This window comes from Pteropus medius, unplaced genomic scaffold (genome assembly GCF_902729225.1).
Source record: "Pteropus medius unplaced genomic scaffold, Ma_sr-lr_union100, whole genome shotgun sequence".
Classification (NCBI taxonomy): Eukaryota; Metazoa; Chordata; class Mammalia; order Chiroptera; family Pteropodidae; genus Pteropus; species Pteropus medius.
In genome coordinates, this window is record NW_024346692.1 from 945551 (window position 1) to 1006793 (window position 61243).

At 42.3% G+C, this 61243-nt stretch overlaps 1 protein-coding gene across 1 annotated transcript; it reads left to right on the forward strand.

Annotated features, from left to right (window-relative positions):
• The first annotated feature begins 38876 nt into the window (after window positions 1–38876).
• On the forward strand, window positions 38877–59925 carry GPRC5A (G protein-coupled receptor class C group 5 member A). Its single transcript, XM_039876401.1, has 4 exons — window positions 38877–39285; window positions 52281–53197; window positions 55225–55283; window positions 55589–59925. The coding sequence occupies exons 2-4, from the start codon at window positions 52288–52290 to the stop codon at window positions 55679–55681; spliced, it is 1062 nt and encodes a 353-aa protein (XP_039732335.1). The 5' UTR covers window positions 38877–39285; window positions 52281–52287; the 3' UTR covers window positions 55682–59925.
• The last annotated feature ends 1318 nt before the right edge of the window (window positions 59926–61243 follow it).

Here is a 61243-nt window from a genome sequence, read left to right on the forward strand (position 1 = left end):
TAAACTTTATCCATAGCCCTCACTGCTCTGTCAAATAAGCTTGGTGCTGGTCAACCGGGGAGCTATTCGTTTGCTCATTTTGTCCTAAAGACACATCTTTCAGCTCCAAGTGGTTCCTAAAGTGTGGCAGCAGTCAGGCATGGTGGTCAGAGATACTGGCTAATTCCACTCTGATTCCTGTCCTGGCTCTTTTCTCTCAGCATTCCTTTTGGGGAGGAGTCTACTCCTGCACAACACCTGACTTCTTAGAAACTCTAACCCAAACTGTTAGATCCAGTGCCAACTTGCAACCAACTTCCTTGTTGTGTTTTCTGAATGGGTCAAGAGAGTGAGGATCATGAGAAGGTTTCTTATTTAATATATTTCTTTTTGGAGGAGGGGCTAGACGGGGGCGGGGATTTTAAATAATTTCTTCAATTTTAAAAAATAAATTAATCAAGAAAACAAATATGTTTCTCTTTGTACATCTGTAATGGTTTGTGATTCTTTATGATAAGGCTGTGGAGAGCCCGCTGTGTACTAGGCATTTAATAGGTACTTGTCATAATAGTGTTTCATTTCCTGGAGTTATTTCCAGAGGAAACATCGAAAAACTTGTTTGTGGTATTTTAAAACCAGTCTGGTCATTCCATATTCAGTGTCTTCCATGATTTTGTAATTCTTCCATGGGTGTTCAGGAACTTTGCAGGGTGAGCTCCTGCTAACAAAATGAAGTAGAGATCTGGTCACATCATAGTTAATCTTATGGCTTCTGTTTCCAGTTCATTGATTTTGGTGGAATTCAAGTGGCTGAGGGTAAGGGAAGTGGGAAGGATCCTCAGCTCCACCAGAGTTTTATATTTGCACCAAGTATCTGGAAAATGAATAAGTTTGACATTTGGACTCTGCCATAATATTTATGTGAAACTTCACACAAAATCAGAATTTGAGGGTTTGTGAGGACATCGGTGATCAACCAGATTGTTCATTTTTCCTTTGAGGATACTTAAATAAATTATATGTGTGTTTTATCAGTTTGTATGTGTTTTACAATGTAGGTTTATGTATGTTTTATAATATGCTCTCATGGTTATTGCTTTTTAAAGAGATACACTAAAGGAGATTCCTATTCTTCAAAAAAATTCTAGTGGAATTTTGTTTATAATACATGCCTAAGGAAGAAAATGCTTGCTTTTCAGAACTATCTTAAGACTAAAGTCTTCCTTTTGGGACTAGTGATGAAAGATGTTGAGGGACAAAAATGTATTTTTGATAACCCTGGTTAGCCTAATTTTTCTAATAAATGACAGTGTTCTAGGTGCTGTCTTAGGAGGAATATGGGTAAGTCATATTTCTTACCTCTTCAGCATCTTTGTCCAGGTGAACTCCAGTTTATGTGTGATTGCCAAGGGCAGCCTGGAAGGAGGCAAAAAGCCCCACTAGGACAAGGTTCAGGCTGAGGAGTTTATGTGAGAACCAGAGAGGAGCACCCCACCTCTATTGATCACCTGGGGAGGAAGGCGCAGGGAGAGAGATGTATCACGTAAGATTTATAGCCCGTCCATAAACTTCAGAGTTTTATGTTACCTCCCAGCAGTATGGTGTCTCCTGCCCCTTCTCCGTTCCCCAAACTCCCTAAGTCACTCTGCGGCTAGGGCTCATTTCTCTTCCCTATGGCCTAGACTCTAGGGCCTAGTGGACACATGCTTCCAGTTCATTGGGGTGTAGAAGAAGATACAGAATTTTTATTTATGTTTACTTTAGCTCACCTTTTAATAATTTATATTTTTGTATATATCTTATAATGTATATATTATTATAATACTTTGAAATAAATATACAAATATGGAAGTATGTTATATTAAAATAGGGGTGCACTATCAGGAAAGTTTGAGCCTAAAGCCCTAGGAAATTATTCTGACAGTAGTCCTTTAAAGTAATTACTTTTTTAAAAAAATTATGTTTCATTTTGAAGTTCAAATAAAATTCTGATACAGACATTTTTTTAAAGACTTATCTTTTTAGAGCAGATTTAGGTTCACTGCAAAATTGAGAGGCAGTTATAGAGGTTTCCCATACACCCCCCGCCCCACACATGCACAGCCTCCCGCATTATCAACATTCCCACCAGAGTGGTACATTCGTTAAAATCGGTGAACCTACATGACCCATCATAATCACCCAAAGTCCTTAGTTTACCTTAGGGCTCACTCTTGATGTTGTACATTCTATAGGTTTCAACAAATGTATAATGACATGTATCTGCCATTATAGTATCATACAGAGTATTTTCACTGTCCTAAAAATCCTTTGTGCTCTGCCTATTCATCTCTCCATGTTCCACCAAACACTGGTATTTTTGTTGTCTCCATAGTTTTGTCTTTTCCAGAATGTCATGTAGTTGGAATCATGCAATATTAAGCCTTTTCAGATTGGCTTCTTTCACTTAGCAGTAACATGCATTTAAAATTCCTTCATGTCTTTCCATGGCTTGATAGCTCATTTCTTTTTAGCGCTGAATACTATTTCATTGTCTGGATGTATCAGTTTAGCTACTTGCCTACTGAAGGACTTCTTGGTTGCTTCCAAGTTTTTGCAACTTTAAATAAAGCTTCTATAAACATTCATATGGCAAGGTTTTTTTTTTCCTTGGAAATAACATAAAACTTACCATCTTAACCATTCTTAAGTGTACAGTTCAGTGGGATTAAATACATTTCATGTTGCTGTGCAGCCACTACCACCATCCACCCCCAGAACGCTTTCATCTTTTAGAACTGAAGCTCTACCCCTTAAACAATAACTCTTCATTCTCCTTGCCCATTAGCCCCTGGCGATCACCATTATACTTTCTGTTATGATTTAGACTAAGTACTTCATGTTCGTGGAATCAAACAGTATTATTTGTCTTTTTGTGACTGGCTTGTTTCACTTAGCATAATGTCCTCAAGGTTCATCTATGTTCTAGCACAGTGCAGAATTTCTTTTTTAAGGCTGGATAATTTTCCATTGTATATTATCATTGTTCTTTATCAGATCATTTAAAGCAGATTTCTTATAGACAACATATTACTAGGTTTTGGTTTTTGGTCACTCTGACAGTCATATGTATTCACTATATTTTGTTTATCCATTCACACTTGGGTTGCTTTCACATTTTATCTATTGTGAATAAGGCTGCTATCAACATGGGTGTACAAATATCTCTTTGAGACCTTGCTTTTAATTCTTTTGGGTGTATACCCAGAAGTGGAATTGCTGGATCATATGATAATTCTATTTTTAATTTTTTGAGAAGCACCATAATTCTATAATGGCTATACCATATTACATCCCCACCAACAATGTACTGGGGTTCCAATTTCTCTACATGCTTGCCAACACTTGTTTTCTGTTTTTTGTTTTTTGTTTTAATAGCAGCTATCCTAATGGATGTAAGGTGGAAACTCATTGTATGCTTGGTTCTTTTTCTAGTTCCTTAAGTTATAAAGTTAGGTTGTTCATTTGAGATCTTTTTTGTTTTTTCCCTTCTTTATCAGATCATTTAAAGCAGATTTCTTATAGACAACATATTACTAGGTTTTGGTTTTTGACCACTCTGACAGTCACTGTCATTTCATTGGTGTGTTTAGATCATTTACATTTAAAGTGATTATGGATATAATTAGGTAAATATTATGTCTGTTTTCTGATCATTACATTTATTCTTTGCTTCTCTTTTTATCTTCCCTTCTTTGGGCCTTTTTTTAAAATGTATTTATAGCTATAAATTTCTCCCATAACACCATTTTCTCTGCATCCCATAAGTTTTGGAAAGTTGTGTTTTCCATTTTCATTCATCTCTAAGTATTTTCTAATTTTCTTTATGAAGTCTTTGATTGATTGGTTGTTTAAAAAGTGTGGTGTTTCTACAATTTTAAGAATTTTCCAATTTTCGTTTTGTTATTGATTTTTAACTTCTCCCAGTTGTGGTCAGAGATCATACTTTGTATGTATACTTTGTATGGTATCTGTTTTATAAATCTATTGAGACTTAATTTGTGACCTGACATATGGTCTATCCTGGAAAATGTCTCATGTGCACTTAAGAAGAATGTGTATATTGTTGGGTAGAGTGCTCTGTGTATGTGTTAGGTCTAGTGGTTTATTGTGTTGTTTATGTCTTCTATTTTCTTACTTTTGTCTGATTGTTCTATCCATTACTTTGAGTGGAATATTGAAGTCTCCAACTACAATTGTAGAACTGTCTATTTCTCCCTTCAATTATGCCAGTTTTGGCCTCATATATTTTGATGGTCTGTTATTAGATACATAAATGTTTATAATTGTTATATTTTCTTGCTGTATTGAACTTTTTATTAATACATAATGTCTTTGTCTCTTGTAACTTTTTTTGATTAAAGTCTATTTTGTCTGATATTAGTATAGCAACCTCTGCTCTCTTTTGGTTACTATTTGCACGGAATATCTTTTTTTATTCCTTCACTGACAGCCTGTTTGTGTCTTTGGATCTCAGGTGAATCTCTTGTAGCTAGCATATAGTTGGATCATGTGTTTTTATCCATTATGCCAATCTCTGTCTTTAGAGATTATCTTTGGAGGGTTTAATTCATTTACATTTAAAGTAATTACTGATAATTAGGGACTTCTGTCATTGCGCTATTTGTTTTCTACATGCCTTATGGCTTTTTTGTCTCATTTCTTTAGTTAATTTTTATAGTTTAACATAAATTCCTTTCTTTAGTTAATTTTTGTAGTTTAACATAAACTCCTTTCTTATTTCCTTTTGTCTCTTATTTCTTTAATTTTTGTACTTTAACATAAATTCCTTTCTTATTTCCTTTTGTGTATATTCTATAGCTATTTTTATTGCGATTACCGTGGAGATTAAAGTTATAAAACTCTAATTTGAATTTATACCAGCTTAACTTCAATAAAATACAAGCATTCTGCACCTTTACAGCTCTGTCCCCACCACTTTGGTTGTTGATATCACAAAAGTACATGTTTATACAGTGTGTGTCCCAAAACATAAATTAATAATTTTTTAAAAATGTATCAGTCTCTTAAATTATGTAGAAAACAAGATTTAGAGTTACAAACCAAAGTTATATCAGTACTAGCTTTTACACTAATATTTTTTTCCTTAAATGTATGTCTCTTAAATCATGTAGAAAACAAAAAGTACAGTTACAAACTGTTGTTACAATCATACTAGCTTCTATAATTGCCCATGTATTTACCTTTATTGAGATCTTTTTTTCTCCATGTGGCTTTGAGTTACTGTCTAGTGTCCTTTCATTTCACCTTTCAGGGCTCCCTTAAGTATTTCTTGCAGGGCAGGTATAGTGGTCATGAAGTCCCTTAGCTTTTATTTATCTGGGAATGTCTTAATTTCTCTCTCACTTTTGAAGGATGGTTTTGCTGCATATAGAATTCATGGCTGACAGGTTTTTTTAACACTAAAATTGGTAGTTGACATACAATATTATATTAGTTTTAGGTGTACAACAGTAATTCAATATTTGTATACATTATGAAATGATCATGTTAAATCTGTCACCATACAAAATTATTATAATCTTATTGACTATATTCCCCATGCATATACTACATTCCTGTGAATTATTTTATAACTGAAAGTTTTTAACTCCTAAGATTGTTCACACTGAGCCTCCAGCAATTCAGCAATTACAATTCAGGTTTTCCTACCCCCAGCTCTGGTCTCCACAGTGGTTTCTGGCTTGTGAGTCTCTTCTCCAGGAACCTGGGACTTACTTCTGTATTCACCTCTGTCTCTCCAGTCTTGGGAGCAGCAGTTTGAAATGTATCCTCATATGTCTAAAAGATCCTAGAAGAGTTGTTGATTTTTCATTGTATTCAGCCTTTTACTTGTTGTTAGTGTGGAGTGGTGACCTCCAAACTCCTTGCATGTAGAACTGGAAACAGGAAACATAAACCCAGCTTTATATTTTCAGACTCATAGGTTGTTAGAACTGATTAACAACCTTGGCTTCCAAGTTCTGGTTTACAACCGGAGATTTTCTCCCACTTCCCTAAGAGCTTACGGAAGGTGTGTGAGCTATTTTCACTATTTCTAGAGCCTAATCAAAATCTTTTATTTACCCAAAATAAGACTACATAGGCCAAGTTAAAGTTTAAGTGCTTTGTGTTGGTTAGACTTATAAAGAATTTAGACACATTAAGAGTGGTCCTCTCATGCTGATCAGGAGATAGAGCTTATAGTTATGGGTATGGAGTTGACATTTGCTGCTGTTTTGACTGCCTAGCCTCCCACTCCCCCTTCTATTTTGACAGAGTTCCTCAAGAGAATGAAGTGGGGGACACCATCCCCACATCATGATCCTGGACAGTGCTGAGTTTAGATCTGGGCTAGTGAGGCCCTTCTCCAGGCCCTGCTCTTCAAGAGTCCCCACACTTTGGAATGTGTTTCTTAAAATTTTCTAAGTCCTCCTTCCTCTTTGTGTCTTTATATTTCTAGTGTGTCTCTTGTAAGGAGCACATACTTGTTTTTTTTTTCCTCAGTGTGTAATTTTTCTAATTGGTGGTGCTAGGCCATTTAATACTTAATGTAATATTTTATATGTTTAGATTTAAGTCTAACATCTTGGTTAGATGATATTTTGTTCCTACTTGTCCCATCTGTTGTTTGTTTCTCTGTTTTTCTTTTTCTGCCCTCTTTTGGGCAAATTGAATATTTTTAAATATGTCATTGACTTTTTAGCTAAACATCATGTATTTTTTTTGGTGTTTTTCCTAGCATTTATAAATATTTTTAGTTTTTCACAGTCTGCTTTTAAATAACACTATTCAACATCTCAAACAATGTATGACTCTTGGAACACTACAATTCCACTTACCAACCTCCCGTCCTTTGAGCTCTTGTTCTTATATATTTTATTTCTGTATGCTGTCTACTATGCAATATATTACTATATTGCTTTAACAGCTAATAATCTTTTTAAAGTATCTAGATGTCTCTTATTTTTAGCTTCACGTTTATGCTCTCTGGGGCTTTTATTCCTTCCTACAGATCTGTTCTTTCATCTGGTATCACTTCCCTCAATCATTTCTTGTCGAACGGGTTTTCTGGACATGAATTTTCCCAGCTCTTGTCTGAAAATGTCTTTAGTTTACCTTCATGTTTGAAATATACATAGGTTGACAGTTGTTTTTTTCTTTAGCTCTTGAAGGAAGCTTTCTCTTGTCTTCTGACCTCCACTGTTTCTGATGAGAATTTGGCCATAAATCATAATTGTTCTTTTTTTCTTTGAATATTTTTAAGATTTTATTTTTATCTTTGATTTTCAGCACTTTGACAATGATGCGCCTAAGTATGATTTTTTGTGTGTGTGTGTGTGTGTGTTCTGCTTGGAGTTGACTGAGCTGTTGTGGTGTGTGAATTGATTTCTTTCATCAGTTTTGGAAAATTCACGTCCATTATCTCTTCAGATCTTTTTTCTTTTGCATTCTATCTTTCTTCTCCTTCTGAGACTTCAAATACAAATATGTTAGACCATCTTAGGTGTTGTGTTTTGTTTTTTTCACCATATTTTTCTATTTGTGTTTTAGTTTAGATAATTTCTTTGCTCCGTCTCTAAGTTTACTGATCATTTCCTCTGCTGTATTCAGTCTTCTGTTAAGACCAGCAAATGACTTCTTCACTTCTGATACCATTTTTTTTTAGCATTTTCTCCCCTTCCCCGCTTTTTTTTAGTATCTCTTTGCTAAAATCCCTCATATGTTTATACATGGTGTTTGCCGTTTCCACTTTGTCATATTTATCAAAGTTATTTTAAAGTCCTGTTTGATAATTGCAAAATCTAGGTCTACTCCGAGGCCGCTTTTATTCACTGTTTCCTCTCTTGGTAATAGATCACATTTTCTTGGTTCTTTATGGGCATAGTAATTTTAGATTGTATATTGGACAGTGTATATAATAGAGATTGAAGTAATATTTACTTCCAAAAAAAGGATGTACACTGTGGGAGGCTGAATTAGTGTAATCTAAATTTAAAGTAAGCTGGGGCTTTTTGCAGTCTTAGTTCAATTTATATCACCCTTGGCTTTAAATGTTTTCAGGGCGGGATAGACTTTCCATACAGCACAGCTTGGGATCTGATACTATCAAGACCACAGAGGTCTCTTAATGCTTCATATCAGCCACCAGCTTTACAAACCATGGACATCTCTCTGCTTTTTAGCCCAGCTGCTAGATTTTGTGTTTCTGGGAAGTTCTCTTGGCTCTCCAGCCACATCACTGGCTTTCTGCACCTCAGGAAACTTCCCTCTGCCTTGCCACCTTGCCCCAGTGTTTGGAGGGCCACTGCAGGACTCTCACTAAAGGCCCAGAGTACCCTAGAGGAATTCCTCTCAGCTCTGTACTCATGCCTGCAGCCTTGCACGTGGGGCAGACTTACATACCAAAGGAGACCTGTTTTAGCTCTCCTGCATTTGGTGACGGCCATGGGAAAACACGGATCAGTGAGTGCACACTTGCTCTGTAGCTGGGGGTTCCTTGCCCACACACAGCCACTGAAAGTTCAACTTTCTTCCACCTCCCATCTCTTATAGGTGCTTTATTCTTTACCACTCTGTCAGAAATGAAAGCTTCTATGGTTCTTATTTCCTAGTAAGGCCTTATAGCACTGAAATTTAGTTCATTTAGGTTTCTTTGTATCCTCATATCTCTGATAGAGTTTTAAAACTATGATTTTGTAGATTAACCTCCTTATTCTTATTGTTAGGATACGAGCAGTCATGTGCATATAGGATTGTTAGGATTGTGACTCTATAACCTAATTGAAGGAGAAGTCTTTCTTGTGTCCTTTTGACTTGATCTAATTCATGTTTTTTAAAATAGTTTTTGGTTGAAACCATTTCAAACTTATGGAAAAGTGGCAAGTATAGCAAGAACTTTTTTCTCCTAAACGACTTGAGAGAAAGTAGTCAATACAATGCTTCATCCTCCATGAGAACTTCATATTTCTGACAAGCACGTACATTTTCCTACGTAACCTAAATGCAGCTGTCAAAAATCAGGAAATTAATGTGGACACAGTGCTACAGTCTAATCCTCAGGCCCCATTCAAAACTAAAGGCCAGTTATTTTGTAGAATATTTCTCAATTTAGAATCTGATGTGTTCTCGCAATTAGATTTGAGTTATGCACTTTTGACTAAATACAGACAATTGATGCTGTTGTATTCTCATGCCGCCTATTAGGTGGCTCCTGATTTTGATTTCCTCATTACTCATGATGTCCATTTTGATCATTTGATTAAGGTGATGTCTGTGAGGCTTCTTCACTATAATGTTAATTTTTCCCCTTTGTAATGAATAACAATTATGCAGATGTAGTTTGTAAGCATATAAATATCCCACTTCATCAGGCTTTCAGTTTATTCCTTTTTTATATCAGTATAGATTCATGGCTTCCTGTTTTATTTATTATTCATGTTGATGCTCAGATTATCCCAGATTTGACTAGAGGGGGGTCCTTTGTTAAGCTGGCTTCTGTGTCCTTTTGATATGTTCCATTATTCTTTGAGCACTTTATTTTTAGCACTACAAGATAGAACAGGCAGTTTGTATACTTTTCCTCCTCAGTTTAGAATTAACCATTTCTTCAAGAGTCCCTGGTTCCTTTTCGTGTATAATGGCATTCAGAAACCAACCTCTGGGGTCTATGTGTGATCATTGCTATGGGGCCGTCACTGCTCTAGGCCCTTTCCCTGGACAGAGTTAGGGAATATAAGTATGTGTTTGTGTACATGTAAACATACGAGCAGTCATGTGCATATAGACACACATTTACATTTATCAATATTTCTAGATCTCTATCTCTGTTTTAGAAAATGAGTTCCTGCCAGTATTTCCAATTCCAATCTAACAGCACAGAATTTATTCTAGTTTTCTCTCCTCCCGTTTTTCTAATTCCTTTCTCCAACAATGATGGCTCTTATTATCCTTCTATGAATTCCTTATTTGATTAACCCCTCTGTCTATAACCAGTCTCCCATAGCTGCCACTAACCCCTCTCCTATGTGGACGACCTCATTACTCCACTTGGACTCTCGCCCACCCTGCCTGGTTGCCCCCTGCCTGGATACATTCACTTAACTTGGTCTCTGACTTCTCATACCAGGCTGTCCTCTTCACCTTGCTCAGGCTCCCATATCCCACTCTAGGCTACCTCTCTATAGGGACATCTTGATCACCCTGCTTAGATTCCTGACATTCTGTGCCAGTCTGCCCCATAGCATAGACATCTCACCTGCTTGGGCCCAATGTCCGTGTTAGTTGGGCCCTCACGTATATGCTCTCCTCACCCTGCCCTGGTCCCGACACCTCACGCTGTGCCGCTCCTCTGTGGCGGTGCCCTCTTCATCTCCTTGGGCTCCAGCTCTTCATGAAGGACTCTCTCTCTCTCCCCTCACCCTCCTCCCGTCCCCTGTGGATGCTTTTCTCACTTTTCAGGCTCCAGCTTGCTATTCTGGGCTACCATCATGGAGAGACATTCTTCTAATCCTGCTTGGGCTTTATACTCCTTACCTGACATGGGCTTCAAAAGCAACTCCCATGCCAGGTCACCCGCACACATATATGTGTAATATTAGCTATAAAAGGGAATAATTACATCATTAGGTGAGCTCCAGTTGAGATGGGTTGAGAAGTGACTCATGCAATAATTAATTCAGAATGTTACGATTTGTTGCAAAGCTGGCTTAGGCTTCTGCGTGCTGCCCCTCCTCTAGTAACACCAAGATTTCAGGGAAGTCACACAGTTTCATATTTCTGGTAAGATTATCACCCCCAACCCAAGCCATAATTCTTTCTGCCTCACCATCTTGAACCTCCCCAGAGACCTATCCTGGCAAGGAAACTAAATTAGAACTTATTAACAATTTCTCCTAAGAGACCATAGTATTAATTCCCATCATTCTTTATGGCCTTGTTCATTTCATTCATAACCTGAAGTCCAGATAGAGAACAAGGTACAGAACAAAGTGTATGGTATGCTATCATTGTGCTATTGTTTTAATATATATATCATTATATATATGTGTGTGTGTATTAATATATATTTTCAACAACTATTTCTCAAATAAGAAATAGGTAACAAGTAGCACTGGTACCTCCAGGGAGGGAAGCCAGATATTTGGGAGTACTGAGGAAGAAATAGTCTTCATCAGGTATACCATTAAGTAACTTTTTAGTTGTACATAATATGAGTACATTTACCTATCAAAAACAAATGAGAACATGTAAATATAACTATCGAATGAATACCCTCAGTTAGCTAGGCACTGCGGAGTATATAAGCAGATGGTCAATCACAGTGTCTAAAGGGGATTACAGCCTCGTACTGAAAGATAAGTGTGCAAATTACTCTAAAATCATTGATACGATGTTAATTGCTGTCTGTATCAGAGATGAAAAACTATACATGAGACACGACAGTGTCTCATGAATGGTTTATTGTTTAATTATATGACCTATTCCCAAATGGTTTGGGACATTTAATGTTTGTTTATTAGCAGATTCAGGATCCTAGGTTGACTCTGGCTCTGTTCCACATACCCGCTTTGCTCCCCCGACCTCCCATCCTACCTCACCTTACCCGCTGGTCTGGGAATCATTCAGATGTGTGTGTGTGTGTGTGTGTGTGTGTGTGTGTGTGTGTGTGTGTGTCTTAAAAAAATGTTTAACAGCTTATTGAGGTCTCATTTATGTAGCAAATATGCACCCATTGTAATTGTACAGTTTGATGAGTTTTAACAGATTTATGTAACCATCACCATAATCCAGTTTTAGAACATTTCCATGTAGTTTGTAAGCATATAAATATCCCACTTCATCAGGCTTTCAGTTTTATTCCTTTTTTATATCAGTATAGATTCATGGCTTCCTGTTTTATTTATTATTCATGTTGAATAATAAATAGTTTCCTTGTGTCCATTTGCTCTCTGTCCCTGTTGTTTTGCCCTGACTTATATATTTTCTTTAAGAGGAAAAAATTATTACTTCATACTGTCATTTCCAATTCTGGTCATCCTAGAGACATCATCTTCTTTTGCCACACCTTGTAAATGGAAGACATGTTTGTTGTTGTCAAACCTGAACCTGGAATTACCACCATGTTGAATGGTGCGTGGCGATCCCTCCTTCTTTTGTTTGGAAGAGTTACCTAAACCAATGCTGACAATGTTCATTCATCTCTTCTACCTCTCTGTCAATTCAACTTGGAGTGGTTTGGCTCACTTTCCTTCTTTCCTTTTCATACCCTGATTTTAGAAAAATACTAAGGCATACAATGAGGAACTCTTCTGCAAGATAAATATAGTGATGTCACACCTAGGTATTTTAAGTTAATACCTAGGTGTGACATCACTATATTTATCTTGCAGAAGAGTTCCTCATTTATCAGATGCCAAAATGCACAAAGTACTTTAAACCAAATCACCAGCTACAGGAGCACAGTGGGAATACAGAGGCCAGGAAAACCCTGGAAATGCATGGCCCTGTCTGACCCCATCTCAGCAGTTGAGAAAAGGTGAATATGGAGAATAGCTGTGGCTCACTTCTAAACCCTGGAAATGTACATTTCTGATGAGAGTCCCTTTTCACCTCTTGTTTTTCAAATGAGGAAACGACAAATGGAGAATTCAGGCGATTTGCCTTAAACCTCTAGCTAAGTGGAGCAGAAACCAACCATGCTTGACCTGGGCAGAGCACCACTGCCTGTGGTGCAGGCCCAATGCCGGGGAGACTGTGGAAGAATGGAGAAGGCTGAGGCATATCCTGTTCAGACCCAAGGGTGGTAGCAGAAACCACAGGTCCTCTATATGACTTCAGTGACATGACTCTGCTACTTGTGGGCTGTTGCTCTTGGTGTTTTAAGTTCTCTACACTGCTATACCTTTCCTTATTGTCAGATGTAGGTAATAATAATAATTCTACCTTCATAGAGTTATTGTGAGGCTCAGAAGAGTGAATTCATGTACTAATAGTAGACACTCAGTAAATGTTAACTCATATGATGATGATGCCGATTTCTGTTCCTGGGTTCTGAGAACTTTCTAAGTGTACCCTGTGTGGGTCCCAGGTCTGACTGGTCCCAGGTCTGGCTGTGATACAGGCTCACGGCTAGGAATAGGACCCTGAATTTAGAATGTTATGTTAGTGTAGTAGGGCGCCTGTGCCCAAAATATGTAAACAAACTTCAGCTTATTTTATCACGCATGTGTGGCTGAATGCCACTATTGTACTTTTGATATGTGTGGAGTCCATGCGGTCCCCTGAGGAGCAGAAGGGGAGCAGAAGAAGAGCAGGAGCAAAAGCAGAAGCGAGCTTCTCGCAATAAAGTTGGTGCCTGCATGTAGGCTCCTTGTGCATTCTTCCAACTAGGCATCTCACCACCAAAACTTTCCCTTCTCAATCAGCTCGGTGCTGACGTCCTAGCATCTGCTCTTTGGATCACTCAGCCCTGAAGATCAGCGTTCACAAGCAGAACCAAATTCCCTGCTCTTACCTCTTTTCATCATCATTCTTCCACCCTCTCATGTTGCTTCTGCCATTCAGAAGAAATGGGAATAGATGCAGATCAAACTTTGAAGAATGAATCAGCCCACAAATATTTAGATCAGCGTGTTAGATAACGTGAGAGCTAACAGTTTTTGCCTTTAAGAAGCTTTTAGTCTTAATTGGAGGGTTAAAATTAAGAAGTGCACGATGAAAAGATGATTCAAGAAAATCAAAATGGAATGCTGATTATATAGTATAAGTAATTAAAGAATAAACCAATAGATAATATAATGCTTAAGATGTAATAATAAAATAAGGACTGCTAATATTTCCGAGCCCATGCTATGTATCAGATGCTTTTCTAAGTGTTTTATGTACATGCTTTAATTTGCATAGAAGTTTTCTAAAGGTAGCTACTGTTACTATCTTCCTTTTCAAAAGAAGTGAAAGCTCAAATAAGTGGCTTCTTGAAGATTGCATAGCTGGTAAACTGAAGAAGGGGGAACATAATACAGAGTAAATGAGTTCAGAGGATACAGAGAGTGTCAATCCAAGTAAATATTTGTCACTAATTCTAGTCTTTTTCCAGATTTCCCCGCTAGATGAAGCAATTGTTGTCAGCCCTCAAAAAGACAAACAAGCCCACTCACCCACCCTTCAGTGTCTTCCCATTACTCTTTGGACAAAGGAAAGACAAAGCCACTTAGCATGGCCTACAAGGCTCTGCATAGCCCTACTAGCCTCTCAGCAACTCTTCCACTTATCCTCCTTCCCCTAGTCCCGAAGCTGTCTGCCACAGGGCCTTTGCACATGCTGTTTTCCTCTACCTGGTTTCCTCTTCTGTCCTCTTCTATGCAAACTGGCAACCTTGGCAATATGCCATCTGACCCGAGTACTTTGGTGGCCACTCTTTCTATGCGCTTAATCTGCTGTATCTACGTAAGGGTCAGTTGCTAGGGCATAAGCTTCCTGATTGCAAGGGGCTGTCAGCCCATTTTGAGCCAGGTTGTGGAAGACTGCCTCAGGCTCTTGCAGATGAACTCAAATGTCCTTTCACACATTTGGGCCCTACAAAGGCCTACTCATGATCATCCCCGCCCCGCCCCCTCAGCTTCCCATTATGTAAACCACTGGGCTAATCCCTTTAGAATAGCCCAACTGTCAGAGCAAAGGGTTAACTGCCAGGGCTTATGAATGATCACTGGCCGAACTGCTCTGAGTTTACCCTGCTGACTGCTGTGTGAGAGGCTCTACCTGGAGCAGTGTCATGTACACTGCTAGGAGCTGTGGCTCTATGGGGGTATATCAACTTTCTGATCCTTTGCAAAGCTGGGACCAAAATCCCGGGGGCATTTTCTCCTTCTGTTGTCTCTGCCACAGTGCCTAACCCATACCTTCCAGAGTCACAGACACATCTAACTTAAATGGTAGCCATGCTTGAAAGATGCCCAGAGCTTTAATCTGCTTCACTAGTATGTCTGTCTTCTCAAAGGCAGATAGCTGCTCTGATTCTCAGTCCCACATGTGCCCTTTAATTACCAGGTGGCATGAAGGACAGATGCCCTGTAAAGGTGGAGAATAAAAGTCCTCCCAAACTCCCAAATCCCTATAAATACTTGCACCTCCTTTATATTCTTAAGGGTTGGATAGGCTTGCATCTACCAAACATAGCTTCTGGGACAACACGCATCTCACCTAACCAAGCGACTCTTAAACCTTATGGTGGTGCCTGGGCCTTGAATTTTCTGTGGGTTCATTTCCCATTTCCTCTTGCACAGATGTTTCAGCAAAGCCCACAGTGTCCAGCAGCAAAGGCAAGTCTTCACATGTTAACATTACATCATCAGTGCCATGGGTCTGTGTTACTGATGGGAGGAGAACCATCCCATGACATATCGTGGGGCTGTGCCGGTGGCATTGGGGAAATGCTACAAAGATTCGTTATCCTCCCAACCACGTGAAGGCAAATTGATTTTAGAAATCTTTGCTTGTCAGTCTTTCCATGAATCTCCTTGGAGATGAAGCACCTTGGCCTGAACAGTTTTGTAAAAGTATCAGTGTAAAACAACTGTCTGTAAATAACAATCGACTTAAAAACGGCCATAGTTAAAGATCTGGTAAGAGTTCACAAACACACACACAAAATGATGCAATTAGTTATCCATTCCAATCTCAGGCAGTTTGACCACACGAAATTCTTTACTCAAGATCCTTTTTCCATGAACCTTCCTTAAACCTTCTGAAACTTTGAAGTACCTTTCAGCTTTTGTCCTATTTTTTCCTTTCTTATTCTGGAACAATTTTTTTTTTTTTTTTTTTTTTTTGGTTGGAGAAAATTACTTTTTTTTTAACCAAAAAAAAAAAAAAAAAACGTTCTTTATATCTTTCTTATGTCGATATAAGAAACATCCAAACTTGTAGAAAGTTTTTGTAAGACTTTATTTGAGCCAAACTGATGACATGTGTTGGGGAGCAAGATCTCAAATGCTCCAGAGAGTCACAGTTTTTCAGCCTCTTTTATGTATTTGAAATTAAGGAGGGAAGGAACTAAGGAAGATTATATGGAGGTGGGAAAACCAAGGCGGATATTGGATTATAGGGTAATTAACAAGATTATGTGCTTTCTTAAAGGTGATTGAAACTTGTTGTGTTAACTAGGTGTGTTAACCTAGATGCACCGAACCAATGGACAGGGCTTGCTTAAGGTGAAAATAGACCTTTTACTAAAGGAGTTTTATGCCTGGGACGTGCCTACCCAGCATGACCTGCCCAGTTAGGAATTTATGAGTGGATCACGCTGTGAAGTTACTTTCCATAGAACCCCTTTTTTGTGCACACTTCCCCTGAAAAAAATTGCATTTTTTCATACCTTCTTTTACTGAAAACACACATAGTACTTCCCATATATAGTTCTTTTTTTCATCATTATTTTGTAGTAAAAGACCTCTCTCACTTTTTTTTTTGTAGTAAAAGACCTCGCTCACTTTTTTTTTTTATGGGCAATGTTTTGTTTAGCTTTTAGCTGTTTATCTTTTAAAGACATGATAAAATTTACAACTTGAAGAGACAGAAAAATGTAAATTTTCTCCTAGGTGGTTTTGGAGTAATTGCTATTTAAAAATTTCCTTTGTATTGGGATCTGACTGCATGGGGCATCGGTCTGTTTCACTGTCAATCACCATAACTCCTTCCCCTTCACTCTCAGCACTTTCTCAGGGATTCCACCTCTTAGCATCCCAATTAGGCTTTGTCACAAGCACGCGGACCTTAATTTATGGCAGCTCGTGTCCTCCTGGCTTTGCAGAATGGCACGCTAGGATCTTTTCTTATCCTGCTCTTCCATTTGTCTGCCAGTCCTGAAGCTAGCAGAGTACAGCTCTAACCTCAGCTCTTCTTCCAACTCTCTAACTCGAGTTTCAACCTCTAGTTGGGCATTGGTGACCAGCTGAACTGCCCACGGTAGAGGCCAGCCCCTGCACAGCCACTTGCTTCCCTTCTCTGCTGCATTGTGCTGTGTGCATTTCCTCAAACAAGCACATTAAAGCTAGCTGGTGTTTTCAGGGGGACCCTATACTTAGGTGACAGTCCATAAGCATCTAACATACTGGACACCCATTCCCACATAGACTTCGATGGCCAACTCAGGGTTTCACCTTGAATGTTTCTTTCCCAAGACCCAATTCTTTGGTCTCCTGGCTGGCTTGCCGATTGTTGAGTTGCAACCTTCTTGGGAGTTTCCAGGTGTAATCTGAAAGTGGCCCCCATACTTGGAGAGCAAGAAGAGATAGAAGGTAGACCACTTCAGATTGGGAGGTGGCAGGTTTAATAAGCAAGGGAACTTACTTTTGAGCTGTCCTGGGTTGGTGCAAAATGAGTAATTTCTCCTACCCACCCACCAGACCTTAAAAGTTTACATGGAGGCCCTAATTGGGCTCAGTCATGTACCCAGGGAGCCTTAACTGAGGTCAGTCACATACCCAGTCCAGATGGTCTCAACACCCCATTTCTATCTCAAGGCTATATCCTTGGGGCAGCTCCTGAGAGCAGGGAAGGCAAGCAGAATGTACATTCCACGCACAGGGGAAAGAATCGGGTGCCTCCAATTGCCTGGGTCCGGCTCATGGGTCAAACTGGCAGTTACATCTTGACCATCCCCAGTAGCTTCTCTTCCTAGTTCTGGTGTATTGTGTTTTCTCTTTCTTGTTCTTGCTGCATCGATGGTCAGTGGTGCGGGTCTGTGAGCACAGGGGTGCTCTGCCCCAGCTGTGTGCCCATGGAGACCATGCAGGCCCAGTGACCACCTTCCTGTGACCCTCCCTACATGGTTCTTCATGATCCATGCTTGCAGTGGCCTCTGCAGCCTGAACTCCCTGTGTACACTTGCCCACTAGCCTTGGCTCACCTGCACCCTGGAGAGTTGTGTCCTGCCTGCCTAAAGATTGTGAACCAGCTCTGGCCTGGGCAACCCACTGGCTTCTCAACCATCAGTGTCTGTAACAACATCTTTTCCAATGAGACCTGAACCCTAGCCTTTGGGATGGGGCCTCACCTCCAAGTTTGTATTTCCTTGGGTAATCTCTCTCAGCTCTAAAGTATCCTTTAAAGTTCTCTTTATCACTCTGCCCAACTTCAAATTATACTACAAAGCAACAATAATCAAAATGGAATGGTATTGGCAGAAAAACACACAGACCAGTGGAACAGAATCAGGAGTCCAGAAATAAACCCATGTTTAGATGGGCAAATAATTTCTGACAAAAAAATCCAAAAACATAGAGTAGAGAAAGAAAAGCCTCTTCAATAAATGGTGCTGGGAAAACTGGAAAGCCACCTGCAAAAGAATGAAACAAGACTATTGTCTATCACCACACACCAAAATTAACTCAAAATGGATTAAGGACCTGAATATAAGACCTGAAACAATAAAATGCATGGAAGAAAACATAGGAACTAAACTCAAGGACCTTGGACTTAAAGAGGATTTTATCAATTTGACCTCAAAGGCAAGGGAAGTAAAAGCAAAAATAAATGAAGGAGACTACATCAAACTAAAAAGCTTCTGCTTAGCAAAAGAAATCGTCAACAAGGTAAAGAGACAACCATCTGAATGGGAAAATATATTTGCAAGCGACGCCTCCGATAAGGACCTAATATTCAAAATATACAGAGTCATGCAAGTCAATAACAACAGAAAAAACAATCCAATCAAAAAATAGGCAGACAACCTGAACATACATTTCTCCCAAGAAGGCATACAAATGGCCAACAAACATGAAAACATGCTCAACATCGCCAGCTATTAGGGAAATGCAAATCAAAACCACAATGAGATACCTCCTCAAACCTGTTAGATTGGCTATAATCAACAGGACAAGTAATAAATGTTGGAGAGGATGTGGAGAAAAAGGAACCCTCACACACTGCTGGTGGGACTGCAAATTGGTCCAGCCACTGTGGAAAACAGTATGGAGGTTCCTCAAAAAACTAAGAATTGATCTATCATATGATCCAGCTACTGAGTATTTACCCCAAAGACTTGAAAACTCATATCTGAAAAGATATTTGCACACCGATGTTCATAGCAGCATTATTCACGATGGCCAGGACATGGAAGCAACCAAAGTGTCCTATGATAGATGTTTGGCTAAAGAAGCTGTGGTACATATATACAATGGAATATTCAGCCATAAGAAGAGATGAAATACTGCCACTTGCGACAATGTGGATGGACCTCGAGATCATCATGCTAAGTGAAATAAGCCAGACAGAAAAAGTTGAAAATCACATGATATCATTTATATGTGGGCTATAAACAAATGAGCAAGACAAACAGAGACTCATGGACAAGGACAATAGACTAGTGGTTACCAGATGGTAGCGGGGAGCGGGGAGGAGTGAGGTAAAAGGGGTCAAATATGTGGTGACAGATAGAAATCTAACTATGGGAGGTGAACATACAACGTATATATATATATATATATATATATATATATATATATATATATATATATATGCCTTATTGTTAAAATATACACCTGAAACTTACTGGATTTCGTTAACCAATGTCACCATAAAAATAATTTAATTAATTAAAAAATAAAATAAAGTTCTCTTTATATCTTATAGTTATGCTCCTAGCATAGGCTCATAATTCTTTACATTAAACTTTCCCTGTTTAAACTACTGTGTGAACCTCCTGATTGGACTCAGACTGATGTAGGTACATTCTCTCCTTGACAGAAAGCTAGAATACAGAGATTTCTCTTTTACTAGCAAGGTTTTTTGTCTCCTGACATCTAGTTTGATCTCTGGATTGGAATTCCTGTCGTCCATGAACTGCAAATATGCAGTTAAGGTCTTAAAGGGATCTACATGCCTGGCCCTCATTCTGCTCCAGTTACTGGATAGTTATCTCAGCTATATTGCCTTCACATGCTTATCTTACCTTTCAAAGGTTATTCATATATTTATGTAATGATTGGAAGATAAACTCTGGCAGTGAGAGTCTTCTTTGGCCAGTTAAGTCAAGCCATGCTTTTCCTTTCTGAAAAATATCATCCCCAAGTTCATGGTATAAGTAATATTAAACAAGGCGTTGAATGCTGAAGAATGGTTTCAATCAGAAGTAACTATATTTCTATATCATAGGGTTGTTGTGGGAAGGAAATGAGATATTCAAGGTAAAATGCTCAGCTTAGTCTTGGCATTTTGTATGTGCTCAGTTATTGTGAGTCCTCCTTTTCATTTATTCATTCGTACATTCATTCGACTCATACTTAGTAAGCAGGTGCCATGTGCCAGGTTCTGTTATCAGCATGCGAGTATGAGGATGAACAAGATTTATTTTCTGCGCTCGAAGAGTGGCCAATCCAATCTCCTGTTTAGTATACACCTAAGTATACTTCCTCATTCTGTCTCAAAGATACGGACTTTCAAGTAAGTGGAATATAATTAACAATTTAGTCATAAAATGTACAACATGGAGATAAGTTCACATGAGAATTTTCTGCTGTACTGGTTTGACATGAGTTTTGATGAGCCCAGGTTATCACTGGGCCATATTCTTTTTCTGTAATTGACTATAAATATATTTAGTCACATGTAATATGTATGTTACATATAGAATGTTACTATATAGTAGTAATGTGAAAAAACATTACAAACAGTACTTAATTTCATATTTATGACTATCTTCTAAACTAAGCATTGTTTTCCCTATTTTATAGATGGATGAAGGTGATGCTCAGAGTGTTTGAGAAATTTTCCTGTAAGTCGCTCAAAAAGCAAGTGCAGAGCCAGGATTCAAACAATTCCATCTGACTAAAAAGCCCATGCTTTTATCAACCATACCATACTGCTTTCTTTAGTTGATTTTCAGCTTTGTCGTGCCAAGGACTGGACTGTACTTCCTTTACCCTTCCCCCAACACCCAAATTCATCACTAGCGTACCTACCTGTTGGCTTGACCATCTTTTTCGTTAGACTAAAACTTCCTCGAGGGTAGATGCAATCTATTGTTTACCCTTGTTGTTCTGGTTGTTTATTACTGCTTAACAAAACCACCCTAAAGATTAGTGGCTTAAAATAACAAATCACAGTTCAGTGGGGTTGACAGGGCTTAGCTACATGGTTCCCCTCTTGGGGTCTCTCATACAGCTGCCATCAGGAGGTGGCTGAGGCTGGTGTTATCTGAAGGCTCAACCAGGCTGGACATCCTAGATTGTTTCTTTATCACGTATGGCTGGAACAACTGGGATTGCCTGGCATCTCTCTCTCTCCCATCATTTTGCATGTGGCTACCTTGGCTTCCTCACATTATGAGCTACTTCTTGCATAGTGTCTGATTTGCCCCAAAGTAAGCATTCCAAGAGATTTGGGTGGAAGCTGCTAGGCTTTTTATGACCTAGGCCCGGAAGTTACTCAGTATGACATCTACCATAGTCTGTGATGAGTCACAGGGGCAGCTGAGATTCAATATGTGAGGGAACTACAGCAGGGTGTGAGTATCGGGAGACATCATTCATTGGGGGCCATCTTTGGAGACTAATTGCTATTGAGGGGAGAGGGCAGTCTGGGGAAGGGAAGCTCAGGGGTGGCACTATGTACATGGGGACTCTCAAAGAGTAAGAGTTAGCCAAGGAAAGAAAGGGTGGGAAAAAGGAAGGATGAGAGAAGAAATGGTCTTCTGGGCAGAGGGAATCCCCTGTATAAAGCCTTGGAGATCAGAAGAGGGAGTGAGGGGATGATGAGCATGATGCATTCAGATTCTACCATTTAATTGCCAGGTAACCTCGGACCATTATTTCACTTTTCTGCATCTTGGTTTCCTCATCTGTAAAAGGGAGATAATCATAGTTATTATCTAGTAGCATCGTAAAGATTAATTAATGCATGAAGCATTATTTGGAACGATATCTGTTATTTAGAACAAAACATAGACAACACTCAAGTAAGTGTTGGTTATTGTTAGTGTGACACAAAGAAACATGGATAGTTAGAAATATGGCTGGAACATAGTACACTGGATGGAGAAGGAAAAGATGTGTCTGGAATATTAAGCAGGAGCCAGAGCACAACTTTGTAAATTTGATCCTAGAGTAAATGAAGAGATGGTGTGGATTTTAAGGAAGAGAGAATAGACCAGATTTGGGATTTGAGGAAGTTCACTATACTAAAGTTCTCTAGAATGGGGAATATTTGGGGAAAGAGGAAAACTAGAGATAGAGATCAGTTAGAAGTTGTGGTTCAGGAGAGGGCCAAAGTGGCCTGGCCTAGGGTTTTGGCAGTGGGGATGGAGAGAGGTGGACCAGTTAAAGGTCACAGTACTGGTTAGTGACAGCGCAGGGGCTGGAGCTGCTGACTAATTACACAGGAATTTCTTGCCAGGAAATTAATCTTTTTCACTTGTTTATTTAGGCACCAGTTTAATACGTGCTATTCAATGTAGACATATAAATAGTTACAAGTCACTGAGCAAGGATGGTTCAGCTGGGAAGTACGGGCTCTATTTCTATTTCTATTGCTTGTGCCTGCAATTGCTAATAATAAATAGATGTGCTATGATAAATCTCTGTGCCCAAGGGAAACTGAGCAAGGCGAGCGATTTTCTTTGAAGGAAGAATTTTTTTTTTTCCAGCTCTATTGGAAGGACCAGACACCATCTTCTCAAAACTGCCTCATTTACTGGGAGTGTTTATTTGCTTTTTCTCATTTATTTGGCATGTAAAGCACTAGTAAGATGTGATTGGCTACTCTGTTGGGGCACGCTTGGCCTTTCAAGCTGTGTTTCTCAAACATTTTCTCCATAACACAGATTGGTTATGGAGCCCACAGTTCTTAGAAGGTCTGGGAACAGCTGGGAACAGGTGACTTCAGGCTGCTCCTTGGAGGAATGGGCTCTTGAGAAGAGGTATCTGAGGCATTAAAGGTGGCTGCTAGGACCATGGGCAAAGAATGAGCCTGGTAGTGTTCTCATCTACTGAAATAGGGAGCCCTGAAGGCCTGTGATTATATTTTAAATGCCTCCTGACAGGACCCACTCTAATCTCTTTTCCACAAACACCCCATGCTCGTCCCTGATTCCATGTGGAATCATAGAGTCCTATGTAGATAGAGTCCTACATGTTCTTCAGAGCTCAGGTCCCACCTCTGTGGCAGCCTGTCCTCAACCATTCCAGCCCTGTGGGTCACCCCGACACTCACCCACCCCTCTCTGAAGAATCACAGAGGTAGAGCAGGCACCGTATAACTCAGCACTTATTCACATGCTGTATATGTTGTGCTTCCCATGGGTGCTACTCTTAGCATCTCCTAACTTTACTGGAATGCCGATGGCTTTTCCTCCTTGGTTGCTACAACACCTCTTAGAGTTTAAGGCAACTTCTGTTATTGACAGATCCAGAAGTATGGAAGATGTGTTAGCCCTAATTTACAGACTGGGAAGCTGAGAAGAAAAGGGTTAAGTCACTTGCCCAAGGTTGTGAAGGTTGGCATTTATCCAGGAGCTAATCAGGAACAGTCCCCAGTTAAACATTTCATATACATTTGTGGTTTAATCTTTCCAATAATTATAAGAGGAAGGTCTTATTCAGATTTTACTGCTGAAGAAATTGAAGCTTACAGTTTTTAAATAACCCCATAGCACTTAAGTGACAAACCCCCCAGAAGTAAAACCTAGGCAGGGTTTTTCATAGTTGCTTCTCATTTTCAGCACTTCCTACATTGAAACACCTGTTTACCTACCTGTCATCTCTACAAATTAGACTATTTCCTTTTCTAAGAGCAGGGGCTTTGCTTTTGTTTTTATTTTCATCTTGGTCACCCCAGGGCCTACCATTGAACCTGATGCCTAGTTGATGTTCACTAAATGATAATTAACTAAGTGTTTAATGAATAAAAAGCCAAGGATAAAACTTACTTTCAGTTCCAGTCAGTACTGCCTCCCTGCAAAGGCTAGGTTGGTCTGCCCCCTCTCAGCGAGATCTCACAGGAGTCTCCACTCCCTTCTAACTCACCATCAGTCACCGTGTATGAAGAGAAATCGTGCTTCTCAGCTTCCTTAGAAAGTCCTGTGGAAGGAGGTGGGAGCTGAGGTGAGCAAGTAGCTCCACTGAGCAAGTAGCTCCACTGGAGAGGGCAGGGAGCCTTCGGACCCGCCGGGCTAAGTCTCCCTCTGGCTCTCCTCTGTGCAATTACAGGTCTAGTTTCAGTCCACAGAAATCCTTGAGAGAGTGACATCAGTTTCAACCTACGGTGGTGTGAAAAGTCCAGTCTCTGGCCAGAAGCGTGAGGTTGGTGCTGGCTCTTCCCTTGGCTACGTGTGTGACCTTGAGCCAGTAAATTAGCCTTATAAAGCCTTGGTTTCCTCCCTGTAAAGAGGGGCTACAAATAATGCCCACTGCATGCGGTTGTTGTAAGGATTAAATAAGAAAACGTGTGTGGCCCTTCTCACAGCGCATAGTGGATGGCAGCCCTGGTTATGGGCTCTTTAAAGGCCTGAGATGGGAACAGGAAAGAGTAATAATGATAACGGATAGCACAGGGCGCTTTGCCAATCACCCTTCAAACCCCGTGTCTCAGGCCCCTGCGCTCCCTCCTCAGACGGCCTCCCCAAGGCAACACAAACAAACAGTGGGAATTTATTTTCCTGGTCTTAACATTTTCTTTCTCCAGCTTCTCGATGCAGCATCTCTCATCCTACCTACAGGTCAGGCTCCCAGGGGGAGATCAGTGGAACAGCTGGACAAGGCAGAGGAAGAAGTCAAGTACGGTGTGATCTCAGGTGAAGTCCGGCAGAGGGCAGTCTTTGCAGGGTCTGCTGGAAGTGGGGAGTGGGAGTAAGCAGACTTGATCCTACTTGAGACAAGTTGGAGCTTTCGTACTCCTGCTCCTGCAGTTGCACTGGTCAGTGGTCAGCCAGGCTTTGATTCAGGGCGATGGAGAGGCATCAGTTAGTTCCCAGATACTGCTGGCTCTGCACAGTTGCAGGCAGAGTGGGCTCGCAGCAGGGAAGATAGTTAGCAACTGTTAGGAGAGGAGCATTGGATTACAATTTATACACAAGTATGAATAATAACCTCACGACCAGATTAATATACTAGCATTTCATGGCATATTAATTAGCATTTCGAAATATTAATAATGTTCTTGGTCTACCCTCAGGTGGATGACAGGGTTCTGGTAGGAGATTTGGGGTTAGATGGGCCTTCTTGGTATAGCTCATATCAAAGGCTGGTTTTCACTTAGCCAGAAATGGGAGTAGACTTTAACTGGTCTTATAACTGCCTGAGCTCAGCAACCCCTGTTCATAAAGTGCCCTCCAACCCAGCCAGGGTGTTTGCAATGCAAATTATCTTTCTCACTCTGGTGAAAGGGTCAGGGGCACACCCTGAGGTGTTTTGACTGTGCATTGTTGCCTTTAGGGAGTTGAGGGCTGGGAAGTTAGTGCTTAGCACTTCATAGGTGTTGGATTAGCATTGGTAGAGTGAATGAGTGAAAGAGTGAAAGGCAACCCTCTAGAGGGACAGCATCTATTAAGTGCCTTCTTTGTTATGTCTGGTCTAAACTTACTCTTCAGCTCCTTAGTCTTTCCTACTGTGAAATCTTCCTGCCTTCTTTATCCCTCCAGGAGAAATTGCCTTCTTTCTTCTGAATTCTGTTTATTTACTTCTTTGCATTTAACTCATTGTATTGTAATCCTGTGATTCTATGTCTGTCTGTCCTATTAGACTGTGAGGGCTTTAAGGACAGGACTTCCTTTACTTATGTCCTTAAGTCCAGAGCTTGGTTCCAGGTAGGTTAGTAAATGCTGATTGAATGCATGAATGAATGAACCAGATGGGTAAGCCAGATAGCTGTTGTCTTAAATTACAATACGAACATACTTGAAATTGTGTGTATACTTAAAATTGTTTATCCTGATGACTCTTCACTCAAGGTGATGCAGGACAGGGTAAATCTCCGCAAGTGGCGACTCAGGTCCTGCACTAAGAGAGAATTGGTGAGGGTCCTTGACAGCACACAGGAAAGAATTCAAGTGCATGCCAGAGTTAGAGTCAAAAGGAAAGTTTTTTAGAGAAGGGATAACACTCCAGAGAGAGAGAGTGTGTGAGAGAGAGGGGGAGAGAGAGAGAGAGGGAGAGAGAGTGTTCCAGGAATTCAGTTTACCTCTGTTTTTCTTTCAGGGGATGCGTATGCAGCGTTAAAAGCATGGGAAAGGAGTTGGTAATCTCAGCAGGAATCTTCCTGTAGGTTCCCCGTTGTCTGTATGCCGATCAGCCAGGTTCCCATGTCAGGCAGCACGTAGCAGGCTCTGAATACAACTTGATTTAATATTTAATTCTCATGCCCCTTTTGTGCATTAAAGGCAAATCTAGCCAAGGAAACAAATTAAATAATTGACTTATAAGGGATAAACATCAAATGCACAAGGCTAAGTAAGAGATCTGTCAGTTTCTGGGCCTCCCAATTTACTTAGTCAAGTGCCTTAGGTGGAGTAGTTTAGACAACCACTCCTATTGTTTGGGTCCAGGCTGATGCTACAGGACCAGAGGAGAGAGTGAAGGTGGGTAGAGAGTGCTTCCGTTTCACACAGTCACAGCATTCCTCCATGACAGGTGATAACAAAGACAGGGGACTTCGTTTTTGTATGTATTTATATATTATTTCTTAAAAATTTTATTATTAGTTTCAAGTATACAGTACACTGCTTAGTCATTTATATAGTTTATAAAACGATCCCCTATTGCTCTTTCTCTCCTCTGGCTCTCCACATAGCCATTACATTACTGCTGACTGCATTCCCTATGCCATGCTCCCCATCCCCGTGACCATCTATTAACTACTAAGTTGTATCTCTTTAACCCTTCACTCCTTTCTCTCAGCCTCCCAATCCTCCTCCCCTCTGACTGTCACCAGATTGTGTTCTATATTTGTGAATCTGTTTTCGATTAGTTTGTTCTTTTTGTTCCTTAGATTCTGCATATAAGTGAAATCATATGTTTATCTCTCTGTCTGACTTATTTCACTCAGCATAATAACCTCTAGATCCGTTCGTGTCATTGTGAATGTAGGATTTCATTTTTGTATGGCTGAGTAATATTCCATTGTATGTATGAACCATAACTTTTTACCCAGTTGTCTATTGATGGGCATTTAAGTTGCTTCCATATCTTGGCTATTGTGAATAGTGTTGCCATGAACATAGAGATGCATAGAACTTTACAAATTATTGTTTTGGTTTTCTTTGGATAAATACTCAGAAGTGCAATTGCGGGGTCAAAAGGTAGGTCTATTTTTAATTTTTTGAAGAACCTTCAGACTGTTTTCCATAGTGGTTGCATGAATTTGCAATCTCACCAACAGTGGATGAGGGTTCCCTTTTCTCCACATCCTCATCAACACTTATTCTTTGATTTATTGATGACAGCCAATCTGACAGGTGTGAGGTGATATCTCATTATGGTTTTAATTTGCATTTCTCTGATGATTTATGACCTTGAGCATCTTTTCATATGTCTATTGGCCATCTGTATTTCCTCTCTGGAGAAATATCTATTTAGGTCTTCTGCCTATTTTGAATCGGAATGTTTGTTTTTGTTGCTGTTGTTGAGTTGTAATTTTAGTTCTGTTTTTACGTTCATTCTTTTGATGAAGTATATTAACATCTGGGGAGTTATCTTATAACTTAAATCTGTAAAGCAATCATTTTTAACCTCTAGTGAGTTGAAGAACCTTGAAAATCTCAGAAAAATATGAAACTTCGCCCCTGAAAAATGTAAAGAGACATTCATGAACTTTCTGTTGTTTCCAGAGTTCAGGAGCCTCCTTTGTGCAGAAATCTTTGTGTTGCAAGATCAGTACAATGCCGTGACACAGTAGGTGCTTAATATGTACCATTGTGTTGAATTCAACTGAATAATGATACTTGCCAATGGAAACAGTCTTGCAAAAGAGGGACAGGTGACCAAACACCTGATAACATGATTCAGAATCTTACAGGAAGACACCTCCAGTCTACCAAATTAAACCAAACCTCGCATTTCCTTCCTTATTTGGTTTACTAATACTTTTATATTTACAACAGATTCACGCTTTGGCAGTAGGTTTGGTGTCCGCTTAAAGTGCCCCAGGGTTAAACCATTTAACCTTATCTGTCCTATATTTCTTATCATGAATGTTTATCAGCTTCTTCCTGGGAAAGGAAATTGATTAAGATAATGGATATAAAGCATATAATGCAGTTCCTGGAATAAGAAGGTGCTCAACAGATGTTAGCTTAAAACAGAAAAAGACAAAAGAGCAGATTAGAAGGGGGAAGGCGTTCAGCAGAGGAGAGGTGGGGAAGGGTATGGAATTAGTGAGTGTGGGGAGTGGGGTAGGAGACCCGGGACTGAGCATCCCTTCCCAACTTGGTTTAGACTAGAGGGGCTTTGCCTGCTAGAAGCCCTTACGATTACACGTGAGCTGGAACCCCAGAATGAGATAAAATCCCTGATCGATACTAAAGATACAGCCATTTGATAGTTCTGTTATGCACCTTAGAATGTAGAGAAATACAATAATAGCATCAAGTATGAATCATGGAAAATAAGCTGTGAATGGAGATATTTGCTAAGAGATGCAAGTCTGGCCCCAGACAAGTCAATTTTTCAGCTCTTTTCACTTGAGAAAGAGGAATTAAAGGAGGCGCTGCAACCCTGCCACACCTAAATGTCTAAAAAGCGGACCGTTGAAGGCTGCAGGGTAACACCAGCTGCGAATGAGCTCAGCAGGGTGAGGTCGGCAGGGAGTCCACATGCAGCTCTCCAGGGGAAGCAGAGAGCACAGCCCCTGACCCCTGCGAAGTCAGCACACGCTGAGCCAAGGGGCCAAGGGCAGAGGGATGCGGGAGAAGAACGGAGGAGGAATAGCCTGACTCTGGAGTTAGGGACTGGGCTGCGTGGGTGCTGCACCACGTTCTGAAAGTTGAACAATGTGCAGGTTACTTACCTCTCTGAGCTTTAGTTCCTCATCTGTAAAATGAAGATAACATTTGCTTTGAAGAGTTTCTGTAAAGATTAAAAATGAGGCAAAGAAAGCACAAGTGCCGTGGAAACTGTAAACACTCTGGATGTCGGTTGTCATCATGAGAAAGAACTAAACTGGTTGGTTGTATTAGTCTGCTGGGCTGCCTTAACAAAATACCATAGACTAAGTGGCTTAAACAGCAGAAATTTATGTTCTCACGGTTCTGGAGGCTGGAAGTCTGACGTCGAGGTGATGTCGCTCTGAGGCCTCTCCTCTTGGTCTGCAGGTGTCCACCATCTCGCTGTATACTCTGATGACCACTTTTTTTGTGCAGAGAGTACAAGCTCTCTGGTATCTCATTTTATAAGGGCACTAATCTCATCACAAGGGCTCCACCTTCATGACCTCATCTAACCCTAATTACTCCCAAAGATCCCCATCTCCAAGTATCACATTTGAGAGTTAAAGTTTCAACATGTATTTTGGGGGGACACAAACACCTAGTCCATAACACTGGTTAAAAAGAAACTATTGCTTCTTATGAATATTCCATGATGTGTTTTAGTGAGAGAAAAACACTTCTCAGTAGTAAGCAAATAGGCTTTAAATAAAGTGTCAGAATAGGGAAATGCTTATTCCCTAGGCTGATTCTGCACTTCTCCGCCAGGCCTTTGCTGGTTGATCACTGCTGTACGCTTTATGTCACTTGTAGAGGCATCTTTTTAAAAACTGAGAGCCAGGGAAAAACTGATCTACACTGGCAAGTACAATATGATGGGATATAGATTAATGGTGGTTCTCACCTTTATCCCTCCATGGACACCTTTGAGAATGTGATAAAGCTATGGACATTTTTCTCAAGGAAAATGTACACACAGTTCTGACAATGGAGAGGGGTTCTCACTGGAAATACCTCTTTGGATCCCTGGGGTATATGTAATGGTCCATGTACTTCAGGTTATGAGCCCCTGCACGACGGAGAACAGGAAGTGTTGGTGGTCCTTGAGAATATCCAGAAGAGTTTCTTTCGCTTTTTGTGGGTGGGAGTAAAAATGCAAGATTTGAAAAAATGCATGATGTAAAAGGGTTTGCTTTCTAAGTTGTTATCCTTAAATAAGTCATGAAGTGAGAATTAGTGTGATATAATAGCTGGATGCCCGCAATGGAAGGGTTCTAATCCTGAATTGCTAGTTAACCAGATTTGGGACCTGAGACATGTCCCTTGGTCTTTCTGAACTTTAGCCTTTCATTGGTCAAGCTTATTCCCACCTAGAGCTACTGTTTACTGATGCTCTATCATGGGCTGGACACACTATTCTAAGTGTACCACTCGCCACCAAATATTATTACTAGTTCAACATTGCAAAGCACATATGTGTATCTATCTCTCTCTCACACACAGAGTATTATTATTTTGTGGGAAGAGAGCCATACTTCTTTATAATGGGAAAATAAAATTTCCATAGGTCTCAATCAGAAGTGCTTTCTCAGAGGATCTAGGACAAGCCTTGGTTATGGGACACTGAGTAGTCATATCTGGATAGATCTGGGGCCTTTGTCTTTAGCAAGATGAAGGCAGCTTGGTCTTCTCTCACTTTCCCTTAAAATAGTTTCCTTTTCTTAATCCTTACCTTTGTCAATGCCTATTACACTGTTCCCTCCCAAGGTCACGCCCATCAGTTTCTTCAAAAGGTATTTCAAGCAGTAGTGGTTTAGGGTACTATAAGAGAAATAAGGAAATGACTGGTAGGCAAGTGGCAGGCCCAATGGCACTTTTGTTCTGCTTTCCACCTGCTGCGGGCTGGGGCGGTTTAGGAGATGCCACGGGGTGTCCCTGCTGGTGGGGGCCTCGGAGGGTTTCCCAAGTGTCAGCCCACAGGAGTTTCACTCTGGTTTGTGTTTGTGTTTTCCTTGAATTAGCCAGTTAATCAGTCTTTTGTGGCCGCTGGTGCCATCGGTCCATCACTGGGATGAAGCCAGGATCAGACTCAGATGTGGCCTGAGGACCGAAAAGCAGACTAGGGACCACTCTCATTTAACTCGCTGTGGGACAGTAGCTCTTTTGGCCCCACAACATACTGAATAAACTTAGCAATCAAAGGACAGGCAGCACAAGGTGATAATCTGATTTTCCAGCCCAAGATAGGAGATGAAGGACATTTTGATGCAAAGGTGATTTATTGATTTGGATGACGCTCTTTTATTGATTCAGTTTCATCTGAAATGCTACACACACCTGGCATAGGTGTTTTGTATGTTTTTTGAAAGAATATATGGATAGTTCTTAATTCTTTTATGTAAAAAGAGAAGCTGGCACAAAGTAGACCTTCCATCAATATTTGGTTCTTACCCCTTTCTTCAGTCGCTTCATTCTTCTCCTTATAACTCAAGAAATCATGATTACGGCTATATTAAAGAATATATATATTTTAAAAACCTCAGGCCAGTCTGTATTGGAAAGCCAACTATTTCGCCTACACTCAGAGGAGAATTGATTCATTTTCTAACCTTATCTTTGTAGGAATATTTTTCTGGGTTCCACTGTCTCATCAAGTAAATTTTGGGAAAAAATTTTTTTTTTTTTTGGACAAGTCAGTTTTCTTCTATGAATCTCAGCCAAGCCTACTACTTTAGGGACATAGGGAGCTCTGGACATTTGGATGGTTAGTTTATTTGAAATCACTTTGTTTCACTTTAGAAGTAAAGGTCTTCCATATCTTTCAAAGTTAAAACTGTAAAGTGCCCCAGTCACTGTGAATAGATATGTTTTCATTACTCTCATTTTATTTGCCGGGAGATACATGTTGTGGATTGAAGGCAGAGGAAGGAATTCATGGTTCTATGCTGGTAATATAAATGAATCATCACTGTGATCAATTGTGCAAAAAAACAAAACCAACCAGCTATGACTTAAACTTGTGGAAGATGATACCATAGAGAATAAAAACAAGATGGAAAAAGTTATCTTTATGCTTCTGTGATAGTTTTCCCTGTCGGCTAAATGATGACTGACATATTCTAAACCACCCTAGGGACTGACAAACTTCATGTTAATTTCCGACTCTTAATATCTGATTGTGTCACCAAACTCCTGTTTCATCATGAAATTATTCTAATCCATCCAACTCAGCCACGCTGGTGTAAGCGACTTGATCATGAAATAATTTCTAATTTCATGATTCTTTTGAGACCAGTGAGAAAAAGCATTTCTGTAATTCTGTTGGGAAAAGTTAGTGGTTAGAACATTTTATGGAATCGCCCAGGTTTCAAGACTTCGTCCCACAACTGATTCTATAAGCCTTTAAATGTCTCAGGAATGTGAGTATTTAGGTCTTTATACTTTTGAAACTGCCTCTTGCACTTTGTGTGTAGTGTGGAAACCGTTCGGTAGTCCGCATTGTTTCATTTTCTTTTTAATTAAATTTTGAAAACATAGTCACTTACTTGAAAGAAGAATTTTGTTCTAAGAGCCCTCCCTAGTCATTTCTTGATAACGCACATAGCGAAAGGATTTTCTTTTCAATTATATCCAAAGCCTCACACTCTGGAATTATTTTTGACTCCATTTCTTTCTTTCATATCCCACATTTAATTCATTAAGTCTGTTGGCTTTATCTTTTGAGAGTGTTCAGAATCTGGTCACTTCCTATAACCCCCTCTGCTATACCCGCTTCACACTTCTCTAGTGGGTTGCCACCCAGTAGCCTCCCACTGGCCACGCTACTTCCAGGCGTCTCCAGCCCTGTCCCCAGCCTCCGTGTGCATTCTCGACACAGGGAGTGTGACTCTTGTAAAATGTAAGTCAGATCATGTCATTCCTCACCGCCAGTGGCTTCCCATCTTACTCAGAGTGAAAGCCAAACACCTCACAGTGATTCACAAGGCCCGACTTGACCTGAACCCTCTTCCTTCCCCACTTCCTCTGACCTCAGCGCCTTCTGCTCCCTCCTCTGCACCTTCCTTTCCGGTCACTTGGGCCCTTGCTGTTCGGTGAGCATGCCAAGCCTGGGCCCTGCACTGCTGTTCTTCTACATGGGATGCCTTTCCTAGATATCTGCAAAGCTCACTCCCTCACTGCCTCCAGGTCTCTGCCTAAGTGTCACCTTCTCACAGAGGGCTTCCCTGGCCAATTTATGTAAAGTAGCATCTGTTCCCTCCAAACCCCTCCCCCAACTCTGTTAACATAATACGTTTACTCGATTATTGTTCTCTTCCCTTTACTAAAATGTAAGCTCCATGAGGACAGAGACCTTGTCCTGTTCACTGTGGAATCCCTACCTCCTGGAAGAGTGCCTGGCATGTAGAGATATTCCATACATGTCTGTTGCATGATTCGATATCCTCGGCTTAAACCGGGGAGTGAAGAACAAACAGGAGTGTGGTTAATCACAAAGTTTTAAATATTCAATTGTCTAAGCCGCATTTCCAAAATAAATTCTTATTCCTTGAAAGGACATCAAACAATTTTGTCAGTCTAGTACCTTCTCTCCAAGTGCCCTCCTTGGCCTGACTCTGTTATCCTTCCATTTCCTTAAAATTCTATTCTTAGTGATTAGTTTTTTAGTGTTAAGCATCAACCTCTTTAATAGGCCCCCTTTTTTCCTTTTAAAATCATCTTTATAGATGTATAATTTACTTATAATAAAATACGCCCATTTTTAAAGATAGTTTGTTGAATTTTGACAAATGCATAAGCTGCAAAACAACCATATGAAGATACAGAATATTTCTATCACCTCAACAAGTTCCCTTGTGCCCCAGAAAATCCTCACCCCACCCCTAGTATATAGCTGGAAGCCTACGGTCTGTACTCATTTATTCTCTTTTTCAGCATAATGTTTTTGAGATTCATCCGTACTGTGGTATGTATCAGTGGTTCATTCCTTTTTTTTTGGAGTGGAATTAGTAGGCCTTTCTTTTACTGGAAAATACTCCCAGAAGGGGCAATAGGCAATCTTTCAGTCCTTTAACAGTTTAGTACAAATGAATTTTTTTGAGCAACATATGAAAAGTATATGAGCATTTGGGCAACCGGAAGTAAAGAGAGGCCTGACAGTGATAAGAGGATGACAGACAATTTGGGTCACTTCACCATTTTGATTGTGTTTCATGTACAAACTCAAGAAGCTGCCTTCAGTACCAGAAAACCAAGTATGAGTAAATGAATATTACTGAATATACTAGAGGTATTTCTACTTGAGGCTCATGACAACACTGTGAATTAAATGTTATCGACTCTGGAACTGTTGGTAGGATTCAGACCTGGTCTTCCTAACTCCAAGATTCAGTTTATTCGGGTTCCTTCCAGTATGAACTATCCTGGCCACCAAGTCCCTGCCCTGCCCTGGGCTGGGGAGAGAGAGGGAGGGGGAGGAGAGGGAGAGAGAGGGGAGGAAGAGGAGGGAGGAAGAGTGGGAGAGGGAGGGAGGGAGGAAGAGAGGGGGACGGGAGGGGGAGGAGAGAAGAGGGGAAGGGGGAGGGGGAAGAGGAGGGAAGGGTGGATGGGGAGAGAGATCAGGACAGATCCATTAACTCTAGCTGCCTTGGGTTTCATGTCACAGAACCAGTCTGGGCACTTAATGGGACTCTAACCCAGCCTTGGGGTTACTGGCAGCTCCTCTCTGGTTTCAGCATGGAGGCTTCAGCTCTTAACTTTCCTCGGAATGAAGACTCTGAGAATGAGCGTAATCTTAAAGTCAATCCCAGAAAAGGTGGGGAAGTCTGAGCTGTAACCGCGGCATTTTTCATATAATAACAAGTGGCCTGTGACAGGCGGAGTTGGTGGTTGGCCAGAGTGCTGACCGCAAGCTCTGGTTCCCTACAGACTGCATTCCCCGGCTTCAAGTGTCATCTCGCTTACACCACACGTGTTTACCTTTTGCACACTCTACTTCTCTCCCTTTGACCTGGTAGAGGTGGGAAGACAGAAAGGCCACTCTCAAGATTAAGTCCTTGAGACTCCTGCTGTGCAGGTAGGCTCTTTTTAGCATTTCCCATAACCCTCTGCTATATGCAAAATTGCTTACATTTCAGAGGTGTATTAGTTTCTTAGGGCTGCCCAATGAAGTATCATAAACCAGGTGGCCTAAAACAACGGAAGTTTATTCTTTTACAATTCTTGAAGCTAAAAGTCTGAAAGCGAGGAGGTGTCAGCAGAGCTGGTTTCTTCTGGAGCTCTGAGCGAGAAACTGTCTCATGCCCCTTCCCTAGCTTCTGGTGGTTGCCGTCTGTCCTTCGTGTTCCTTGGTTTGTGTCTTCCTATGGCCTTCTTCTTCGTGTCTGTCTCCTCCATGTCCGTGTATCTCCCCATGTTCTCTTCTTATAAGGATACCACACTGCTGTTCATCTCTGGACACCTCATGTTAGCCTCCTGCTTCATGCTTCGATGTCCTGCTTCCGTGGTGAGTCTGGGGCTCCACACTCCATCTGGCCACTGTCTACCTGTCCAGCTTCATCTGCTACTGCCCACACTTTGAGCTCACACTGTGCGAAAGGGCAGGGCTGTTCCACAGCTCTGTGCCTTTGTAAATTATGTCTCCTCTGCCTGAGATGCCCTCCCCTTCTTCACCCCTCTTCCCTCTCCATCTGAAAAACACTCATCCTTTAAGCCTCTTGCCCCCTGGTAAGGGCTGCCCTGAATGCTGTGGGGTCATGTTGACTGTGGCCTTTGGGCCCAGGTGTGGTCCTTGCGTGTTACTCTGGCATAACATCTAACAGTGCGTTGCTTCTGTTTCATTAATGCCCATCTCTCCACCAGACTGAGCTCCTTTAAGACAGTTTTCTTTTGCGTCCCCAGCACAGTTATACAGAAGATCATCCGCAGCTTCTAAATGGCTGAATAAACACAGAAATTCCCTTCAGGGGATAGAGGCCAAGTTGTATCTTTCTCATACTTGCAGTATACTTCCTACAGTGCTTGGTGTGTAGTTGGCTCTCAAATGCTTCCTGTATGGTTTAGCGATTGAATGGAAAAGCCACTATTAGTAAGAACCTGGTGGGAGCTGTGGTTCACTGAGGTTAATTGAGGTCGGGGAGGGAGACAGGTAGCACCTCCCATCTTGTTAGTATAGAAGTGAAGGGAGAGAAAGGGGGAGCCCCTGGCATGAGGTTCTACAGCCCTGAATTCTGAGGTAAAGTTGGTAAAGGGGTCAGGACTAAGACATTGGTAGAACTGTCCATATTCCTAGTTCATTCTTGCACTCAAGAGCAGAGTTCAAAGCAGTGTTGGTTGGTGGGGTTGGCAAGGGAGATGTTAGCAGGGATCTGATTCTGGAACTCACAGACTGAGGCTGACCCGGGGCCATCCTCCTGGAAAATGACCCCCGCTTGCTGGCCTTGTGGCCGAATGAAGGTCCTCTCTAGCGTTAGACTGGCCTTATTTTTAGGGGGAACAAGGTACCCTTATTGTGAGGCTCTCGCACTCTCTTCTCGCTTCATTTCCAGTCACGTGAGCTTCCCTTCTGTGTCCCTCAACAATGCTACCTGTCCCTTGAAGCCAGGTAACACTCAAAAGAGGACAACTAGAGTTGGAGTTATACCTGGGTTTCCAGACTCACTATTTCTTCCATTGATTTTCAACATTGTTCTCCACACCATTTTGGCAGGACAAGGGACCCAGCAAATTAATGATTTCATCTATTGTCCCCCTCCTTGTCCCCCTCAGGGGCATCTCAGAATTTCTCTGCTATTCTACTCTCCCAGTCTCCCCCATCTCACCTCCCAGACAGCCAGACCCTAGGGGATTCTGGCGGTAGGACTGGGGCTAGGAGAGACAAGCCCACAAGTAAGGAGGTGCTCAATTTCAGGGCTAAGTGTCTCCTTAAGTGTTGTGCTCTGGGTGCCTCGCCCCAGTCCTGGCTTGGTGCTGGGCTGGTGTATTGATAAAGGGATGGGAGGAGAAAAAGAGGTTAAAAGGAGGGTTGAAGAGAGAGAGCTAAGAGGACAATGTGGGAATCTAAAGTCAGTGGCCAAGTGAAGAATAATGGGTGCAGGTGACTGAGGGCAGTGCTTTAAAACAAGCATCCCCACAAAGCTCTCACATACACAGCCCTGGACCCACCAGACAGATGTCACCCAGAGAATAAGGAACAACAGGAAAAATAAAATATTCACTCCTTCACATGAGGTTTCCCTGAGTCTTATTCTAGGGAGGGGTGGGGAGGGGAATCCCCAAAGTCATATCTCCTCTGCTTTTACTTCCCCCTCTGACTTGACACCTTTTCTTGATGTCAAGAACTTCACCCTAGATGTGGTGATTCAGACTCCTACAGCGTGGAGCTGGAAGAGCCCTTAAAGATGGCTAATCCTATGCTATCTGTGTGGAAGCCACTAGCCGCAGAGGGCTTTTCCAGACTGGCTAGTCCAAACTGGCAGATACCGTAAGTATAAAATACACACTAGACTTTTGAGGATATAGTTTGAAGTGAAAGAATGTAAAATAGCTCACTAATATTTTCAAAAAGACTGATTACATGCTGAAATGATAATGTTTCGGATCTACTGTGTTAAATAAAATATATTATTAATTCCCCTGTTCCTTTTACTTCTTTTAACACGGCTGCTAGAAAATTTAACATTACATATGTGGCTCACAATTTTGGCTTGAATGACATATTTATTGGACAAGGCTGGTCTAGTTCAACTTCCTTCTTTAACAGAGGAGAAAACTGAGGTCCAGAGAGAAGACCTGACTTAGCAGGTGGTACGCACTAAAAGGCACTATCATTTTCAGTTCCCACCAGTCTCTCAGTTCCCCTTACACCCAACTCCCCTCCCCCATCCTTAGGAGTCCTGGGGAAAGAAGCAGGTAGACTTAACAGATGGCTGCAGGCCTCAAGGGAAGTGTTCCAAGACTCAAGACATTGGCTGTGGTTTCCTGGGAGTGAAATAAAAAACCTAACAAAGGTGGAGGGAGGCATTGTCTCCAGAAAGTCACATTTTAAAAGCCCGTTAGACTTTGGAAACTTGGGGTGTGAGGAGTGAGGAGAAAGCTGGGGAACCCTGGGCCTTCCCCCGTTGATTCATATGCATAGTAACACAGGTTGATTTGCCAGGTGTGCTAATTGGTGCCTCAAAAGCACACAGCTCCCCTGCCCCAAGGCACTTGGGTAGAACCTTGCCCAGCCCTGACACCGAGGGGCCAGCCACTTAAGGATTGTTTGACAAGTAAACAAAGACAAGCTTCAGTAGGATTGGCTTGATAATGGGAGCGGAGTGGGCAGCCCAGGGAGTGGGAACCAGATACCAAAGGCAAATTCCTTCATTTCACAATTTTATCTGGCATCCCCATTCTCAACCTGCATTGTGAGGCTTTGAGGTAGTTTGGAAAGTAGATAATGATCTCTCCGCCCGGGGGCAGCACTAATGGGGCTCACCTGAGGACGTTTCTAACAAGTGGAGCACGTAGCTAACTCGGGATACCCGCCCCCCGGAGGTTTTCCTGGTCCTCTACGTCGCTCGGGCTGGTGGCCCTGAGAGGCGGACACCTCCTCCTTTCACGCACCCGGTTTCCCAGCCTGCCCTGGTGGGGTGAGAGCCGTGGAGAGATAGGGAAAGGCCACTTGGGGTTCAGCTCCCCGTCCTATTTAGTCGAATAAACACGGTAAATAAGTGTACTTCCCCGACCCCCTTACACACATACACACACACACACACACGCGCGCGCGCGCTGTGGGACCCAAGAATTAACATAGGTCCTACGACCTGGCCAGCCCTTTCCTCTGGGCGACAGGAGTGGCTGGCGGAGAGCGCGGGTGTCGCTCCTTCCCGGAGGTGACAGCTTTCGGGACCGAGAAGCAGCGGTGCCTCTGGCCTCTTTCACCCGGTGCGTGGGGGACCAGCCGGCGTGCTAGTCTCGGAGCCCTCTTGATGAGCTGGGCGGGGCCGCGGTGCCCTCCTCCCCATTTCAAGGGTGACTGTGCCGCTGACGTCAGGCGGCTTTTAGTTCATTCCCTGGCGCGGGGACTTTATTTTCATAACAGCACGCAGTGCCGTGGAACTGGAATAGGCGTGTCCTCTCTCCCTGACCCTCTCCCGCCCCTGTCCCTCTGCTCACCCCCTCGCACGTTCCCTCCCTCCGACCGCCGCCTTTATAACTGCTCGGCGCCGCGAGGTCGAGATAGCCGTCGCGGGCTCCCCAGCACCCAGGGGCTCCGTGCTGCCTCTAACGCGCGGGAAGCGGCGGGAGTCGAAGCGTCAAAGCCAAGGCACAAGTGAGGCGCAACGAGCCCGGAGCGCGCCCCGCCTCCGCAGGTGAATCTTGGGGACAGTGCAGTTGGGCGGGGTGGGATGCAGCAGAGCAAGCCTGGGATGGACTACAGCTGGCTATGAGCAAAAAAGAATCCCAAGAAAGAACTTCTGCTAGTTTAACTCAATTAAGATTTTTTTTTTCCCCCTGGGCTTCTCAGGCTAAGCTAGAAGCACAGAGCAAAATGAGTAGTTTCTGCTCAGACACATTGTACACACTCTTAACAGGTGGAATCTTGGCCATGCAAGTGAGCAGTTCTGGGCTTGCTCTAGGGGAAAGGAAAACGGAGAAAGATCTTAGAGGAAGGGAAGGGACTGGGGTGGAGAGGGGTGGGAACTGAGGGAGTGAGGTGGGGAGGGGGACAGGAATGGGGAAACGTGACAACTGCTACTTTACACAGCTGCTTAAAAGTTCCCCATTATTTTGTCCTTCCACAAGAAGTGTGCCCTTCTGAATTTTAGGAAGTAGATTCTAGAAGCCAGATTCTCTTCATGTGAGTGTGGGGCCGTCAGCTCCACAGTATTCTCTCCCCGGCAGTCCCTCGAGTTGCTCAGCATCCCCCGGCAGATGAAAGTTGAATGTCCAGTAACATCCCACCTTCTCCATCAACTAAATAGGACTTGGAATTGGCCCCAAAGCTGTCCAGGATAGCCCCTAAAATATACAGTGGGGGAAGGAAAGGCTCGCAAAGAGGGGAAATCTACTCAGTTTTAAGGACTTTGAAGGACTTTCCATACCTGAATTCTCTCCAGACTGATTTTCTCCTCAGAGGGTTTGTAACTGCCACACCTGTTGAAGGGTTTGGCTGAATCATCCGCTGCTGCGGGCTCTTTCCTCAAGGGGAATACTTGAACCACTTTAGATACAATGGCCTGGGGCCCATGGAGGGCTGAGGATGGAGTCAGAGCTCCACCTTCTAGTGCTGTGTGCTGGCTGCTTCTTGGAGAGAGAAGGAATGCAGGGAGAAAGGGTCAGGAGAGGTGTTACCTGGGAGACAGAAAGGCTCCAGGGTATGGAGAGTTGTGTGCTCCTAGGGCAGTTGGGAATGAGCAGGACATTCCTGGGAGGTGCTCTCAGCCTGGGTCAGGAAGTCTGATTTCTCTTTCTGACTCTGCCAGGACCATGTAGCTATGAGGAGGCAAGGGCCTGGGCCTTGAGTTCCTCCTAAGGAATCTTGGGAAGGCCCCCAGCTCCCTCCCAGGCCAAGATTCTAGCACCTCTGTAGCTGCACGTTTCCCTTGGGAGTCCTCTGTGGCGTCTGTGTCTTTGTATTTCACTCTTTAGTGGTAATCGGAGGTAACAGGGTATGAAGAATTTTGACTGTGATTTTATTCTCATTCCGAGATTTTGTCTTCAGGTTCACTGCTATTTAAAAATCCACAGATTGAGCTGAGAGAATGGGCAGGAAATGATGTTGGTATACTTAGACCTTTAAAAACAATGAATTGAATAGTATTTTCGCTTGAGGTGGGGTCGCAAATTTTCTGAGTGGTTTGATGTGTTTGGTTCTACTTTATATTGCCTTGTGGTCAGACTATATAGTTTGTACATTTCTTATTTTAAAATTTCAGATTTTTTTTGTGGCCTAAAATATGTTGTTTTGGTAAATGTTCCATGAGCACTTCAATAAAGGCAAATCTTATAGAGCAGGGTTAAGTAAACTAGGTCCATGGCCAAACACATCCCATATCCTCTTTTTGTAAATAGTTTTATTAAAACACAGCTGTGCTCATTTATCTACATATTATCTGTGGGTGCTTTCAACTACAAACATGGCCTCCAAAGCCTAAACTACTTATTATCTGGCCCTTTACAGAAAATGTTTGCCAATCATAGATATAGAGGATCTAAGTTATATGATTAATAGTGGAAATCTAATAAGTTATAAAGATAGAGAATATTTTGATTAAAATATCCATAGAACATTTGTAAAAATTTATATTATTATTCATTTTGTCTATTTCATCTGCTGAGGACTGATAAAGAAGTTTCAAAGTCTCCTCTAATTGTCCTGCTTCTCTCGATTTCTCCTTGTATTTCTGGTATTTATTGTTTTAAGTGTTTTGGTGCTCTATTATTCAGTACATAAAAGTTTATGATGGTTATATCTTCAGTGTGGAGTAGTCCTAATTATTATAATATAATACCTTTCTGCCTTGACTAAACTTTGTGTGATATTAACACTTCAACTCTTACTTAATTTTCTCTCTTTGAACAAGCTATTTAACTTTGTACCTGATACATAATACCTGCTAAATAAACATCTATTATCATTGCTTTTTTGCACTTATTTTCATTTTTCCCTTCTTTTTACTTTCAGCTCCTTTGAATCCTGTTGTTTAGGTGAAGTTCTTAGAGGTATAGTATAGTTTAATTTAGTCTTTTTTCAAAATAAAGTTACCATTTACATTTATTGTAATAATAGTTGTTTGCTGTTGTCATCTAATTTTTGGCCACGTGGTCTACTTTCTTCATCTTTTCCCACATTAGATAGTCTGTATTATATTTTTAGATCTACTAGGAGCCATTCTCAGGGCTTAGATATGATAAGGAGATATAAGTTTGGCTTAGGGATTATTGGATCAAATATGATATGTTACCTTTATATATCGAAATAAAATCCTTAAAATAAGGTGACTTTGAGAGCTTCGAGATGGTATATCAGTAGAGGACTTCACTTTATCTACCCACATATTTTCTGGAAATTTCATTTCTTAAAATTCTGGGTCTAACAGATTTGGAAGTTTCACTCATAATTTTAAGCTAAAAAAATGACTTCCAATATTTTGTTTTATATTCCAGTAATTTATTTTACATTAATTTGAAGTTCTAATGCTTTGTTTAGAATAGAGAAAGATGATAATATCCTCAGGGAAGTACCCCAAAATGAAGAAATTGGGATAAATACTGTTGTTATACTTGTTTAGATCTATGATGGTGTGATGGTTTACTTTCTCTGTTACAACATAGAAACTCAATTCAGTGATGTCATTCAGATATTATTCATAAGCCATTGCCATGATGCATCACTTTTACGTCATCAGAATTTGGATGGCTACGCAGAACATGGGATCCTGGAGATTTCCCTACAGACATTCTCCAGTTATAACTTATCCTCCATCAAGGGCAGAGAAATCTCTGTGGGACCCCACCCTTGTCTTAGAATGCAGCCTCGAAAAAAATAGGAGTATCAGCACATATTCATCTTCAAAATTCTTCCTCCCCATTACTCATACTTGCTGATAAATAACTTCCTTTAAGTAAATATTTGGTGGCCAGTCTTAGTCCAAAACTGTTGCTCAGAAAACACTGTGCAGCGCATAGTGACGGGGGACAAATAGAAGATTTGCTCCATTTTCTTAAGAAGCTTATTATCCGATAGGCAAGTCAGCGTTGACATTAAGAAGCTTATTATCCGATAGGCAAGTCAGCGTTGACAAATGACAGATTACATTAAGATTATGCTATATATGTATAATATATAGCATATATGGAAAAACGTGAGTGTCAAGAAGAACTTAATTGTAAAAGCTATGAAGAGACCCCCAAATTTAAAATGAGACAGGACTAATAATTTAAAGAAACCTCAAAAAAAAAAAGAAACCTCAAGAGAGGTAAGTTTTGGGACAAGTTTCAAAGAAATATGGTAAATGAATTGTGAATAGGAGGGGTGGAGAATAATGCATGTGCTGAAGCAGAGGAAAGAGCGTGACTTTGTCAGAAAAGGCCTTGGATGATCCCCAATTCCCCTCCAGATAGGAAATGCTCTCAGATTTTTTCACCTTGCATAGAAGTGGAGAGGGGAGTTAGGAAGGCTGGAGGAGATGGTGGAAAGACCTGTTGGAGAAAAGCCTTGAAGCTCAATTGGAGGCTGAATCCTTTGGAATAGGCAAAAAGGAGCTAATATCCTTTTTAACTGCTAAATCCAAAGACCCCTTCCCGGGCCTTCTCTTCTTTGCTCCCCTCACAGCATTTAACTCCACTGACCCCTTTTTTTGGGGACGTGTTGTGGGGGACTGCTCTTTGGCTTCTGGAAAATCACCTAGGCTTATTTCTTTTACTAACCCCCAATAGTTTCTTTTGAATCCTTTGCTGATTCCTGCTTTGCTGAAATGGTGTTCCCATGGTTCTGTCCTCGGCCCTCTTTGCTCATCAGAGGTGCTGCCTGTGTGATCTGGTCCCCTTTCAGATGCCTCCTATAGGCCCAGTCTGTGGGTACAGGCCAAACCTCTCCTGAGCCCCAGACTAAGTACAGAGGAGGTCAGTTCAACCTGGTATCTAGCAGCCTGGCTTTTCAGAGCCATGTGACCTTGGGGACATTATCTAATTTCTATGTGCCTCAGTTTCCTCAACTCCGAAAAGGGGGCATAATAATAGGGTTGTTGTGAGCATTAAATGAGACACTGTGTGGTCCAAAGTAAACTCTCAGGAGAACTTAGCGCTTGTTCTTCCTGGATCCCTCTAATTACATGTCGCATATTCACCTTAGATTCAATAAACCTAAACTTGGCACCGCCCCTCATAAGCCTGTATTTCTAAGCTCCATTCAGTTGCCTAAGCTAGAAATCTGGGAATTAAGCTGGACTCCTTCATTCCTCAAGTTCTATCTCTTTTATATTCCTAAAAATCTCACACCATTCCCTGCCCAAGTCTTTCATGACTCTTCTCCCTGGTCTCTTGTCTAAAGCCTTTTAAAAAAAAATTTCACTAGGTTGAATGGGTCACTGTTTTCTATGTGCTCTCAGCATTCCCTGCGCACTCTGTAACTTCTTAGTTGTACGTCCGTGTGACTCTATTGGTCGTCCTAGGGGTGGCAGCCACACTTGTGATCTGAGTGACTTGTACACTTAAAACAGTACCTAACACAAAGTAGACACTTAAACGTTTGTTGATTGACGGGAAAATTGACCAACTGCAGGACTGCTTGCTTTGGAGTCTTCTTGGAGAAGGTTTAAATGGAGAGAGGCTGGATGGAGTCAGGGAGAAAATCTTCAGAGATCATAACAGAGATTTAGAGATGAAATGACAGATTACATTAAGATTAAGACTACTTATAAAGGGAAATTTCTCCTAACTATGTGACATGGGAAATGTAACTTCATCTAAGAGTCAGATTGTAGGAGTATTAAATGAGATAATAGGTATAAAAACATGTAAATGAGGGACTATATGTAAAAACATATGAACGCTCAGCATTATGCCTGGCTGACAAGGGGCTTTGGTATGTGGCAGTAGTTGTCATTCTTTTTATTCATAATTATATTGTGACTATTGTTATTACTATTGATTGAATGTGGCAATTCAAGAGTTGAGAGGAAATTAAAATGCTAGAAAATAAAACATTTGCCCGGCCTGGATGGTGTGAAGGCTCAGCTTCAACAAACACTAAAGATTTTGGTATCATTCTCCAAGCAGTCCTAATAAGAAGGGATTGTCCTCCCCAGTTTTTAGATGACAGATGAGATAAATCCCATAAGGAGAAAGATAAGATCAGCTTTTAGCACGGTTCAGGGCTCCAGGTAGTTCTTGCTCAGATACTCCAGGGGAGGACCTGAGACCTGTCCAATGCCGGCATTTGTCCTTGCATACCAGTCAATGCTACATGTTGATGGAGGCCATAGATAGGGTCAGTACTGCTCCAGTACCCATCCTGTGGCTTTGTCCTGCAGGTGGGCGTTCCCCCGGTGTCCCTCTCCTTGGCCTGTGCTCAGACCCTTCAGCCTCAAGTTCAGCCCTGATTTGGGGTTTGGTTAGGAGTTTGCGGCACATATTCTTTTAATGATAGGTAAGAGATGGGGCAGGAAGGAGGATGAGGGGGAGGGAGAAAGATTTGGAAATTGTCTGCAAGGAGCTCCCAGAGGGCTGAACAGTTAAGTTGGACATGGGCTCAGACCACCAAGATCAGCTCCCCACATTCGTTTTACAGAAGAGGGAATGCAGGTTCCAGGAGATAAGTCCTTACACATCAAGGCAGCTAAAACCCCTTCTTCCTCAAGGGGTGGAGGAGGGAGAGTAGGCTTCGAATGTGCCCAGTGAGTGACTCTCCCTCTCTGCCTATCTTTCCTCTTTCCCTCCTTCCGCCCCTCCTCCCTCCCTGCCTCCCTGTCTGCCTCTCCTCATCTCTCACCACCTCCTCCTCCTCCTCCTCTGGAGGTGGTTCTTTTTTTCCTTTTTCCTTCCCCTGTCTTTCTCTTTTTTCTTTTTTTCCCTTCCTTAACTATGTGACAATGCCCTGACTCATTCTAGAAGGATTTAAGGCAGCACCAAATGATTTCAGGGTCTCAGTTGTGAGTGTCATTGGATTACTGGACAGTGGGTGGTTAGCTCAGTTAGCAGCCATACTAAGTGAAGCGGGGAGGGTCTCATACCTAAGACTCAAAGTCTTTTTCTCATGTCCCAGGCCAGAGGCTACACACATTAAGACCTTACCATTTTCCTCCCAAGTGCAGGGTTTAGTCATCAGGGCACTGGGTGGGAGCATATGACTGGATTCCAGTAAATTCCTCCTCTCTGTTTACTGGGAAAGCCTCAGGACTCACGGTCTCCTAGGAAACACCTGGAGTTACTTAGGAGCAGGGTTCCAGCTTCTAACTTCAGACCCAACAGGATGATTTTTAGATAGCCTGTGTGAGAAGACAGATGGGAGAAGGGGGGTTGTGAGGAAACCAGGTGCAGCCCACCCCACCCCGTCGCCTCCTGCCTCCCCCGCCAGACTCCACTTCTGTACATATGCTTGCTCACTCACTCACCGTGGCTAGACATTTAACACAAGTCAGGGGCTAGGCGAGAGGCCGTGGAGACACATTTAATAACTCAGTCCCCACCTCCACAGAGCTTTTATGTCGAGAGGGAGACACAGACTTCCCAACAGGAAGGAAGCGAGGAGGCTCCCTGGGAATTCAAAAGACATATCTCTCACTAGACTTGGAAGCATCTAAGAAGAAGGGGCTCTAAATCAAATGAAGGGGGTGAGGAAGTCAGGAGAGTGAATGTTCCCGACGCAGATGGGACAACATGCCTTAGAGAGCAGGGCTTGTTTGGAGGGGCAACAAGAAGTCTGCATATGGGGGATGGGGAGGAGGGTGTGTGGTGAGGCATGAGGCTGGAGAGGCAGGAGAGACAGGCAGGGGCTGAGGATGCAAAGCCTTATACTTTGTGTGCAGGTTGATGGCTCTTTCCCTTGGCTGCAAATAGAGTGTCTCGGAGAGGACAAGCCTAGAGACAGAGGGGTGGGGCTTCTGAAGTGGTCCAGGTAGAGATGGTGGTGAGCTGACATATTCCAGAGACACTGAAGAGGTGGAAGTGCTAGGACATGGATGATGGGTTTGCTAATGTGAGCTAGAGAGACTTTCTAGCTCTGTCTACCATGGTGGGGCACACACAGCCAGTCTGCAAATAGTCATTCCTGTAATGCGTAGGAGGGTATGCATAACTCTGAACAGTTGGAGAAGTCACAGGGGTAGGCTGAGCTCCTCAGCGATATAACCCATGCGCAAAGCCTAAAGCAGCACCCGAGTGCTGATGTCTCTGTCTCCCCATTTCTAGCTGGCAGGTCCATCCTGGCTTTGAAGTTCTTACCAGAGAAAGGGGCTGTACGGTGTTGTGTTAAGACCTACGACATTGGAGTTAGAACTTGGGTTTGAGTCCTGGCCCTTCTGCTTACCAGCCGTGTGGCTTTGGCGATTCAGCTAACTTGTGCTTCAGTTGCCGCACTGGTAGGACAGGGATAATAACCATATGAGCTATAGTGTAAGGTGGTTGTGAGGGTTCAATGAATAAAGTGCATAAAATGGGGCCCGATTCGTGGTGCAAATGGGTTATGAGACCCTCCGTCCTTTTCAGAGCAGTCTTGGAGTAAATTGTTTGTCTCCGCCCCGCATCTGGTCTTTGTCCTAGCCAGCTGGACCTTAGGTCTCTCTGCGCTTAAATTTGGTCACAAACAATGTTCACATAGTGACTAGTCTCATCACATTTCCTCTTTCTTGCTTCAGCCCTTATGTTCTTCTCCAAGGCTATTTCTCTAGCTCCTGGCAGTTTATAATTTCAAATGCTGACTTCTTCCCTTTCCTCCTCAAATTCTGCTTTCTAGAAATCCTTTTCAGCAACTCCGAACCCTGTCCTTTTCCCCAGCCACTTCCCCTCAGCCAGTTTCCCTGTGTCTTTTCCTCATCAGAGCCATTCCCTGCGAAACAGAATCTTCTCAGTACACACTCGCTTGTTCATGAGTCTGGCGAGTTTTGTTTTCCGCTGACTAAATTCAGAAGATTTAGGACATTTTAGACTTCTTGTGCAATCCCTGTCATGCTGGGGAAGGGGTGGAGGAGGGCTGATAGAAATGAATTAAGGATAATTAGTCTGAAAAAGTTAGTCATTCTGATAAAAAAATATTTATTAAGAAGTTTTTAAAAAGACTTTTCTGAGGGAGCTGGGAAATATAAACCCCAATGGGCTATTTGATACTAAAGGGTTATTATTAATTTTTTAATTGTGGCTAAGTTAAAAGGGGGTTTTTGTCATATATATGTATGCATGTATTTATGGATAAAATGATCTTATGTCTGGGATTTGCTTGAAAATAAGCTAGTGAGTGGGATAGGGATATAGATGAAGCAAGATTGGCTGTATATTAATAATTTTTGAAACCACGTGATGAGTCCCTGGGCTTTCATTATACTATTTATTTATTTACTTATTTACTTTTTCTATCTTCGTTGAAATATAATAGACAATTAGTTGCTTCTATCTACATTGTAAAATTTAATGAGTTTTTTAAAAAATTATAGCTAGCATATAATATACCAGTTTCAGCTGTATAGCATAGCGATCAGAAATCCACATAACTTGCTAAGTGATCACCGCATTAAATCTAGTACCCTTCTTCCCCCTTACATATTTATTACATTATTAACTATCTTCCCCATCCTACACACTACATCTTCATGTCTATTCTGCAACTATCCATTTGTGCCTCTTAATCCCTTTGCCTTTTCCCCCCACCCCTCCCATCTAGTATCCCTCTAAATATTCTCTGTATCTGAGTTTATTTCTGCCTTTGTTGTTATTGTTGTTGATTTTGTTCTTTAGATTCCACATGTATGTGAAATCATGCGATATTTGTCTTTCTCTATCTGACCTATTTCATTCAGCGCAATAACCTCGAGGTCCATCAAGGCAATATCTTTTTCTGTTCCCTTCCTTTTAGTCTGTGTGTGTCTTTTAACCTGAAGTGAGTCTCTTTTAGGAAGCATATGTAGGGGTCTTGTTTTCTTATCCGTCTATCTTTTGGTTGGAGCACTTAATTTTTTTCCATTTGAGGTACTTGTTGATAGGAATGTAGTTGTTATCATTTTTTATTCCTGTTTTTGATACATGTTTTTTCTTCTAAAAGAAGCTCCTTCAACATTTCCTGTACTACTGGCTTGGTGCTGATAAATTCCTTTAGCTTATTTTTGTCGGGAAACTATCTGTCCTTCAACTCTAAATGACAGCTTTGCTGGATAAAGTATTCTTGGTTGTAGATCCTGAGTTTTTCTCATGTTGAATATTTTGTGCCAAGCCCTTCTGTCCTGCATAGTTTCTTTTGAGAAATCAGCTGCCAGTCTTATGGGTGCTCCCTTGTAAGTAACTATCTGCTTTTCTCTTGCTGCTTTTAAGATTCTCTCTTTGTATTTAACCTTTGGCATTTTAATTATAATGTGTCTTGTTGTGGGCCTTCTTGGGTTCCTGGTTTTTGGGACTCTCTGAGCTTCCTGGGGTTTTATGCCTGTTTCCTTCACCAGGTTAAGAAAGTTTTCCACATTATTTCTTGAACATCTTTAACATCTTGTTTTCCTTCTGTTATCTCTATGACACAGATATTTTTACCTTTAATAGTGTCTTATAGGCTCCTTATATTATTATTGTAGTCTTGGCTTATTTTTTCTTGTCATTCTTGGCTTTCCCATCCTCTATATAGGTCATTTTATCCTCTTCTTTATTCACTTTTATCCATTTCATATACTTCTCATCTCAGATAATGTGTTCTTCATTTCTGACTGGTTCCCTTTTATAATCACCATTTCCATTTTTATGTTTTTTATCTCCTTGTTAAAGTTCTCACTGAATTTATCTATACTTCCAATAAGTTTGTTGAGCATCTTTATAACCACTGTTTTGAACTCTGCATCTGTTAGATTGCTTGACTCTATTTCTGGATCTCTGTTCTGTTCTCTCTTCTGGTTTCTGCTTCTTTGTCTTCCCATTTTGGCTGCCTTTCTGTGTCTGTTTCTATGTACTAAGCAAAGCTCTTAAGTTTCCCAGTCTTCTTAGGGCGGCTTTGTGTGGTAAGTGTCTGGTGGCCCAGTCCTGAGAGGGGTTCAGCTGTAGGCCAAGTTTAGCCCTAGCCTGTGCCCCTCCAGGGCCACCTGTTAAGATTCAGCAAGCAATCCATAGATGCTGTGCTTATAGTTGCCTCAAAAGGCCACACAGGAAACCAAGGCCAGCTGCCACCAGTGTGAGTCTAGGCGCTGCTCAGCAAGGGGCACTTGAGTAAGCGAGGACACACCTGGATGTGGCTTGGGTGGGGCTGTGAGTTGGGGGAGGTGGAGTTTTAAGGAATCCTCTGGGCGGAGCGACCTCTGTTGTCCAGTTTGATGATGTCAAGGCTATGGCGGCGCTGTGTCCATGCACTGGGAGGGAGGAGGGCTCAACAGAGGAATTGGATGCCACTGGCACTTCTGTACATAGTGAGTCTCACCTCAGCCCTCACTCTAGAACTCATTGTCCTCCTGTAAGTCCCTGGTGCCCCCTGCGTGCAGCTGAATTGGCACTGGTGCTCAGAGCGAGCAGGTCCATCACCGCGAAAGTTTGCTCGCGGATGCGGCCCCTTTAAGAGGTGTATGCTGCTGCCATGGCTGCAGCCTCTGTCCCACTCAGCTGCTCAAAACCCACAGCCCATATCCTTGATCCATCCTACCTTCTGCCATTGCAGGGTGATTTCTTAGATTTCTCCCTGGTTGTATGGCTTGTGCATCTAGATCCCAGGCGATTTTCCTTGCCGTTTTTTTCTTGTTTCTGTCACAACTTTGATTTGGTCGCCAGAGGGATGAACAGAGCCTCTATCATCTATGCCATTTTTTTTCTCTCTGCCCATTATACTATTTATTTGTGAGTAAGCTCGAAAATTTCTATAACAGAAACTTAAACATTAAAAAAAACCTTATTGTTTTAAAGGGCCTTCATGGACTGTTACTCCATCTCCCTTGCATGACTGGGGTGGGAGGTGGAGGCGAAACGGGGAGAAATTGGTTTTCTCCCCTCTCCATAGCCACTCGCTGTTGTTCATGTCAGACCCTGGCCTATGGAAGCCAGGAGGCCCCGAGACACAACCCATCCTGCATGGCTATACCAGAAGAGAGGGGCCTAGAGGTCCAAGTTGTGTGCAGGAGATCTCTGCCTTACTGTCCTTTCGTCCAGCACCAGAACTGTCTTCTAGGCAAAAACCTCATCAATTGCTTCAAGATTTAGTCATCAGGTTCAAAGTCCATAATTATCGGTAATTATGATAATAAATACTTGTCAATAAACAGCATTACTTTGAGGGGTGGGGAAGGAACAGTTGGCAAGGAAGGGCAGGGAGAAAAGTACCTTTTCAGTCAGACACCACCCTTATGATTAAGCTGAGAGGGAGTGAAGAGGTGAAGGTGAGTGAAGATGAAATGCACAGGGCCTGCCTGGGGCCCTTCCCTCCTGTGTGCTTGCCCGTGAATTAGACAGGATTCTTCTTCTGTAATCATGGCATAGACAGGGCGCGCCCTCCTCACCCCGCTTTCCCGTAGCACTACAGAGTGGATGTTTGTAAGCAAAGCATAGCAGAATTTAGATGCTTGCATTTCAGGGGTTGCCTGTATCTGAAGCTCATTGCCTTTCTTTTTCCTCCTATTTCTCATTCCCTCTGTCCTGGAAAGGTGAAACCTACCCCGTTCTTTGCTCTGTGCTCTGCATGCAGTAGGGATGACTTGTGTAATTTCCATGAGGTAGAGCACGGGTGACAGACCCATGATGAGGGAAGGCCAAGGGACCCCTGGGGCAGTAGTGGCAGATTATGTCTATCTTTTCTACTGTGGCAGGGGACAGATCTGCTTCCCGTTTACCAATGAGTATCTAAAATAGTGATTTTCACATATTGGTTGAATGAATGATTACATAATACAAAGCTTAGAGGGCCAGTTTCATAAAGTTAGGAAGGTAAGATATATTATTTAACTTATTTTATTCTAACATACCACACATATATTCTAATATTCATATATGAATGTATTGTTATATTGTGTGTATGTATAGATATATTTTGCACATATATCTATACACACACATAATTTAGAGCTCGTTATGACAGGGAAACTCCTTCTACTACTTTTTGGAATGAATAGAGCCATTCTTATAAACCTTAAGGAGGGGAAAAAAACCCTTCTAATATGTGACAGCAGAGCTGAAGAAGTGGATTCAGCGGCTGAGAAGTGACTGTTTAGCCTTCTGTAGGGAAATCTACATAACTCCTCTTATCGATGAGAGAATGGGATGCTTACAAATAATGTCTGATACAGGGCCAGAGGTGGAAAAAACCTCGAGACATAAATTATCATTAAGGCGTTAACTTCCATGTTCACTAATTCCTAAGACAACACTAGCCAGAAATATCGGGAATGCTGGCAAGTTATTTGTGACATATTTTTTTGAAATGAGACTCTGAAACCCCTCAATGGAGCACTGGGTCCTCTGGCTTCAGGGGAAACATTAATATAGTTAAATTGTGGGGAAGGAGGGATGAGATCTGTCCTTTGCCTTCACCAGCTTTAGGATTTGCCATGAGAAGTGGGAAAAGTGTAGCTTTGTCTAATGTAGTTAAGTTCACAGGCAAACTCTAGGCTGAACATACATAGTTTTTTCCTAATCTATTTTGGTCCTCTGTCCCTGAGTTTGTTAGGAGACTCACCCCCACCCCCACTTTGATTTTATGCAGGACCAGAATGGCTGGTTGCCGCGGAAACCTGAATGCCATGTACCACAGACTTTGTGATACAACTGTAATTTGGGGTATCGTCCTGGAAGCAGTGGCTGCTGTTGGGGCTGTGACCTCGGTGGCCTTCATGCTAGCTCTCCTGATCTTCATCTGCAAGGTGCAGGACTCCAGCAGGAGAAAGGTGCTCCCAGTGCAGTTTCTCTTCCTCCTGGGCGTGCTGGGGGTCTTCGGCCTCACCTTCGCCTTCATCATCACGCTGGAGAGGAGCACGGGGCCCACACGCTTCTTCCTCTTTGGCATCCTCTTCTCTCTCTGCTTCTCCTGCCTCCTGGCTCATGCTTTCAACTTGACGAAGCTGGTCCGCGGGAGGAAGTCCCTCTCCCTGCTGGTGATGTTGGGCCTGGCCGTGGGCATCAGCCTGGTGCAGGACGTCATTGCTGTTGAGTATATCGTCCTCACCATGAACAGGACCAACACTGCAGTCTTCTCCGAGCTCTCTCCTCCTCGGCGCAACGAGGACTTTGTCATGCTGCTCATCTACGTCCTCTTCTTGATGGCGCTGACCTTCCTCACATCCTGCTTCACCTTCTGCGGACCCTTCACTGGCTGGAAGAGGCATGGGGTCCACATCTACCTCACCATGCTCCTCTCCATTGCCATCTGGGTGACGTGGATCACCCTGCTCTTGATCACCCCTATCCCTGGCCCCGAGTGGGATGATACCATCCTCAGCTCAGCCTTGGTGGCCAACGGCTGGGTTTTCCTGTTGGTTTATGTTGTGCCTGAGTTTCGGCTGCTCACGAAGCAACAGAACCCCATGGATTACCCTGTTGAGGATGCTTTTTGTAAACCTCAATTCATGAAACAGAGCTATGGTGTGGAGAACAGAGCCTACTCTCAAGAGGAAATCACTCAAGGTACAGAGCCTGGCTGGGCGGAGAGTCCCTTACGGAAAGATGGGGGAGGACCAGAGGTATTATAACTGTACGGAACATTCACGATTGTCCCGGTCATACCCCTGGTGGACTAGGTGCGGTCCCCAAGGCTCAGATCTTGTTTAAAATCATCTAGTTAGTTAAGTAGAACTAGAAGCTGGCCTCTGGAGTTGTAATCTAGTACTTTCTATGCAATTCTATGTAGGTTTCTCTGAATCAAAATAAGATGGAGCAAAGGAATGGAAAAGGAATGACTAGAAAAATTCTTAGAGACAAGAAGGTGAGATTGTGTTCTTTACGAAAGGTAACTAGGCATTCCTTCCAGAAATGTGGGGCCTTTATATATGTGGGTGCATAAAGCCAAGCCATGATTTCCTGCAGTGGTCGCAGAGCACAGAGCGGGTAGAAACCTCTTTTTATGAACCAGTGGAAATCTCCATGAAGTTCCTAAGGATTCTGATTTAACTTGAAGAGCTAAATTTTGTTGCATGTCTCTGGGCCCATGGGAAGGAAGAGATCATATCTGACATAAAAGAATGAACTATTTTGCCCTTGCCTGGAGTTGTGAGTACCCAGGTGTTCTGTTCTCATAAAAAAAAAAAGAAGAGGCTCAGCAGATAGCCAGAGACTGTCCTTGCCCATAGGGATCTAGCTGTTGATCTCTAGGGTTTACATTGATCTCTGGGCCTGATCAGAGGAGGGAGAATGGGTTTGGGATAAGAGTGAAGTACCGCCAAGGCCAGGTTCTTAGCTTTGGCCGACAATTTCTCTGCTCTTGAAGCCTGAGGTACAAAACTTCAGGGTGCTTCTCACTGCAGCTGGAGGCCCCGCTCTTGGGCACTTGGAAGCCTGAAGCGGGAGGGGAATGTCAGAGGGGCTATTCTACCCATCCAGTCCCTCCTGTCCATTGCCTTCACTGTCACCTCACCCCTGGACTCCTTGTTATCATCCCTTAACTAGTCGTTCTTCCTTTAATTCTTTTTTCCATTCATTGTACGGGCCACTGTCAGCTCACTCTCTCTAAGACACTCCCCTAGATACCACACTTCACTGCCCACATACCTCACTGGCTTCCCAGTACCCACTGTATTGATCAAATCTTTAGGCTTTTTGCAGCCAGAAGCCAACAACCATGGAAGCTGTGTTCTCAGTCCAAACCAACCATGTCACTGCATTTTCCCACCTCTGCGTCAGGCTCAAGGAGTGTCTGTCCTCTTCCTGAAAGTCCTTCCTTATTCTTGCCCTTTTGCAGAATCACTTGTTCCCCAAGCTCCATCAGTATTCACTCTGCCCTCACACCTTTGAAGCGCTGTTAGTCTGTCTTATTCCATAGTTATTTGTGTAGCTGTCAGATATTCCTGAGTCTCTAGAGTCAGCCTCAGGGCATTCTGGTGAATCCTTTTATTCTTCACAGTATCTTACATATAGAAGGTGTTTTGGTATTTATTGAGTAACTCGAACAGGTAAATTTGGTAGGAAATAAATGGAGCGCTTTAAACTATATTCACAGTGATCGTGTTCATCCCTTCGATTTCCCCCAATCCACAGAAAACAATTGTTCATAAATTCTGCCCCTTTTAAAAAAAAAATAACAATAAACCTTTTTTCCCGCCTCATTGGGCAGTTAAGGAAGTAGGTAACTCCTGGTGAGATTCACTCTAGATTCGTCTCTGGCCAGATTTATATCTGAAGAGACTGGATTCAAATGTGCTTTTGAAGTGGTCCTAGGATGGAGTGGGCCTCCAGTGAAGTTTTGGAAAGGCATTTCTGTAGTGATCAGATGCTGCTGGTTATTCATTTATTCAACCAATATTGTGCTTACTTTGTGCCCAGTCCTGGGCTCGAGGACACAGTCCCTTCCCTCATGAAACTTACAGTCTGCCAGGGGAATAGGCAATTCAGTGGAAAGTGCATCATGCTTTGGTAAATGACTCAACCAGGCTGAGCACAGGCGAGAGCATGAGGGAGGGGACCCTAATGCTTTAATTACTCTTCTCCCTTTGTTTCAGGTCTTGAAGAGCTGGGCGATACGCTCTATGCTCCTTATTCTACCCATTTTCAGCTGCAGGTAAATGATTTCTTTCTCCTTTTTTGTCAGCAGATCATCACTCCAAGAACATTCTTCCCTTGGGAAATAGATGTTACTCTTCTGAGGGTCCCCAGATGGCCACCTTGAAAGAATGACATGTCTATTTTGCTGTCATTGCCTGATGGGGTTAGGACAGAAGACTGGAGTGCCGGGCACAGGGAGGACTTTAGGAGGAGGGCTTAGGGGAAGGGGAAGAAAATTAGATTCCCTCCCAGGTTGGCGTTCTGTTGAAATAAATATCCGGGAATGGGAGTGGGCTTAACAATATGGTGCTTCCTTTTCAGAACCGGACCTCCCAAAAAGATTTCTCCATTCCACGGGCCCAGACTCGGGCTAGCCCTTACGATGACTATGAAGGAAGGAAAAATGGCAGTTAGCTCTTCTGAAGAGTGGGACAAACACAGCAAGTCAGCAGGACCAGCGGGGAGTTTGAAGGGATGTGGGCAAAATCCTGAGTCTTCTGAGGAAACCATACACAACATGAGAAGACCGGGCCTCCCTGCCAGCCTCAACCACTCATCCATTCTGGAGTCGCTGGGGGCTAACAAGACTCCGGTTCTTAGCAGCACTGTAGTTTTCCGCTTTGTTCCATACTTAGGATGCTTCTTATAAATGGAAGTCTTGGGCAACTCAGGGTTAGCCTCTTACTATTCCCTGTCACTTTATATGTGACTAAAGCTCTGGTGATCTGACCACGTACTGGCTCATTCAGTTTCAGGAGCCAATTTCTCTACTCAAAGCTGGTTTTGTGAGGATCGCTTGGCCCAGAGCAGAACTGCACATCTGAGCAAAAATAGCAAAGACCTGTCTCTCAGCCCCTCCCTGCCTAAATCTACACTGGAAGCCAACTTGCTGGCACTCTCCCTTCTTGCCTGGGTAGGAGAGGCTAAAGGTCACCCTAAATTTACTCATTTCTGTGGTGCTGCCTAACACAGGGCCTCTCTGGGTCCCCAGCACCAATTCACAAGTACTCCCTCTCTCCTTGCATCCCCAAAATTGCTGTCAATCCCCAGACTAATCTCCACTATATATTTTACCAGGAGTTCTCCTTCTGGACCTTACTGTGTGGACAAGTCCATTTTCTCTTTGCCAGAAATTTGTGCACTGTTCCTTCTCTAAATTCCTGGCACAGATTCTTTTCTCATTCCTTCGCTCCTCAGCCTCTGTAACAAAATTTGCACTGTGTTCACCTCCTGTTCTGTAAGCGGGCATTGTCTATGGATGGGGAGCATTCCTGTATAATAAGTTATTCATCGATCTTCACCTGGAGATGCAATAAAGATGTGGTGGGCATCAGACACAAGGGAGAAATGGCTGGCTTTCCTGTTGGCACCATGTTGGAGCTGAAGTTCAAGGTTCAGTTCCACTGGGTGTGGACTTGACCCTTCTCTATGTGTCTCTTTTTCTCTTTTCCATATGTATCTAAGATAAGTGTGTTTTTTCCAGTTTTTGAGGTGAATGGCAAGTGTGAGAGGGAGAGAGAGCCAGGACAGGTCACAGACTGAGGGCTTGGTCCAGGAAGGCAGAGGAGTGGCAACCTGGAATGGGGTTTGGCAGCCCAGGTAAAACAGGGAGGAAACCTCAAAGCCAATTTCACGTTTCACCCAAGGTTTAATTGTAGGAGGGAATAAATCCGATCCCTTATTTGACAAGTGGTTCATAATATCTCTTGGAAAAGACATGGTACTTAACAATTATTATTAATCACAGAAATTGCTCTGTGGGATAGGGCAATAGAAAGTTGCTCTTTGGTGAAGGGAAAAAAAAAAAATCTCCGCACGCAAACTGAATGATATTTAAAAACTTGTTGAGTTATGGAGTTACCTCCCAAGAGCCAGACACTCTGCTCTTCATCAAAAGGAAAACACAGTGTAGAAAGAGGTGGCGTGAGGATGCGAGTGAATTAATGACACGCGAAATTAGGGGCATTTATATTCCACAAAGATTTGGTTGATTGTTTCTCACATGGCTTTGCACCAACATTAGCCAAGTTTTGTACTGAAAAGGGAAAATTATAAATAATGACATATCCTTTTAGACTATTCCAGTCTTTCCCAAGAGGGCATAACCCAGTGAGGTTTATTGTGAGGAAAAAACAACATAGCTTCACACGCATTGTTTTGTCACAGTGTAGGTACTTGAGAAATACACATTCCCTTCCCTCTTTTCTTTGCTTCTTTGATATCTGGACTATCAGCCAAGCAAAGGGGACCGAATGAAAGGTAGAGCCACAAAATATGCTTTATCTGCTTTCTTACTGAAGAAAAGTATCCCCAGGACTGCAGTCCTCAAGCCAACCTCTTCGAAAACAGGAGAGGACATGGAAAGTTACCTATTGATAGCAATTGGTTTTCCTTCTAGGAAATAAAGTGGTCTCCAGAGTTTGGACAAGTAGGCTGTCACCTTGCTGAGTTCTTGCTAGGCAGTAGAAAAATGCTCCCCATGCAACAGTACTTGTCATGCCCTGAGCCTGCCAACCCGTCTTCAGGTCTTATGTGTTCTGCACATAACTAAACTCAGTTGTTAAAATAGGGACATCTCAGGAGCTGGAGGTTTTGGCATCTGACAATCACTGTGATATTGGAGAAGGGGGTTTCAAAGCCCCTCCTGCAAATTCATTTCTACCTGGGATGAAAAATCATGTGCAAATTTAGCCCAGCTTGGTCCTTGAGCAAAGCCAGTTGATTGATGGCTGGGAACTAAAATGACATCTCCTTTGAACTAAATGGGTGATAATGAAATGAAACTCACAACCTTTCATCTTTCATTGTCAGCTGAGAAGTAGACTCTTTCATCTCTGCCTCTCTCACTTTAGGCTGAGACGATGTCCTCAGCTGCCATACCCCATGGTTCCACTTGATGGCGGTGAAACCTCAGCCATCAGCCCTTAGAGACAGCACCTTTCACAAAGCAAACATCTCAACCTACTTTCCAGAGACGGGCAGGAGACAGAACTGCAGATATTCTGTGAGCCTGAGGCAAATGCGTCCCATTTTAAAAGGCTTGCATGTTTGAGCTGTTTGTGTCCTGCCTCTCACCGTCCTCAGAGAATTCGCTCCCAATCTTTTCTGCCAGAGTTTAATTGCCCTGGTCTTATTTTTGTGAAATTCTCCAAAAATATTTTCAACCCATTTGCATGTGATCTGGCATCTTTACAGGTATTGGTCTCCTATGCTGTTGTTACTAATGTCGACGAGTATTTATGTGGTGAGAACTTTGGCTTTTTCTCAGGAAAAATATGCCAAGACAAAGAGTACAGCCTGGCCCTGGAAATGCAGCAATAACACCCATTCTTCCCCGCACCCCACAATGCATTCTGGGTTTCCTTCCTTCATTTCCAGACTTGTCACTACTGCTGAGAGCTGAGCTGTGCCCAACCGACCTTTTCCTTGCTTGCCCACGATCCTCTGTTGCTACCAGCGTTCACAAGTTTGCTCCTGTCCCAGCCCCAGGCTGAAACGTGGGATTATTTCAGAACCGGAGGTAGCTGCTTCAGAAAAATCTTTCTCCAGTGTTGACTGCTAAGATCTGGGATCTGGGAAATCAGCCTCCAGCTTGTAGACTGCTGCCTGGGGAAATTCCCTGGTCCAACCTGGATCCCTTTTCTGGAACACTCAGGGCAGACAGTGTTCTGCTCCAGGATGTTTCAGCTGTGCACATGGGTCTGGGTGGCAGCATGTCAGGGCCTGACTCTGATTTCTGCAACCTCCAGGTTGCGACAGCTTTCTTGACCCTTCAGAGGGGAACACTCCAGAGCCTAAAATGTTAGAATTTGCTGTGACAGAGCTTCTTTAGTTGGTGCTTCACAGCCTTCACTTTACAGAGGAGGGAACTCAGGTCCAATGGACTTAATATGGTTGGGACCGGATTTCTGATCCTGTGTTCTGTCTACTGTCAACACTGTGTGGTCAGCTTTAGACCATTTTTATTAAGGGGATGTTTGAGTAAAGAATCAAATAAAATGGCCGTGGTCGTCATGTATTTTAAATTTCTCTCCTTTTCCTTTGCTTACCAATTGCCTTTTGTTCTCCTGATTTCTCTTGCAGTCATTTTCTCTCCCCTCTGCATGTTAGCTGTGGCGAGAGGGACTGGGTGAAGAGTGACATTTTCTAGTTACACCACACATCACTCTCCTGCAATCCCTAAACTGTGTAAGCATCGACCTCTTCCGGAAGTAGGCTGTCAAGGGAGGGATTGAGAGGCAAGGAAGAGTTCTTCATTTTCCTCAGCCATCATGATAATCCTTCCATTTCCCCAAGTCCCGAGTCCCATAAGAAGTCAGAAACCCAAACCCAGCACATCTTCTTTTTCCTTTGTGTGGGTTTACAGCCCCCTTCCAGGAGCACTGGCACAACTCTTAGCAACCTCACTCTCTGAGCAGTTTCTGATGGCAGATTTCAGAGGCAGCCCTTAGGAAAGGTTTGCAAGTAACTGTTGTGTGCAATGACCTGAGCTGTGTGTCTCAAGCACCAGATACAACCATCATTTTCAACACAAAGAAAGAAGAGGAAGCTTTAATGGAGTTTTGTTACCAAAAGTGTAATACCCAATTGCCCGGTCCCAGCTGCTTCTACTTCAGATTCTCTTCCATATTAAGATCTATCAACTCAGTTAAAAAAAAACAAAAAAACAAGAAAACTCCCTGACAAGCTCATGTAGCTATGCTCTGAGCTCTGGAACATGGTGGTAGGTAGGGGCTAGCATGATACCTGTTACGAAGAACTACTAGTTTTCTCCCTCTGAGAAGGAATAATTTTAGACAAACTATTTCTTACCCACAAGAAATCGAAATAGAAAAAGCATCTATTGGTTTAAGCATGATATTTTTATGAAAAAGGCAGAGATAATGATAATAGAGTTAGGTGGTAATAAGTCAAACATCCAAGAAGAGATAATTTATTAGGTGGAGATCTCTAATGGTTTCCAATAGGGCTCTGTCTTTAGATCTGTTTGAATAACATTTCTATTGATCACTTGGACAAAAATAAAGCATATTTATCAAATTTTGCACATGACACAAAATTAAGAAAGATTGAGTAATAAAACCAGAAACAAACAAACAAACAAACACATTGCAATAGACTGGAATAAAGGTCCCAAACCAAGAATTTAGTTTAATAGTTGTAAATGTATTCATGCCCCCCAAATATATAAACAGGGTGGAAAGGCTTGGTTTGATAGTAGCTTTTATGAAAAAGACCTGATAGTTTTAGGGGTCTGTAAGACTGATAAGGCCCAGTGATGGGCTCAACAGGCATAAGGCCAACACAATCATGGGCAGCAATGATACAGTTGTGTAGTCTAGGTCACAGCAGGCGCTGTTCCCACTGAATTGGGGCACATAACAGCACATCAGAAAAGTAAATCCATTTCTGTGGATCTCACAGTCATGGAGGAGCTTCTAACAGAGGAGCTATTTTTGGAATTACATGATCTATAGAACAGTAGATGGAAATGGAGATATTTCATCAGGAGAGGAGACTTTGCAGGGTGCATTATCATCTTCCCAGCTAACATTTATTGTGTGCCTGCTTACTCTGTGTTAGGCTCCATTTTGAGGGATTTACTTGTATAATTTAATACTTATAAAAACCTTATAAGTTGATATGATTATCACCTCCCTTTTATTTAACACCTGCGGGAATGGAAGCTCCAAGGTGATATAGCTACCAAGTGTTAGGGCTGGGAGTCAAAGCCGGGGTGTTGCCTTTTCATGTCTTATGCATAGCCCCATGCTGCCTCTCAGCTGCCTTTGATAATGACAGCATAATAGGTGGTTCAATGGTTAGATGTTTCAGGGAGGCAGATCCCAGAAGAGTTTCTTGCAGAGTGATGGGTCATCTCTTGCTGGAGGTGTTCGAGCTCATTGATGCTCTGTTGCGGTCGATGTGCGGAATTCTGAGTTAGGAGTGAGGATAGACTAGCTAAGCTTAACGAGT

Excerpts from the sequence above, each read along its gene's own strand:
- GPRC5A (XM_039876401.1), top strand. The coding sequence starts at position 52,288 with ATGGCTGGTTGCCGCGGAAACCTGAATGCCATGTACCACAGACTTTGT. Across the intron at positions 53,198-55,224 it reads TCAAGAGGAAATCACTCAAG|GTCTTGAAGAGCTGGGCGAT; the intron begins GTACAGAGCCTG and ends CCTTTGTTTCAG. Across the intron at positions 55,284-55,588 it reads CTACCCATTTTCAGCTGCAG|AACCGGACCTCCCAAAAAGA; the intron begins GTAAATGATTTC and ends CTTCCTTTTCAG.